The following is a 72,089-nucleotide window of genomic DNA, read 5'->3' as shown; positions in this document are numbered from 1 at the left end:
GGGATGCTCGTAGTAAGTGATTCAGTTGCACAATTTACTTTAGTTTTTCATACCAGAAGAGAAGAGAATTATTGTGGCCTTTTATTGTATGGTTATATTCTCTTTATCCCATGCACACTTACTATATTTGCAATTGGAGTGCGCAAATAAAGGGTTTATTTACTTGAAATATTTCTGTAGGTAAGATTAATGTTTTTTTTTATGGATAGTTGGAAAAATTGCTAATTGAGTTAGCTTAAAGGAAGTCTAAAATTAAGTTAATGGAGAATGTTTATTATTTTTTGAGGGCTAGGGAGGGGGGTTGAAAAAAAGTTGCTCATATTTAGTTTCTGCAGGTGGAAAATGCTCACAACAGGCAGAACTTAGTGGGGAGAATATAAACATCACTTACAAACCTGATGGGACTCATGTAGCTGTAGGTAACAGGGTATGTGACACAATCCCTTTAATTTGGTTTAAGCTCTGAAGTGCAGATTTGGTGACTGGATGTGTCAATATCAACTATATGTTTTTATGTTTGGATTGTTACTTGTTCTAGAATAATTAGCTTCATAGCTAATAATCAGATCATGTCTATGATTTTCCTGCTGTTTTTCAGTGTGAAGTGATACCTTGTTTTGTATATTTCATAGGATGATGAATTAACAATACTGGATGTCCGGAAGTTCAAACCAATTCATAGGCGCAAGTTCAATTATGAGGTATCGTCTATACTTCATTCTTTCTGTCTTGTCTGTTTTTTTCAGTTTGTAAATGGTTACTTTTGAGAATAAGAAATGATACTGAACCTCGGAAATCTGGAGCAATTTGTCTTTCATTAGCCTTTACCAGTTTAATTGGTAAAATATATATCTTAGTTTGATTGTCTTCTCTTTCAAACCACCCAGCTATGTTGAGGAATCATAGTTGAAGTTTACAGTCATAAAGAGCTCGTTAGTTGGAGTGTAACTTTGTTTTAAAAGTTGATACTCATTTGCACTCAATTGGAAGAATTAAGTGCCCTAATATCAAACACATAAAAAATAACCGGGAATTTTTATAGTTTTTATTTTGTTTGACCTCCATATCTATTGAACGAGTGATTTACAATTTCTGTGCCTTGAAACCTGATTTGTCTTTTAACGATAGACGGAATGTTGTTTTTAACTACGTCCACCCGAAAGTAAGTTTTAAGGGTTCACCCTATATAGAGAATAGCGTGGATTACTAACTGTATGAGTACCATAATGCTTCTGCTTCCGATCATACACCCTCACTTTCTGAACCACTTGTGTTTTCTGGTTCCTAGTTTTTGTTTAATTCTCTTTTTCTATTATTCTCACCTGAAGCTCCAATTCCGTCGAAACCATTCATTATTATACTGTTTTGGAGTTCATTGTTTTGCTCAACTGCACTAAACTTATGCCTGATCTTTTGGGGAACATACATGTCCATCTATGATTACACACTTTGAATACTTAAAAAGTGTATAGCCTTTTTGTTTAGCACAACGGGAGACATGTTTAACTCTATTGAGAAGAATTAATTCCAATGAACTCGATGATTCCCATGTTTTCCTAGGTAAATGAGATTGCTTGGAACATGACGGGTGAGATGTTCTTTCTAACGACAGGAAATGGTAAGATCATTGTTTGATTTGGTGCTTTCTAAAATATGAATCTCAACTTGGGCTCTGATAAAGTAGATAAGTTTCTTATATATTTTTATTACATGCATGCTCTTGCAGGGACCGTGGAAGTACTGTCTTACCCATCTCTTCGACCTCTTGATACTCTCATGGCTCATACTGCCGGTTGTTATTGCATTGCAATTGATCCAATGGGAAGGTATGTTTCCAATTGTTTATTATTTCTGGTCTCACTAATTGCACTACAATTAGCAAGGTAGGATACAAATGCACAACCATATATCTGATTATAAATTCAATTTTTCTGTCTTCATTTCCTTCAATAGAATCTTAGTTTTCATAGAAAAGTATCTATATTCTATAAGGGCATCACATGTCATGATATTGTGGCAGATATTTTGCTGTTGGAAGTGCCGATTCCCTTGTCAGCCTGTGGGATATCTCAGAGATGCTCTGCGTGCGTACCTTCACAAAGCTGGAGTGAGTTCTCCTTGGCTTTCATGTTTGTGTATTCAGCTTTTGTTTTTCAGGTTATATTGATTGTGTTTCTTGTGACAAATGTGGAATGTTATGTTTCTCAGATGGCCTGTCCGGACAATTGGCTTCAATTATACTGGGGATTTTATTGCTTCTGCAAGTGAAGACTTGTTCATTGATATTGTAAGCTACATGACATTTATTTGAGTAAATTACAGTCACACCCATTAAGGTTTTGTGATATTGCTCCGAGACTTCTATTTTTTTAATGATTACAGTATCCTCCCCTACATCATAGAGTAATATTTTTCAAATAATTAAAAGAGTTAATGTAATGTTTAAAGGGTGTTGGTGTACTGCCTTTCGAACAATTATGGAATAGAAAAAGTGCATTTGTGCAATTTCAAAAAATATTGGTGTAATTTACTCTTTATTGTTCTGTAACACATCTTTTGCAGGACTTGGTTTTATTAATCTATGAAATGATTAAAATTGAATTTTCCTTTTGTTTGCTACTTTGTGAAACAGTCAAATGTTCAAGCTGGAAGAACAGTGCATCAAATTCCTTGCAGGGCTGCAATGAACAGTGTTGAGTGGAATCCCAAATACAATTTACTTGCATATGCTGGTGATGACAAAAACAAGTATCAGGCTGATGAAGGTATAATTTTTCGGTTACCTGTGAAGTGTTAATGGAAATACACAAAAAATCATAAAATGTTGCTGTTAACTTTTGTGCATTTTTGGTTGCAGGTGTTTTTTCGCATTTTTGGTTTTGAAAATGCTTAGTATTTGAGAATGCAACCAAAGAGGGAAAGGAAGACTTGTATGCAAACAAATGGGCTCCGGTTGTATGCAGGACTGAGCCTAAAGGATCTGAATTAGATTATTTTGTATTAATTTTGTTGCTTCTCATTTACATTCATGGATACGAATAGTAAAATGATTTTTTTTCTTCATATCCTTAGTAAAATCATTATGGGAAAACGAGAACCAACTACTTTTAACAGGTTGGGGTGCGTTTAAAGATTTTTTAATTTATACGTTACAAAAGTTGTGACCATTTTAACCGGTGAAGTAATCTTTTAAGAATTCTTTAATTTATATATATACGTTATAATATTTGGGACTTTAACTTCTTAAAGATTCTAATTGTTAATTCTGATCTTCCATGAGATTATATCTTTAGGTCAAATATAAACTTCTACTGTATTAAAAAATAATAATAATAAAGCCAAGACATGGTTTGAAAACCAATTTAACGGGATGACTACATTAATATATGTTATGGCTAAGTTGTGACTCCAATAATATACAATTTTGAAATAGTTTAAAAATCAATTGTGGAAAAAATTTATCAAAATTTCACGTCAGAACCGGTTAGTTTGCATTAATTTGTGTCTTACTTTTTATATTTTGGAATGAGGAACATTCATATTCAAATTCAATGGGAGCATGAAAATAAAGCATCACGAAAAAGACTTTTTTGCACAATTTTAGAAGAATGCAATGGGATATACTACTGAAAGGAAAATGAAAGTATTTGGTCCCTTATAATCAACACTGGCTAGATCTCATATCAATACAAGGTTCCTCAGATACTTCAATCTTTTATTTCTTTGGCAATATAAAGTTCCAAAAATGATACAACATTTATATTGCAACAAATGAATGTGAATGTAGATAGATATGAAGAGCACACAAGAGGTGTTGCTTTCAGAATAGAAAGAATTACGCCTCTTGAAGGATCTCCGGTCACAATTATCGTACTCTGAGACCCTCCATCAACTACGCAGCAAATCAGCAACACAATAATCAAGGGAAACTTCTTTAATCGGGACTTGAATCAATTTAATAAATGTATCTCCTGTCTCCCATAGTTGGTCCTGTAGCATTGTATAACATGCTCCAGCCCCCCCTCCTTGCAAAATATGAACTCTGCATTGAAATCTGAGGCTCCTCTTATTAGGTTGCCTTATCTATCGGACCAAAAACGCTTCATTCCCCCACCAGAGACTAAACAAGTGCATCAGACACAACAACACAAACAGTAAAAACATTAACCAATCAGAAATCATCATAGTCTAAAGTTTACATTACAAAGAAGCCTTTTACATCTTTCAATTTTCACTAAATATTAGTTTTAGTATGTACACTCTTAAGACAAAATTCACATCATTTTCAAAGATAGACACTAAAACTAATGTTGACCCATTGAGGATCTACAACAAATTTTATCCTTTTAAAAAATAACAAACTTTCTCTACATTTTATTTTATATCTCATTTAAAACCAAAGCTAAAAAGGAAAAGTTTATGAGTTAAAAAAAACTTAACTGGTTTTCAAACACTAGGAAGTGTCATTGGTTTATGTAAACTATATTACATGTATTTAAGTTTTTCAATCTTCCAGAAAAAACAATAACACTTAATTACATATTATGTATAGACAATCTAGTTAGGAATCATATCGATCAAAAGTCCATACATGAGAAAAACATACCAGAACAAGTCCCTCACCAAAGTCCATGCTCCAAGGATCCATCCACGAAGCCCATGATCACAAGGCACAGAGGACAAACTTGGAAGCAGGAAAGGCCAGACCTGTAAAGCAAACAAGAGAAACAGTGAGCAAGTTCCTAGAACACCAAGTGAGAGGCCTCCATTTGATCTCAACACTAGAACTCTTCATCCTCTTCCCACAATGAGGCTCCTTAGACAAATCAAAGCTTGCCCCTTTCATCCTCAACTCCTGAATGCACCTTGTCACAGCCCTCCCATCACTCCTCTCTCTTTGCAACTGCCCCCACACCTTCCAGTACCTGTGCACCTTCACCTGCACAAGCCCTACAAACACAAGGGAGGTGCAAAGGGACACCATGGAGGGCAGCCACCACTTGTGGCAAACACCCTCATGGGCCTGTTGCTGGGCCCTGGCCCATGATGTGAACAAGAGGGTGAAAAAGAAACCGTGAAAGATGAAGAAGAATGATGAGAGTTGAAAAAGTTCAGCTTTTATGGTGTCCATTCTTGTTTCCTTATGAGCAATGCGTTTTGCGAAGAGTTCTTCCTCTCTTTGCCACAGCTTCAGGAGCAAGAGGTGACCCGGGCTTTCCGAGATTTCGGTTAAAGGGTGATCCTCTATGGCCTCGATCATGTTGTTGGTCATGGAACATAGAACATTCTTTTGATGATGATGTTCTTGGTCCACTGGGATTTCTACTATGTGATTGTCTTTTGTTTCAGCCATTGTTGTTGTTGTTGTTTCGAAAGAGTGAAAGTGCAGAGAGAAAGAAAATGAAACGATGATGTTGTGAGTGAGAGAGAGAAAGAGAGAGATTGGTAACTGCAGTGTTGTGGAGGGAGAGAGGGATTTGGAACGTTATATACCGTTTTGATTCTCAACGTTAAGGTTCCAACGGTAACATTTTCCATTTTCTCTCTCTTTTGATTTTTTTTTCTTTTTCTTTTTAGTTTTATATTGATCTCAACGGATACTTCTGTTCTCTGTTGAATCTTTTTCAGTTAGTTTGTATTAGTAAATGTTGAGTTAAGAAATTATTGAAGGGAGTTATACAAAAATTATTTTAATTTTTCTTGCATTTTTATAGGAGAAAATGATCAGGGCGGTATCTAGAACTAGAAGTTTCTGGGTCTTAAAACAGGAACTGATGTTAATATAGCCTAATAATTTTTATATTATTTTTTTTGTCTTTTTAGCTACACAATTAATTATTTATTAAAATTTTATAATCAAGTAATTCTAACATTTTATTTTTAATAGATAATATAACTAACTCATTTAATCTATCTTGTAGCATAATTGATCTTAAATATGATTTAATCAATTTTTAATTTTGAAATTTTTTTTTCAACAGTCGCAACAGTTACGGATGTTAATAATATTCTATAAAGAATGTATGTATTTGGAAAAGAACATGATTTTTTTATATAGTTCAATATTTTTATGGGTATGTTAATTTCATTTGTTAGAATTTCTTTCAATAACTTTAATTCTGAAAATAAATCAAGACCATCAATATCATAATGATCCTCAAAACTCAAAATCTTTACATGATTGATACAATATTTTTTAAATTCATCTTCTCCTAAAGTTTTATATTTATTTGAATCAAATAAAAAATTAAACATGTTTTCATATTCTAAAAATTGTTTAAATCAACTCTTAATAGAAGAAATAAATTAATCTAATATATACAAAAAATAATAATCAATACAAAAAAAAATCTTCAGCCGAATAAATTATCTTATCACTATCAATGTCATCAAAATGTTTTTTTTCCTATGAATCTAAGGTTTTTCATTGAACTTAGGCTTTATATCTATTTCAATAGTCATTTCTTTGGTGAATTCTAATGCAGATGTAAAACTATTTTCCTATAATTTTTTAAATAATTGAAATGACATGATTGAAATAATTAAAATGTTTTTTTTATAAGATTAACCACTTTTATTATTGCATAAGTGTACCTGAGTGTACATACATGTACATGCATTGTCCCTTTATCAGGAAATAATTTCATCTATTATCTCTTTATAACATTGTATATATACTTGATACCCTAGATCAACTCATGTATAATAAGTATTTTTTCATTTTATAAATTGTTATAATAACTATTTTAGTTTGTTAAAATATGAGTTGGTTATTTAGAATATACTAAATTAGATATTAGATAAAGGAAACATTTAAAATATACTTTTTATACGATTATCCTTTTTTCTTATAGAGTGTACACCAACATATTTCACTGCACATAAATTGTCCTTCTAATGAAAAAGGATTCATTTTTTCCTCTCTTTGTGACATGGTATATGTGTAAAATTTTAAATTTTAATAATATTAAGTAAATTATATTTTATCATAAAAATTAAAAAATGATATAAAAATATTTTTTCAATTATTTTAATTATTTCTAATGCCGATGCAAAACCATTTCAATTAATTTTTCAATTCTTCTTTTTTTTCAACTTTTCAAAACCAGATACATACTTTTTATTTGACATATTTTACTAATTGGTTAAAATAAAAATAACAAGAAAAATAATTTTTAAAATTAAAAGAAGATAACAATGAAACAATAAAATCTAGAAAATGAAAAATTATATCGGTGAATGAAAATTTATTTAAGCTATGGCTATGCACCGTCATAGCTACGAGTATCCAAAACCAAAACTGTAGTGACAATCACTTTGTTTGCACCTACAATTCTAAAAATTATTATTTGTAAATAAAAGTACTGTATTAAATTATTTTTTCTCTTCGAAATAATTTGAATCGTCATTTGAAAATAATGAATGAATGTTTATGCATTATTGCCTTGACCTTCCTAATGAAAGGGAACAGGAAACTAGGAGATGTATCATGCATTAATAATTAATTTACAATGTTTTAGAAGGGTTTGATGCTGACTTTTCAAAGACATGCAAGAAATCATGAAAAGAAAAAATATTGTCACAATGACAAACTTCAATTTCAATAAAGGAGAATATGTGGTACTGATCCCGAGATGACCCATGACAAATTCACAATGCAATATCATGCAAGAAGTGCACTAAAATGGATTGTCAATGGTGATAACTAAAAAAAGTGTCGATATTATTGAACCAGCACCTAGAATTAGACTAACTTAGTAGTTTTAAGAATCTTATAAAGTAGGAATCAACTAAGAAAAAAGACAGAGTAGGACCTTGCTCCCAATCAAGCTTGCAAATTAGACACGAAGAAGGAATTGAGAATGAGAACGAAGAGAGAATGAGAAAGAGATAGACTAAAGAGGAAACAAAAAGGTTGAAAATCTGTCATCTGCAAAAGACAAAAGTAAGTAGTAGTAATTGTTGAGTGTTGAGTGACTTTTCATTTACAAAAAATTAATAAATGGATTGTGGTTTTTTAAGTAATTTTAATAAAAAGAAAATAAGAGATATAAAAAATGTAAAATATGTGTCTTATAAAATATTGAGCCTTATCTCAAATATTTTTTTTTTAAATTAATTCATATAAATAATGTTACTATAAAAAAAAATTGGAGACCTTATAACTTTGGGAACTCTAAACAGTGACCTTAATTGCCTTATTGAATGTCCAACCCTAAAAATAATCTATGTTGATATATCTAATCATAAATAATCTTTAAAAATAATCTATGTTGATATATCTAATCATAAATAATCTTGGTATATGTTAAGTTCACTGATTTTTACAAAAGTTACCCTTATTTTTCATTGGTCAATAGTGTAAAAATTCTTTAAACTACTGTGTATAAAAATTAATTATTGTATTTAGTAGATAAAAATATTAAAAAAAATTTTACAAGATGAATACTTTTAAGATAATATTTTTCAAAAAGTTTTTTTTTTATTTTTAAAAACATTAAATGTATTTTATGTAAAAAAAATAGTATATTTACAGTTTTATTTAATATTTTCTTCATAGAGTATTGGGAAATTTTATATACACCCTCATTTATCTAATCATAGATTGTCTTGTACGATAATATTGTTAATTTTAGTAATAACTATTTTTAAATATTATATTTGAGGTCTTTCCAATGTAATTTTTTTACAGATTGATAATATATATTACTTTAAATCGTTTAGGATAGTATTCTTTCTTTTTAATAAATCTTTTCAAATTTTTTAATAAGAAATCATTTCTATCTTTTTTTATTGTGTATTGATAAATACAGTTTAAAAAATCCAGAAAGAAATAGTCCCAATTGTGTTAGCAATGGCAGAATCTCCAAAAAGAATTTAGGTCAAAGTAACAATTTTTTACTTCAAAATTTTTTTTTTTTTACATAGAAAGCATGTTTTTCTGTTTGCAAAATTAAACAAGGTTGATAATACAAACTGACCAATAGTCATTTGAAAATAAGAATAGTTTTGAGAACAATTTTATACAGGGAATGACAAAAACTTAGAACCCGATATACTACTGTCAATATATTTTATTGTTCTTCTTTCGAAGTAAACAACTCTTAGCTGATATTTCTTGTTTAGAGAAAAATTAGAGAAAAATTATTTTTAAAAAAATATTTGATGCCAATAAATCAAGATCATATAATTAAACAGAAAATAAATTATTAAAATCTTTTCCTACTTTTCTAGTTCTACTTATTTATTATTTACTGAATTCTATTTTGCTACATTTCCGCTTCAAGTATTTATTTTTATTTATGTTTTATACCCAACTCTTAACCTAACTATCCTTAGCCCACTAAGTCGAACAAAAAAAAAAAAGTTTGCCCAAAACAGGCTTCACTACAGAGGTTTTACTCAACAGCATGGGTTGGCCTATGCTATTTATTTATACATACTCTTATTTTTCCTCTTACACTTCTTTATCATTTTTTTTAAATACCTAATTTGGTCCCTTATAATATTTTTTAAGTTTCAATTTAGTCCCATTTTAATTTTTTGTTTCAATTTGGTACTTAATAATTTAAATTACTTCAATGTCGGACCTTCCGTCCAAATTTCTTAAACGGAGTTAACTGTTGGCCACATGGATGCCACGTAGATACATAGGTGAATGTCAAATTTCTTTAATGCATATGGAACCAGAACGGGTCGTTCTGGTTCTAGAACACCAAACACAAACGGTCAATGATTATAGTTCACGTCCATGATTCTAAATCACGGTTGTGAATCGTGCAAGGAAAAAAAAAACCCAATGTACAAAACATTTCAAACACTGGATTTTATAATATTGTAAATGGGGAATTGATAACTTCAATTGCTAAACATTTGGGCTATACACCATTTCTGGACCAATTGCAGGATATAGGAGTTCCTAGAAGTATTAATTATAATATTTGTTATGCAATGCAATGTATCACTAAGGACAACAGTGACATGTTTTATTTCATTGTTAGTCAAACTGGAGTGAACCACTTACTACCAAATCGACACTATATAGTTAACGATGAAACGACATGGTGTTTCCCCTTGGAATCATTGACCGATGTACCCCAACAACAACAACCTGTTCTTGAGGAGGTACAACCTGAAGTAGAGGAAGAAGACACACATGACTAACATTTCACCACACAACCACATGTACATGTAGATAATGTTGATATCCTGTCAGTCATTTAGTGTATGGATCATCGATTGCAAGAAATGGATAAACGCCAACAACACTATAATTATATGGTGAATATGATGTATAATTGGCACCTTCAGCATTATCCAGATGATTTCTCTCCTCAGTAATTTCTTTGAACTTTCTTAGTATATGTTATGTTATAAATTTTTGTTTTCAATCTTTGAACCATATTTCAGTCTTTGAATTTATGTTATGTTATGAATTTTTGTTTTCAATCTTTGAACCACATTGTTGCATTTTGTTGAACGTACGTATGTGGTTGGCATTCTGGAACGACCTGTTCTGGTTTCAGAACTGCCCGTTCTGCTTGTACTCATTTGTGTTAAATAATGCATCTGGAATGGGCGGTTTCAGATGCAAAATTAACACACGACGAGTGCAAGCAGAACGGGCCGTTCTGGTTTCAGAACGGGCCGTTCTGGTTTCAGAACGGGCCGTTCCAGATGCATTAAAGAAGGAGGAGAAGGAGGACAACAACATACATATGGGACCTTGCCACCTATGCATCTACGTGGCATCCACGTGACCAACAGTTAACTTCGTTTAAGAAATTTGGACGGAAGGTCCGACATTGCAGTAATTTAAATTATTAAGGAACAAATTGAAACAAAAAATTAAAGTGAGACTAAATTAAAACTTTAAAATATTATAAGAGACCAAATTAGGTATTTAACTTTTTTTTTAATGTTTTTGATATTTCCAAAAATATTAAAAGGTGGGCAAGTCGGAGAGAAAAAAGAAATATATAAATAGAATATTTTCAAATAGATTTTGTTGAGTGATGGATTTTAATTTGATGATAGTTTTCTTGTTTGTGGACTGAGTTTCACTTTGCAATTTTTATTTTTGTTTTGCAAAAAGAGTGAACAATGTCATTTCCTATTTATCATTTTTTTAAAAATAACAATAATAATAAACCCTATATAAATAAAGTATGCTACTCTTCACGTTTTGTACAGCAATGTGAATGATATATGAAATCAAGATTAAAAAAAAAAGTTACATGAATGACATTGACGTGTATTGACTTGCAACTTTGTCATCCGTCAACGCATTTTATCATTAAGTCGTGACTCTTTGAAAGGTTCCATCTTGTATTTTGAGGGGTTTTATTTTACATGGCAACAGCATTTGACGACGCTGTATCGGACAGAGCAAGAAGAAGAAAAGTGGAGGTGGCGTACGAGAAAGAGAAGTTCGAATTGGACTTTTTTTCTCCTATATTAGAGATAAAGTGGTCGCAAATAAAAATGTCTATAATGTCCGAAATATATATTTTATCAACTTATTTATTGTATTATTCAATAACTTTAATATTATTTTTTATTTTAAAATCAATATATTAAATTACAATATATATATAAATATAAAAGATTTAACTTCTTTAAAAATTAAAAAATTACACTTTAAAAAATAAAGTATAATAATAAACATTGGTTAAAAAATCAACAATTGATATTATAATTAATTTTTGATTTTGTTCTACAATTTAATTTTATTATTATTCTGATCAAAATGTTGCAGGTGTTCCAATAACAAGATGATATCCTTACTTCTTTATTATTCACCATAGTAAGGACATTTGTAAAGACACTTTGACATTTAAATTAGAGGAGTTTAGATTAAGAATTAGGTTAAGGTAGAATAATATTTGTTATTTCATATATAGGTAATTGATTTTATCTCTAGGTTTAGAGATGATGTTGCATGAACTTAGGAAATATTCTTATTAATAATTAGAGATATTATTTTGGATAATGTAATCCTTGATTTAGGGGAATATGATATGTGGAAATAATGTTGTACGATATCCTTAGAGATGTATTACGATGATTGTGTGAGAATATTATCTATCAGAAGTTTTAATTACCTTGAGTTTCACTTCATAACAACGAATGAGTATATTTTATCCTCTAAAATACACTTTTTCACTTTAGAAGAATCAAATCCATATATATATATATGTGTGTGTATGTAAGTCGAGATGAACATAAAAGACTTATTTTATAGTTATAATAAGGTAGTTATTTTATTTTGCGATAATAAGTTGTTTGGTGCACCAATAGTCATAAGATATGATTTTCTCATTTCATCTGTTATCATCCTAAGAAGGAAGTTAAGTTAGAATATAAAAAAATATAGTAATAATTTCTTTCTTTCACTTACACAGTCACTCTTATCATTGTCATTAATGTCACATTGTCATTGTCATTATTTTTATCATCATTGTTATTGTCATAATTATTACTATTATCACTATCACAATTGTAATTATTGTCATATATATCATTAATCTTTATTGTCACAATCATAGTTGTCATCACATTTAATAATAAATCTAAAAGAATTTCTTAATGTGGTCAAAGAAATAATCTTCAATATGTTCATAAAAGAAAAATAATTTAAATTTTTTACAAATATTAGTCGGTAGAAAAGTAGTGTCACCCTCTCAATTTTAATGTGCATTTAGTAACGAAAAGAAAAAAATTTAATAGAATAAAACAGTAAAATAATACCAATTTATTCCCTTATTTATTTATTATTTTTTGTCTTTAATTTAAAAAATTTATTTTGCAGGGACAATACTTATTTTCCCATAGAAGAAAAATATTTTTTTAATTAAATATAATATCAGTAAAAAAGTGTTATTGTTCCCATATTTGTATACGTAAATCCATCTCCAACTATAACAACCATCATTACATGATAATAATAAAAATTTTGATATATTTCATAATTTTTTTATAATTTTTAAAAATTAATTATTTTAAAAAATTAAATATAATTTTAATGAAACAATGGTTTTGTCATTTAAACATAATTTATATTCTATCTTATTATTATCTAATATATGTGTCAAATATAGAGCAATAATAAAACATAATAACATCATCTGATTTAAATAAGATTAAAATTTATTACGCTTTTATCTTATGATATTCTTATCATGCTCTCATTGCTCTCATATATCTTATTTTATTATTAGAATTTTGATTACGAAACAGAGCCAAAAGCATAAGATTTTTTTTTATATTTTTAAAATTTTTACTAATAAATAAATGTGTTTGTATCTGGATTCATTTAATATATAACTTTACAATTCATTATAAATATTGTTCACAAGTATCAATTGAGTCAGAATCTAACTATCATTCCAAAAAGACTACCTTGTTCTATAAGATGAAAAAAGAAAAATTCAAACCTACGTTAAATACTACGTGTAAAAATGACATGAAAACATGTTCACACGGTTACATGGATACTTGTTATTGTAAGACCTCATTTAATTGATTCATTTTCTCTATAAATGCCTCCATACAAGTTGCCTTTCTAACATCTCTTTCAATTCATTCATTTTCTCCACAAATATCTTCATACAAACTTTCTCTCTAACGCTCTTATCTGTCACCAAATGTTGAATTCACACTCTCTTTTTTTTAATTATGGCATTGGTATGAATTTTTTATATATATATATAAAATAGTGATTAATTTCTATAAGAAATCTGTGAGTTATATAAAAAGGATATTCTCCTCCTAATGTTTATTCATATCCAAAATTAAGATATAAATATTGAATAACTCTTGTTTAAAAAATAGAAGTTACTATCACTTATATCAATTAATATTGGTTCAATTTTATTTGTTTTTCTCACTCTCCTTCCTCCAATAAATAAATAAAACATAAATTAAAATATAAATATTTTTTAATACTATTATTCAATAACAAATTGTTATCTATAATAAATTAATTAATTTTATAATAACTATTTTAAAATTCATATCATAAATAATTTTTAATTTATTGATAATGTAAAAAAATGCACTAAAAAATATGTCTGTTAATTCCTCCTCCTTTTATTTTTTTTGGTTATCTTAGAAATAATTCTAAACCACTCAAATTTTCGCTCCCTTATAAGAGTTTCTTGTTCAATATTTTGCCTACACTCTAACCTCTCCTATCAAATAAAAATAATACTAATGTTTTAACGCATGCACATGCAAGTTAATTATATATTATTAAAATTTATAATTATTAATAAATAAAATACATTTTTAAATAATTTTTTTGATCTTCATTTTTTTTTTAATTTTATTTTTCATCCGATACAATAATTTCTTATGGATAAGAGATAAAATAAGAAAAATATATATAAAAAAGTAACTCATTGTATAACCGATAGAGACGCAAAGTGTTTTGACTCCTTTAATTTATAATAAACTATATAAATAAAGTTACATATTTAAATATATAAATTATATTTAAATTTTGAATAAATAAATATTTTAATAATATATTATATTTTATAATTACAATAAATAATTTATGTTGATGCAAAAATAATTATTTTTATTTATAGATAAATTATTTTAAAAATATTTAATTCAAAAATAATTATAGTAAATAAATATTAAATTAAATAAAAATTTAAAAATATCCTTACAAATTCTCCCACTAAAAAATTTATAAAAATATTCTTACAAAAAATAAAAATTTATATTTAATTTAATATATAAGAATTAATCAGTATCACGTCCTTTATAAATTTTATAATCAAACAAGATTCGTATAAGACTTACATAAATATAAATCTGTTTTTATAATGGGGCAGACACTATACAAAAGTTGTTTCACTAATGATTGGACGTGATTTTCTTTATCTTTACAAAATTGTGCAATGAAATCGATTTTACCAGATCATGTTAAATTAAATTTATTTGGTTAATAATATTTACATGAAAAGTGAAAATAATAAAAAGTATATTAAAATAGTGCTTAGATAACATTTATAAAAGAAAAAATCACTTTCACACCTTGTAAAATTTAAATACATTTAATTAATTTTCTTAATTTATGTAAAATTAGTCTTTTTTTTAATCTTATATATAGGTTGATAGTGCTAATTCTGGGAAAACCTCGTACTTATTCTCATTAATTCAAGTTACTTATATACACGTGGTTGTATTATCTAATACAACCGAATCAATTACAATAATCGAAAAAGATTACAATCAGAAATTAATTTAGAAAATCAAGAAGTAACTAACTCCTAAGATCACGTAATTGACAGCTAAACTAACACTCCCTCAAGTTGGGGAGTAAAATCTTTAATTCTCAACTTGCCAAGAGAGTCATGGAAGATCCTCCCAGATACTGCCTTAGTCAACATATCAGCCAGCTGGTCTTCGGACCTCACATATGGGAAGCTAATAATCTTGTCATCTAGGTTCTACTTGATGAAATTTCTGTCCACATCAACATGTTTCGTTCGCTCATGCTGTATAGGATTTTCAGATAATTCAATGGCTGATTGATTATTATCACAATGTAGCTTTATGGTTGATTTTGGTTTGTATCCCAATTCTGTCAATAATCTTCTAAGCCAAAGTAGCTTGCAAATCTCATTTGCCATGCCTCTCCATTCAGCTTCAGTGCTTGATCTTGAGACTTTCTTTTGCTTCTTGCTCCTTCAGGTTACTAGGTTTCCACCCACTAAGGTAAGATAGCCTGTAGTGGACTTCCTATCTAGTTTTGTTCCAGCCCAATCAGAGTCCGAGTAACCTTCTACTTCTAGATGATTATTCTTTGAGTATATTAACCCTCTTCCTAGTGAAGATTTTAAGTACCGTAGTATCCTGGTTACTACCTCCATATGTTCCTCCCTTGGGTTCTGCATGTGTTGGCTGACCACATTAACTGCATATGTTATGTCTAGTCGGGTATGTGAGAGATAAATTAGTTTTCCCGCTAATCTTTGGTACTGCTCTCGATTTGTTGGTACTGGGTCATTAGTCTCCACAAAATTCAAATTTTGGGGAATAGGTGTCTCTGCTAGTTTGCAATCTAGCAACCCAACTTTAGATAAAAGATCTAACACATACTTCCTTTGAGAAATAAAAATTCCTTCTCGTGATCTTGCAACCTCTATTCCAAGAAAGTATTTTAATTCCCCAAGATTTTTCATTTCAAATTCAGAGTTAAGCTGCTCCTGTATCCTGTTAATTTCTTCAGAGTCATCTCCTGTGATTATCATATCATCTACATAGATGATAAGAGCCATGAGCTTTTCTTTCCTCTTCTTCAAGAAAAGAGTATGATCAACATTACTTTGTCTGTATCCATACTTCTTCATTGCTAAACTAAATCGTCCAAACCATGCTCGAGGTGACTATTTCAGCCCGTATAGAGCCTTTTGCAACCTGCACACCAATTTTCCATTTGTTGAAACAGTATACCCTGGTGGGATATCCATATACACTTCCTCTTCTAAGTTTCCATGTAAGAACGCATTTTTCACATCCAGTTGGTGTAGAGGCCAATCTAAATTTACAGCTAGAGATAATAGTACTCGAATGGTATTGAGTTTTGCAACCGGAGAGAATGTCTTTTGGTAGTCTATTCCATATGTTTGAGTATAACCTTTAGCCACCAACCTAGCTTTGTATCTCTCAATAGACTCATCAGCTTTATACTTTATGGAAAAAACCCATTTACAACCCACTGTACTTTTCCCTTCTGGTAAAGGTACAAGATCCCAAGTGTTATTCTTTTGTAAGACTTGCATTTCCACTTGAATAGCTTGAGTCCAATTTTGATCTTTCAAAGCTTCCTCAACTCTAGTAGGTATTGATTGAGCAGACAATTGATATACAAAGGTCTTAAGTGAATCAAGAGCCTTTTAGTAGTAACAAAGTTTGCTATAAGATGCTTTGTTCCCTTCCCTTCCACATCTGGAGAGTATCTAAGAGGAGGTTTACCTCTATTGGACATGAACGACAATGTATATTTTCTAGAGGTGTTAGGAAAATTAGTCTTAGAAGTAATGTGTACCTGGATATCCTCGGAAGACTCATTAGTGGGTACAGAGGGAGGAGTAGAAGACGGTGCTATGTCATCTTGCATTGCTTTGCCCAACTCAATTTGACATGCATTTTCATTCTGTGAATCCATCCCACATGGAGTAGAGGATGAGGTGGGTTGATTTTGACTTTCTCTCAATTCCTCAGATGGATGGTCTCCTAACATGTATGTAGTAGTGTTGTCAGAGTTGCCCCCATTGTGCAACACATCATGTGAACCATCGCTAATAGAAGTTGTCTCATTAATCCCAATTGGTCCTGTATTAGTATCCATATCATGATTTACTCCAATAATTTCTGGCCCTTGTGGTACATCAGATGTAAACACGCCACCTGTGCCAAATATGCCTCCTACATTTCCATCTTCACCATTCTTCTCCCCCTGAAGATGTGTAGGGCTAGCACAATAGAGCTTAGTTTCCACAAAAGACACGTCCATGGTAACATATGTTGGACGATTAATTGGGTCAAAACAACGATAACCTTTGGTGTGTGTCCCGTAACCCAAAAACACACATCTAACAGAACATGGATCTAACTTGGAACGTAGGTGCCGAGGAAGATGTGCAAAGACCACACACTCAAAAATCTTGGTAAGAAGTAGTGAGTGAGGAGAGATTGAGAAGTATTTGTTCAAGGTTTCAAGGGGTGTCTTGAAGTCATGAGTTCTAGATGGCATACGATTCATGAGATAAATAGAAGTCCCGATAGCTTCTTCCCAATATTTTGATGGCATATGAGCACCTATGAGCAAGGCTCTTGCTGTTTCTAAGATATGTCGATTCTTCCATTCAGCAACACCATTTTGTTGAGGTGTGTTAGGACAGGAGATCTCATGTATAATCCTATGAGTATTAAAAAAGTGCTGAAATTGATTATTAACGTATTCACCTCCGTTATATGAACGAAGAACACGAATATAAGTGTTGAATTGTGTTCGAATCATACTATGAAAAGTTTTAAATGTATCAAAAACTTCACTTTTATGCTTAAGAAAATATAGCCAAGTAACACGCGTGCAATCATCAATAAAGGTCACAAACCACCGATGACCAACTAAAGATGGCAAGGATGATGGCCCCCAGACATCAGTGTGTATCAAACCAAAAGGAGTATTAATTTTATTCAAGTGTGTGGGAAAGGGTACACGATCACTCTTTGCAACTATACAAGTGTCACATGTTAATTTACTCAAATCTACACCAGCAAAGAGTTTTGGAAGTACATGTTTCATGTAATAAAAAGATGGATGACCCATACATGCATGCCAAAGCCGAATCTCTCCTTCTTTATTGTTGCTAGCCTTTCCCACGTTATTTACTCTACTAGAATTCAGATCTTCCATGTAGTAGAGTCCTCCCCTCTTAGTACCACGCCCAGTGATCTCCTTTGTGAGGATATCCTGAAAAAAGCAAAAATTAGGATACATAAGTGCCACGCAGTTTAATTGTTCAGTGGCTTGCCCAACAGAAATAAGTTTATTTGATAAAGAAGGAACAAGTAAAGTATTAGGCAAAGAGATATGGTTTGAAAAATTCACTGTCCCTGCTCCTGTCACTGGGTATGATTCTCCATTGGCATTTATGATACAGGATTGTCTAGGTAGTGATTTCTCTACTAAATCACTGGCACAATATGTCATATGATCGGTGGCACCCAAGTCTATGATCCACCCGTCATTATTACCATTATTAGAAGACAAGTATGTAAAGTATATGTTACCTTCATCATAGGTGTTAATTGAGGAAGATTCAACCTGAGTAACAAGAGATAATTGAGGCTCAGTATGTACTAAAGAGACCTTCGCTATCCCTCCTTCCTTTTGTTTCTTAGATTGGAGTTCATGCCACCAGTTCGGGTAGCCATGTATCTTGAAGCATGTCTCCTTGGTGTGCTTTTTGTTTACACAATGGGTACAACCGCCTTCAGTATTTGATTGCTTCTTGATAAACTTACCACTATTCCTTAAGCTTCCCTTTGTAGCCATTGCTGCAGATGATCCAGCATCAGTGCCTGACAGCATCACACTCTGTCGTGTGTCCTCCTTTCTAACATAACTATATGCCTGTTCGAGAGATGGGAATGGCTTCATTTGCAACACATCTCCCCTTACACGATCCAAATGGTCATCCAGACCATCAAGAAACGTATAAACACGATCTTCTTGCAATAAATATTTAAATTTCTGAATATCATGAGCACATACCATTGGATTTGGTCTCCGAAAATCAATTTCTCTCCATAATCCTTGAAGAGAATTATAATAAGCCTCCAACGTTCCACCAGCTTGTTTCACGCTATTGACTTTCCTTTTGAGATCATAAATCTGAAAGGAGTCACTACTGTCAAAATAGGTGGTAGCAATAGCGTCCCACACTTGTTTTGCAATAGAGAATCGTATGAAGTTTCCCACCAAAATTTGGTCTAAAGAGTTCAAGATCAAGCTTTTAACATTGGCATTCTCCGTTTTCCACCGTCGATATGTAGAATTTGTCACAGTAGGTTCTTGTACATCTCCATTTATGTATCCCAGTTTGTCATTCCCGGGGAGGTGAAGTTCAACCACCTGAGACCATAGACCATAATTGGATCCATCAAGTTTTATATTAATTGTATTGCTGCCTGACTCTTGTGAACTGGTTTGCGGAGCAAACTGGTTCTGGGCCAGAACCCATGGTAGCAGCTAGAGACTACACGAGGTCCTCTGAGATGTTAGAGGATGCCTGAAGTTCATTCCTCGTGCTCTCATCTGCCATTTGAGCTTTTGATCTTCAGAACTAGGATCAACCGCTCTGATACCATGCCAATTCTGGGAAAACAAACCCCGTACTTATTCTCATTAATTCAAGTTACTTATATACACGTGGTTGTGTTATTTAATACAATCGAATCAATCACAATAATCGAAAAAGATTATAATCAAAAATTAATTTAAAGAATCAAGAAGTAACTAATTCCTAAGATCACGTAATTGACAACTAAACTAATAGATAGCGTGTACTAAATTAGCTAGCGAAACTGACAAACTAAATTTGATCAATTTAGTAAAGCTCGAAGTAATAATATGGGAATTAATAAAGTAATAATATGGGAATTAATAGCTTAATATATTTTTTTTACACCAGTAACTCATAGTAAATCTTTGAATTTCTTTATTAGGTAGTAGCCACTAGCCACAAAGTCTATCTTTGAATTTTTTATTCGGCCACGTGGAATGATGGAACTAAGACAATTTTTATGTGTTTATGAAACACTTAGTATTATTTTAATTTAATTATTAATCATTTTAAACATAAAATAATAATTTAAATAGACAGTGATTTGCTGGATGATATGACAAACTATATATTTATTGTTTTATCAAGTAATTGAGCATCTCGTTGACCGATCCAAAAGGTTTTTAAATTATTAAATAAAAACGTGATAATCATATCGACTATGATGCACATTGATATGTGATACTCCTTTTGTTCTCGTCCATTCGTTGTAAGCACTAAACCTATATAGCTATAGTAAGATTGCATAGAACAATTACCAAAGATTGCATAAAGATGTACCTAGCTATACCTAAGATTGCACAAAGATGAAAATTACGAAAGGATAGAACAATTGCCATAAATGAGAGAACATATATACGTATTTGTGTCTACCCTATTTGCCTATTCATGCACCTTTATTTTGTTCCATGAAAAAAATACGTGCATGTATATGTTATTTCATGGGTTCTTTTTCCCTTTCTTTCATAATTATTTGGGTGATGAATATGGAACATATATTCAATTTCCCTTCTTTAAATGTGTGTCACTCATTCATTTACATTAACAAATGGGACAGAATGAGCCTTCACTTTTCCAACTAAAGTTATGCAAATTTGATATTTGAAGGGCATCCCATGACCATGAATGAATCACCTTCACTGCCCATTGCTTGTTATATGTAAATTTGTTGACAATGGACACCAAAGAAAAAAAATTTCTTTTAAATTTTGTATCGTTCATACGAAATAGTTTTATTGCAACATTATTTTATCTTGTTATTTTTGTTTATTTTATCATTTATTTTAGTTCACACTTTATAATTTTATCTAGACAAATTTATCCATAAATAATTAAGTATATACAAGAGAAGCAAATAAAAATGAGAAGTGAGTTGACATTGTTGCATAAATTAAAATTAAGTTATACATAAAAATTGCATAGTTATACATACATAAAATAAAACATCTCTATATTGTCAAATAATTGAATATCATTATTGATATAATTTATTTATTTATTATAAAAATCAACAATCTTATCAAATGCGATAATTTATGATTGATTACATATTTGTTTTTAGTAAAAATGACAATAATAAGATCCAAACTTAAAATTTACATACTATACCAACTCACCATTACTTGGTCAGTCCTGATAATTCCATAAAGTATAAAACTAGACTTATAATTACAATATTAGTACATGATATCCTATTTTCTTTATATATAAATTAATTTTAATCAACTTATGTAAATAATACAATTTTAACTTAGGAGAAGTTATTTTAATTTTTTCTTTATTTTTTTTTTAATTTTATAACTACATATAAACTTTTTATTTAAACGTAATCTATATACAATTTTGTTGTATAAAGATAATTTCTCTGTTTCTTAAAGGAAGAAAAATCCCTTATTCTTTTTAACATTAGTCAAATAGGTGATAATCTTTTTTAATCAACAAAAGGATCATAAATTTTCAATCTTTTCGGGTAGACGGATGCCAAATTAAAAGTTACAGGCTCATCATTATAATTAAATAAACGTTTTTTTTATATAGATATTATTAGATACGAGGCATATATTGCCTTTTCTCGTTTGATTTGGTTCGTTTGCATTTCCAACTTTATTCCAGAATTATAAAACTTGCTTATATTTATTTGATCCACTGAATATAGGTAAGGTTTTTTTTTGTTCTTTTTTTTTTCTTCAAATGGCCACAATTAATAAAGTTTATTACCCAGATCCTTTGTTAATTACTATGCCGATGCTAATGGTATTAACTATATCAATTTATGCAATTTAATTGATACGTAGTAATTTGAGATGATTTAAAATGCGATTGAATCAATGTGAACTAATGCCAAACAATGAATTGTGCTTTTCTTACAACATATGAATGTAAAATTTCATAAGTGCGATCAAACATGCAACCTAATAATTATACTTTATTAATACTCTTGGTGTAAAAAAATAAAATAAAGTTAATACTCTTTGATTAATTGTTTTTTTTATATTTAATTAGTTGGTTAAAACATCTTTTTAATTTTCATTATTTCACTTTACATTTTAGTCCCTTTAATAATTAAATGATAATGTTTGAATAAAAAAAATAAAATTAATACATTTTTCAATCTTTTAATAAACAATTAATTTTAGTTTCATGTCCTTCTAAATAATATTTTTCTACTTATAATTTTTCGTGAATTGATATTTTCTCATTCATGTTTTTGAATTTGAACAATATGAATATGTTCAAATTTATGATATTTAGTAACAAGTAGAGATGTTAAAATTGACTAACATGTTTGGTTGGTTCATTGGTCCACTAGGTCAATCCAAGTTAGGCTCTATTTTTAGACTAAAAAAAGATCGAACCAATCATATTTGGTTGAACTAGTAAAAATTAGGTTGGAAAGATACTAAAGGCCTATTTGATCCCATGATTTTTTTCCTTTTAAATTTCATATAAAATTATTAAAAATAAATAATTATTTTCAAGTTATACACACACGTTAATTTAATTATATTCAAGTCAATATTTATGACATCTTCTACTCTACATACAATAACATATAATTAATATAAAATTAAATAATTTCAATATGATAAAATAAACTCAAAATCCAAGCCGGTAAAGAGAATCATATAATTAACATAAACTAAACTTAACAGAAATAATAAAATTAAAAATAAATTAAAATCAAATTACTCAATTTGTATAACATGAATCAAATCCTAACTAGCTATCACTAAACCTTGATGTCACGTGTCCTATCAGAACAAAACTCAATGTTGAGAAATAGGTTTCATCACCAACATCTTCAACGTCATGCTGATGATCACTTGCAACAACGATAATAAAATAATACAAAAGAAAAAGAGTGAGAAACATTGCACTCTAACTCACGATGTACAAATGCAAACTAACTAGACAAACACAAATAATGCATACAATAAGATACAACAAATACAATTTACATTATCAACACAATTGTTCGATAATAATAGAATAAATAATAACATATACATTATAATGTATTATGCAATGGCCACAAACTACACGGTATGATGCATGTGGGGCCAATAAAAACATCACACTTGTGCATTATCACTAACAATACACTATAATAGTTTAGGAGTACATGTTGGGTCATACCCTTTGCGCACTCTTACTCAAATGACATATTATCAAGGTTTGACTGGAATAACATTATTTGCTTTTATATTATATGATGTTTTTTGATTTCAAGCTTACTTTTGCTTTTCTATGTTATTGGACTATAATGATCATACTTAATATAAGAGTAAGACAAGATTACGTTGGAGGGCACGCTTGAAGGATAACCATGTTGGAGATAACTTTTATGTCCTGTGAGCTATTATGATATAACATGTTTTTAGTAATGCTTAACCGACTTTAGGATTTTGTGTTATCAATATGTTTTACTAGATGCGTAGTTTTATATATGTACAAGGTCTTATTGTAATCCCATAAAGAGATTTGTGTTTTTTTAGTTTAAATTGGTAAGGATTATTTTATATTTTTTTACACTCTATACATATATTTGTTACATGTATGTTTACGTACACATACATGATAACCCTAAATTAATAGATTCATTATATTTTTTGTTGTGTTGTTGTAATACTGTACTAAGTGTAATGATCTATCATATTTTTACAAATTATGTTTTTTTTACCCTACTAGTATTATTATTGTGCAATTTTGGTTCTTAGGTTCTATTTGAATAATTTTAGTCCCTCAATATTCTAGTTGTGAGATTTTAGTTATTAGTTTTCAAAATTTTAATTAAGTAATTTTAATTTTTTAAGTAACACAATTATATGATTTTAGTTACTTAAATATTGAATTATATAATTTTTTATCTATTTAAATTACATATATTATTATTTTCATTCATGTATTAAATGATATATATTTATTATTACTAAAAGTACTAATATATAATTTAAATATTTAAATTTTTTATAATTACGATAATTAAGAGATTAAAATCACAAAATTACAATACTCAAAAGATAAAATTGTTCAATTTTTAATTGAAGGACTAAAATTATAATATTTGAATGACTAAAATTGTTCAATTAAAATTATACAATCATTAACAAAACCTAAATTAAGTTTTTTTTTTAATTTTTTTTTATCGAACCCGATTCCTCGACATTGTCTTTCAACAATTACCATACAGAATAACAATGTCATGGCTACTAACAAGATAGAACCAACTAAAATGAACTTATAATTTATTTTTTTAATTATGGTTAAAAAATTGTATGCCAACACTTCCCCCATTAATTTAAAATTTGAACAAAAGAAACAATGTAATATTAAAATCATGTGAAAAATAAAAATAAAATGTTAGAGCATAATATAAAAAAATAATTATTTGTCTACCCCTTCCACTCTTCTCTCTTTGCCTCTAAATTCAATTTCAAGAATTGTTTTAAAAGATCTGATAACTAGTTAAAAGAAAATCATATATCAGGTTAAAATATTTATTATAAGTACAAAATATAATTTATATATTTAAATATATTTTTATTATAAATTTAAATTATAATATAATTTTTATATTAAAATATTTATTCATTATTTAAATTTTAATTATACAATTTTTTTTATGTATAATACACAAACCAAAATATTAATTTATACATAAAACCATTGGTTCCAAAATTTAAAAATTCTGCAACTGCCCATGCTTCTCTTAGAATACATGAATGAATGTTGTCCCCCTCTCTCCGAGATGTTTTCTGATTCTGATTTGGGGTTCTTAAAAGGTGTTTCCAAAACGTGGGAGTCTCATATATGCTTGTGTTGGATGGAATGTTAAACATGCAAACTTTATATTTTTTATTTTATTTCCTCAACGCTTTTGATGCCAAAACGAATAATGTATTCTAGTCAGAGGAGATCCAAGTTTGGATGGACAAATATACCCAATCAATTTAATAAAATCATTAATATATGTGTAAAATTTGGTATCTTGTACTCCCTATATTATATAATAAACTCGTGACTACATTAGGCTAGAATATTTAAGTGTAATTTTTCGATCCTTATTTTAGGTCGATTGTTATGAGTTTGTGAGTTTGAAAAGTTTTGAAATTTGATAGGATAGTCACTTATCATTAGGATCTTGATCTTAATTAATAAAAATAAGATGTTGTATTTGAAAGAAATAATATTTTAAACATCTAAACATGGCAAAATCAAAAGCAAACACGTTCAGATCATTTCCATAATTGCGGAAATTAAAGGACCAACCTCCAGCCATTGTTGTTCGCTTGCTACTTCAGGTTTCTGAACTCTTGCTCTCTATACGCGATGGTGTAGTATACTGAAGAGGAGAGTAGGCTCAGAGACCCAAACAAAGATACGCGTTCAATTTTTATAGAACTCTAATCCATCGAAGAGCATCTTTGAACGTTGGAGAAAACGTGCGGGAATCACGGTACCATATCCGCAAGTTATTTGATAATGGGTTGAAAAATGGACCACATTCATGATATGTTAACCGCAGCAAGTAGAAGAATCAGGAAAGCAACGTGAAAATCGGAAGCACGTTGTTTCCTTTTACGTGGCTGTTGCAAACGTGTTACTGTTGCAAAAACGGTTTTTCAAAATGACGTATATGCCAACATTCTCCCACTTGGTCCATTTATCCAATTATCAATCAAATAGGAAACCAAATATATGAATCATGGTGATAGGTCCTCTTGATAATGAGTATTATCTCCTATGTATCACAATATATTAAGTCTCTCATTCTAATCTCTTAGCTCTAATGAATAAACCATACGTTTATTCCAGGTCGCAATTAATGAGTTTTCTCAAAGTAAATAGGTATGTGCACAAGATTAATGAGAAAACATCAAACTAAATAAATAAGAGTTTTAACAAGTAATTACAATGATTGTCACATCATGGAACCAAGTCCCATTCGAGTTACATGATCCTTAAAATTCTTTGGTGGCATGCCTTCAGTTAAAGGATCAGCAATCATTAACTCAGTGCTAACGTGCTCAATGACAACTTTCTTTTCCTTAACACGTTCTCTTATGGCTAGATATTTAATGTCGATATGCTTACTTCGACTTCCACTTTTATTATTCTTAGCCATGAAAACAGCAGCGGAGTTATCACAATACAACTTCAATGGCTTAGCAATTGAGTCCACAACTCTAAGCCCAGATATAAAACTCTTCAACCATACACCATGTGAGGTAGCCTCAAAACAAGAAACGAACTCAGCCTCCATAGTAGAAGTAGCAGTCAAGGTCTGCTTTCTGCTGCTCCAAGATACAGCTCCACAAGCCAGCATAAAAACATAGCCAGATGTAGATTTTCTGGTATCAATGCAACCAGCGAAGTCTGAATCAGAGTAGCCTATCACCTCCAAACTATCAGTCCGTCTATATATGAGCATGAAATCTTTTGTTCCTTAAAGGTATCTCATTACCTTCTTTGCAGCTTTCCAATGGTCAACACCAGGATTACTCTGATATCTTCCTAAAACTCCAACTGCAAATGCAATGTTAGGTCTAGTACAAACCTGAGCATACATAAGACTTCCAACAGCTGAAGCATATGGAATATTTTTCATGTGTTCCCGCTCAAGATTATTTTTCGGGCACTGACTCAACTCAAGTTTGTCACCCTTCACAATTGGAGCTACACTTGGTGAACAATCTTTCATGTTAAATCTCTCTAAAACCTTGTTGATATAGGTTTCTTGAGATAAACCCAAAATACCTCGAGATCTTTCTCTATGGATCTTAATGCCTATAACATAAGATGCCTCACCCATATCCTTCATATCAAAGTTCTTTGAGAGAAATTGTTTCACCTCGTACAACATACCCTTGTCATTAGTTGCAAGCAAAATGTCATCCACATATAAAACAAGAAAGCAAATCTTGCTCCCACTAACCTTCTGGTATACACATTGATCCATGATGTTTTCTTCAAAACCAAATGAAGATACAACTTCATGAAATTTTAAATACCATTGGCGTAAGGCTTGTTTTAATCCATAGATGGATTTGTTAAGCTTACATACTAAGTGCTCACCATTACTAGAGAAAAATCCTTCAGGTTGTTTCATGTAAACCTCTTCCTCTAGATTACCATTAAGGAATGCTGTTTTCACATCCATTTGATGTAGTTCAAAATCAAAATGAGCTACTAATGCCATGATTATTCGTAGAGAATCCTTCTTAGATATAGGAGAAAATGTCTCACTATAATCAATTCCTTCTCTCTGAGTGAATCCTTTGGCAACAAGTCTTGCTTTATGTCTTTCAATGTTACCTTGTGAGTCCTTTTTAGTTTTAAAGACCCATCTACATCCAATGGATTTTACACCATGAGGCAACTCAACAAGATCCCAGACTTGATTAGACGTCATAGAATTCATCTCTTCTTTCATAGCATTATACCACAAATTTGATTCCTTAGAATTCATGGCTTGTGAAAACGTTTCAGGATCATTTTCGGCTCCAATGTTATAATCTGATTCTTGTAAATACACTACATAATCACTAGAAATTGCTGATCTTTTGATTCTAGTAGATTTTCTTAATGTTGTCTCATCACCTTGGTCAGGAACTTGTTGTTCAACCGATTGCTCAATAGGTTGTTCAACATTTACTTGTTGCTCCTGGTCAACAACTTGATCTACATTATTATCTTCAGCAACTTGTGGAACTTGAATCACTGGTTGTCTAACACACTTTTGAACTGAAGGAGCGTGATTGACTAACAGTCTGTCATTTGATTGAGAGGGTTGAACTTCATAGTGATCCTTTTCAAAATTAATATCTTGAATTAAATCACTCCCACTAATCAAGTCATTTTCAAGAAACTTTACATTTCTTGATTCCACAATTCTAGTGTTATGAGATGGGCAATAGAATCTATACCCTTTGGACTTTTCGGCATATCTAATGAAATACCCACTAATAGTCCTCGGGTCTATTTTCTTCTCTTGTGGGTTATAAATCCTTACTTCAGACGGACATCCCCAAATGCGTACATGTCGTAAACTGGGTTTCCAACCTTTGAATAACTCAAAAGGTGTCTTTGAAACAGCCTTGGTTGGAACTCGGTTTACTATATACACAGCCATTTTAAGTGCTTCAGCCCACAAGAATTGAGGAAGTTTTGCATTACTCCTCATACTTCTCACCATATCCATTAATGTTCGATTTCTTCTTTCTGCCACACCATTTTGATTTGGAGAACCAAGCATAGTGTATTGGGCAACAATCCCATGTTCTTGAAGAAATCTCGCAAATGGACCAGGTACTTGTCCATTCTCTGTGTATTTACCATAGTACTCTCCACTTCTATCTGATCTCACAATCTTAATTTGCTTTCCACATTGTAGCTCTACTTCAGCCTTAAAAACTTTAAAGGCATCCAAGGCTTCATCCTTAGAACGAAGTAAGTAAAGGTACATATATCGTGAGTAATCATCAATAAAGGTGATGAAGTATCTTGGACTATTTGCATCCATATTCGGACAACAAATATCTGTATGAATGATTTCTAGTATGTTTGAAATCCTCTTGGCACCCTTCTTGGACTTGTTAGTTTGCTTACCCTTGATGCAATCCACACAAGTCTCAAAATCAGAAAAATCTAAAGTACTAAGTACTCCATCATTTACTAATCGTTTTATTCTATCAATGGAGATATGTCCTAATCTCTGGTGCCACAACATAGAAGAATCATCATTCATAACACAATGTTTTAACCCAGAAGAAACATGCATAGAATTATAAGCAGCGTCATTATTTTGCAAATTAATAGAGTAAAGACCATCACGTAATTCACCAAAACCAATAACTTTGGATTTATTCAACAAAGTAAAACCAGAATCCATAAATTTAAAAGAAAAACCCAAAGGTGCAAGTTGCAAAATTGAAATCAAGTTTTTACTAAAACTAGGAACATAAAAAGTCTTTTCTAAATTTAAAATAAAACCACTGCTCAAAACTAAATTGCATGTCCCAAAGGCCTCCACATGTGAACTCATCTTGCTTCTTGAATAGATGCATTGCTCTCTTCCCATCGGTTTCCTTAGGTTTTGCATACCCTGTAAGGTATTAGAAACATGGATTGTAGATCCAGAATCAATCCACCATGTGTTATGATTAGTACTAGTCATATTAGATTCATAACAAACAAAAGCAAATAAATTACCTTTCTTTTCCAGCCAATTCTTAAACTTCAAACAATCCTTCTTCATGTGTCCTTTCCTTTTACAAAAGAAGCACTTTGATTCTTTCTTAATAATTTGTTGAGCTGGAATCTTTCCCTTCTTATTATCTTGATTCTTCTTTTTCTTAAAAGAACCAGTTAAGAGCACCTGCTCTCCTTCTTCCATCATTAACCTTTCTTCTTCTTGAACACACATGGTCAACAATTCATTAATAGACCACTTATCCTTATGTGTGTTGTAAGAGATTTTAAAGGGGGCATAATGGTGAGGCAAGGTGCACAAAATATAGTGCACTAGGAAAGAATCAGACATGGTAACTTCTAAAGGTTTCAGCTGAGCCACAATATCCCTTATGCGCATGATATGATCACACACTCCTTTAATCCCAGTGAGCTTTAAGGATGAAAAGTGCATTATAAGGGTGCTGGCAAGAGATTTATCAGATGTGGTAAATTGTTCATCAATAGTCTTTAGTAAATCCTTGACATTGTCATGATGGTCAACAGAACCCCGAATTCCAGCAGAAATGTTGGTCTTTAAACGTCACAGAGAGACGGTTTGACCTCTCCCATTTTTCATAAAGATCAACTGCATCTGGAGTGCTGGTCTCAATAATACCCGGTGGTGCTGGTTTCCTAATAGCATAGTCAATGTCCATCCAGCCTAAATGAAGAAGAACTCTCTCCTTCCAAACCTTATAATTGTCACCCTTTAATTCGGGAATGCCACACTTGATATCAGAAATATTCATAGATTGAGAAACTGTAAATGTCAAAAACATGTTCATCATCATAACTTGAGATTAAAATAAATGTCATGTTTTACCAATGTAAACATGTCTCTTTTAATGAATCTAGTGACATAAAACTTGCCTGTAACCTTATGATAAAACTATCAAATTATGTTCTCTTTCTTAATTCCTGTGAGTAAATTAAGAAATATAATATAATATTTTATCCTAATCAATCATACAAATGTAAGAAATTTCCTGTGGGTATATTTCATCACATCACATATAATTAATTACAATTAATGTTTTTCTTAATGTGATCTTTAAAAATATATAATTTTAATTAATTAAAGATGCTGTGGCTATTCTCTAACTTATTAAAATTATATGTATCACTAAACATTAATATAAAATAAATAAATCTTATTTTTATTTTAATATCAAATAAAATAAATATAAGAAAACATTACGTATTGCAGTCAAGAATAACACCTATTAAATTTACTATGTAGGTGACGTGTCTCTTTACGTAATTTGTGATATTATGTAGGTAACGTGTGTCAGCATGCAAGAAATCATATGACTATAATTACGAAACATTCCAGCATGCAAGAAATCAGAAATCATTTGATCACGTACGAAGCATGCAACCACGTAATTACGAAAATTAATTACGTAACTTGTGATATGACGTGTCTCCAACATCATTTGACCGTGGGTGACTTCAACATATAGAGACATGTGCGTGACTCATCATATAAAAAGGGAAATCAAAACATGCAAGACACCAACAGGATTCGAACCCATGCCATGACAGCTATATCACAAGTGAACATACCACTGCACCAAGCGCTTTATCTCAAAAGTATGATACAATTTAAAAATAAAACATATGCATGTCAATAGCAAACAAATAAACAAAACGCGAAAACACATTGTGTTTCACTCGTCTTCAACCTTGAGACGGGTCAGTTCAACCCATTTATGACTCGCGAACCCGAAACGAAAACCCGACCATTTCTCCACATTTTGAACATCGAAAAACACCATTTTAATTACAGAAACGGTAGAAAAATCATCCTCTACTCCCTCTCCAGTTTTAGAAACAATTATGGGGTTGAAAAGAGATACCCAAAATACCCGATACAAAACAAGGCAGAGGATTAACATGCTCTGATACCAAATGAAAGAAATAATATTCTAAAGATCTAAACATGGCAAAATCAAAAGCAAACACGTTCAGATCATTCTCATAATTGCGAAAATTAAAGGACCAACCTCCAGCCATTGTTGTTCGCTTGCTCCTTCAGGTTTCTGAACCCTTGCTCTCTATACGCGATGGTGTAGTATACTGAAGAGGAGAGTAGGCTCAGGGACCCAAACAGAGAAACGCGTTCAATTTTTATAGAACTCTAATCCATCGTAGAACGTCTTTGAACGTTGGAGAAAACGTGCGGGAATCACGATACCATATTCGCAAGTTATTTGATAATGGGTTGAAAAATGGACCACATTCATGATATGTTAACCGCAGCAAGTAGAAGAATCAGGAAAGCAACGTGAAAATCGGAAGCACGTTGTTTCCTTTTACGTGGCTTTTGCAAACGTGTTACTATTGCAAAAACGGTTTTTCAAAATGACGTATATGCCAATAGTATTAGATATGTGTCACAAGTTGAATTTATGTTGAAATTTTATAGGGGTCATGTTACTCCCGATTAAGCCAATGTCAAATTGATTGGTTATGTGTTGACCATAAAGATTAGGTTAATGTCAACCAGCTATAAGTGTATGCTCTTAACAACCCTTAGTCAATTTAATCATGAAAGGTGTATGAGTTAAGCCAAAGCATCCTCTTGATAGATGATCCACTTGCCCATGTTGGTACGATCATGTTGTAAATATCCTAGAGAGTATATTTGTCTATCAGTCCTGAACATGAAAGGTGTAGGGGATAAGTCAAAGCATTCTTTCGATATGATCAAGTCAATAAATATCTAAGAGGGTGCAATACTAAAATTAAACTATATTTTATTTATACTAGTTTATGCAATTCAATTAGTGCCTTGTTGGTTTGGTCAGTGATTAATTAGCCCAACATCCCTACTGGATCAATTATCGATTTGAGTTTTAAAATTATGATATTAATTGTGTTCAAATAATAAAATTTTATTGCTTTCTATCTCAACTTGTCTCTCAAGATAAAAAAGATACTAGACCAACAAGATAGAATAAGAGATAAAATAAGACTATCATATCTTATTGGTGTAACAAATAATAAGTTTTAACATATTAAGATGATTATTCTATTTTATTTTATCATATCATATCTTGATAATTATTTTATTTTATCCTATCATATTATATCGTTGGTATAACAAATAATGGATTTTAACATATTAAGACTATCATATCTTAGATATATATTTTTCCCATCATTTTTAGGAAATTAGTTTTTTTTATTATTTTAAATAAACATTTCATTCTCGTTGGTTCTCACATTTTCTAGTCGACCTTACGCATTTGAAAGTTTCTCTATGGCATGTGGGTGGTTCATAATTGTTTCTCCAATATATAAGTTTGGTCTTCAAGTTATTTTAAGGTTTTCTAGCTTAGTCTATCATCTCAAAGTATGTTAACACTTTTTTTAACTCTTCTTTTTACTTTGTTTTTATGGTGTTTATACTTGTATACTTAACTTTTTTAACTTTTTATATCATTATTGTTTGTTAATATCCATTTTAAATTGCATTTTTATGTTTCATTCCCTTAAAATGTTATTTTTTTAATAATATTATTGTTTGCTTAGTTTAAATTGCTATATTTATTTTTACATTTCATTTCCTTTGATATTTATTTATTTATTCTTAGTCTTTCATCTCTCGATATGTTAAGATTTTTTTTTTATCTTAACTATTCTTTCTACTTTTTTTTTTGTTTATGTCATCTATAAACACTACCATAAATCTATCTAAGAACGATCTAAAAATCTTGTTCATAGAATCTATGAACACTTCTGAGGCATTGGTCACACTAAATGATATTACCATGCATTCATAATGACCATACCTAGTCCTAAAGGTGGTTTTAGGTATGTTAATGTCCTTCACTCTAATATGGTGGTACCTTTGATACCATTCGAACAAAGTCTGACCCTATTTCAACTCAAGATGATTTTCTCTTTGTGTTGGCGTCTCTAATCATTCACTTGATGTGAGCAAGACAAAGAGCCTCTGATTGAAATCACACTCGATGTCATGAAGGCATGTCCGACACGACTATAAGTTCTACACTTGACAAACTCACAAATTTGCTCAAAATCAACTGAAACTCAAATAATCCAAGCATGTAATAACATATTTCACATATACAATTCATGAACCACTCATTTCCAGCAAGAAATAACACATGCAACAACAAATTGTTTAGGATCACCATGTCCTTTTCTTGAAAACTAAAAGTAACCAAGTTCAACTTTCATCAAAAGAATTAATGTAAATCAACAATACCATTGCACCCAAATCAACATCCAATTCATGCACAACCACTCAAAAATTTTAAAATGTTATCTATTCTAGCTTCACTTACTTCTAACAATCTCCAAACCAAGAAGAATAGGAAGAAGGAAGAAGAAGATGATTTTGAGCATCTTTGGGAAACTCCACAAGACTCTACTCTCTTGATTCACAATTTTGTTGACCTAAATCCATAAACACAACTAAATCAGAACTTCGGGGAGAAGAATCACCTTCTAAAAGGAAGATATTAAGTCAAAAGATGATCTTAGATCCCTCATGCTTTATAAGTTTTAATGATAAAAAATACTACATCTTTTAGTAAGTAAACACTTTGTGAAAGTTGTTGTTTTAAACTCTGTAAGACAAAATAGCGTTTGTAAGACAAAGCTAATTAGACAAAGCATACAATTGCTCGTAACGTCCATTATTATTTTATGACTAACACATTTGAATTTTCAAATGAATGCTTTGTACATTAACAAATCGAAAGTCGTTGTCTTGGAACTCACATTTTGTTAAAGGTGTATAAAAGCACGAAGAGCATCAAAACAAAAGACAAAGATCCCGGATTTTATGGAAAAGACACTGAAAAAGGATTGCATCCTCGCTGCACATTGACTTTGCTTCCTATTGTTCTCATTTTGCTACTCTACTTTGATAAGTAGCTTGATCTATAAAAAATAAGGAGTATGTTTAGGTAAAAGACATTAATTGAAGCATTTAATGCACCAACAAATACTTATTTTCTCTCTAGATCAAATGAAGGAGTAGACGAAGCAATTCTATGAATCATATTCAACAAGCTGCAATGATCATCTTTTTCAAAGCTATTATATAAAAAGCTCTAGAACTTAAGAGAAAAATGAGCATAAGCAAAAACATACAATTTTTTTTGAAATATAATATACATATGTTAGAAAATCCTTTTCAAGAGTTTTCTTATACTTAAATGATTTGTTGTAATCAGATCTAAAAGAGACGACAACTGTAACCTTGTAATACCTTCACAACCATTGTTATAGGATAGAGCCTAGAGAGACTTGACTGTAAAAGAATACTTAGGGTTAAACCTGAAAAGGCTTATTCGTAAAAGAATACTTGGATAATGGCTTGAAGAGGTCAATCAACTCAATTTGGTTGGTTTGAGAATTGGACGTAACCTCGGTGATTGAGGTGAACTAGTATATAAACTTTATGTGTTCATAGATTACTCTTACTAACTCTTCGTATGTTTTCGTAACTACTTCAGGTACTTAAAAAGTGTGAATTTTTTATATATACTATTCAATCTCCCTTTTTAGTGTCTATCTTTTCTAGTCTCAAAAGTTTGATCTTAAAGGAGAATCCATTTATATTTTTATGTACACTGTTTTACTCATCAACTACAACTTAGATTAGTTACTATTTCCAAAAAATCACATTCAAGTTGCCTTTTTTTTAATTTGGTGTCTAATTTATTAAATGTTGTTGGGGGATCTTGTAAACAACATGACATACCATATGAAAAAGAAATAGTCAATGTTAGAGAGATTTTAGGAAAAGGATAAATTCTTAATGGACAAGGTTTGAATCAAGAAACTAGTTTGAAATGAGTTGTTGACACTCATTAGGGTTCACATTATGCAACTTTGGTCAATTTGATATTGATGTATTCAACTATAATTGATGTTCTTGAAATTATAAAAGAAGATGGATCAAATGCAGATCAAAGAGCTAAAGCTAATGGTCTCTTGTATTTATTAGAAGATTTTGATTTTGTATTCACACTACATTTGGTGGAAAATGTCTTGGGTATTTCAAATGAATTGTCACAAGCATTGCAAAATAAGTTTAAGATATCATCAATATTATAAACTTAGTTGACATTACAAAACAATGATTACAAACTATAAGGGATAATGGATGAGAGTCTTTGTTGCAAGAGGTAATTTTATTTTGCAATATGCATGCCATTAACATTCCTAATATGGAAGATATATTTTTCCTAAGGGGAGATCACGATGTTAAGACAAAGCTCAAACTACTACAATAGAGTACCATTATCGTGTTGAATTGCTTTATTGTAGATATACAACTTCAAGAATTGAATGATTGTTGCAGTGAGAAAAATACACCATTACTCCTTTGTATGACTTGCTTGAATCCAACTAATTTGTTCTCTACTTTTAATAAGGCAAGGCTAGTTGAATTTGCAAAGTTTTATTCACATGAATTTTCTTCAATTGATTTAGTGATGCTTGATAATCAATTTGAGACTTACATCATTGACATGTATAGCAATGTGAAATTTGCAACTTTGAAAGGAACATGTAATCTTTCAGAAAATTTGATTGAAATTGGGAGACATTATTTATCCATTATTTTATCTTCTTTTGAAATTAGCATTGATTTTGACTCGTTGCCACAAAAATCGTAAAAATATCATTTTCTTCTATGAAAATTGTGAAAAGCATATCACATAATCACTAGTGGAAAAAAAGCTTTTAAAATCGGTTATTTAACCGATTTTAAAAGTTAACTTTTAAGATTGGTTGTTTTATAACCGATCTGGAAAGTCTTGGCTCGGAAAAAAATAAAACTGGAACGGACCGTTCCAAAACTGGAACGGGCCGTTCCAGGTTGTTAAAAAGGCCTAAAACTGTCGTTTGGAACGGGCTGTTCCAGCATAGTTTATCATGAGTTAAAACCTATCCAGAACGGGTCGTTCTCCTTGCAGAACGGGTCGTTCTCATTGCAGAACCCTAAATTCAAAATTTATCAAAATAAACCAACAACGAAAGTAGCTAGAATAAACCAATAACGAAAGTAGAGACATGAGAAGAGCATGAGAATGTTACCTTGAGATATTAGTCTTGCAAAGAAAATGAAAAGTTGGAGACTTTAGATGAGAGCACGAGAGAGTAAAAAAAGGAATGGAGGGAAAAATGAAAGAGAATGAGAATGGAGAAAAATATAAAAGGTTTCTGACGATACTTTTAAAATCGGTTATCTAAGAACCGATTTTGTATACTACATACAAAATCGGTTCTTAAATAACCGATTTTAAAAGTAACACTTTTAAAATCGGTCATAAAATAACCGATCTTAAAAGTACTTTTAAGATCGGTTAAAATTTAATCGATCTTAAAAGTGTTCATATTATTTACAAAATTGCTACCGTGTCACTTTTAAGATCGGTTACCTTTTAACCGATCTTAAAACTCCGATTTTAAATCCAATTTTTGCACTAGTGAATGGAATATGAGATGCATGGATGAATGATTGTCTTATAACTTATTATTGAGAAAGATGTGTTTAATAACATTGACAATGAACTCATCTTTCAACGATTTCACAATATGAGATCAAGTATAGAATAATTATAAGACACATAATTTATTTGATTAAATATATTATATTTTTATAATTTTAATATTTATATTTTAATGTGTATATATATATATATATATATATATATATATATATATATAAAGTGAGAGTTATAATAATACTGGTGTAATTTTTACTATGTATTATACCATTCAATAACTTTATATTAAATGTGAATTTTGTAAATCCAACAGTTAGATTAAAAATTATTTATTCTTAGATCATATATACAAAATTTTATATTAATCTAAGATGATTTGATGTTTCATTCTTATAAAACAAAATTGATGTAATTTATACATTTTAAAATATACTAAAATCTGAACACTTTGATTAACTTCAAGTTGTTGTTTAATTTTAACAAAATTTGATATATACATATAACGTGATATGAACTTTTAATCTAACGGTTGAATATACAAAATTCGCAATTAATATAAAATTATTGAATGATGTAACACTTAGTAAAAATTATACCAGTATAATTATAATCCATATATATATATATATATATATATATATATGATGAAGATGATTTGATTATTTTTTAAAACTCCCACTGATTCAAAATCTTGGATAGGCCATTGATTGTATAGTATATATGGTCAATGGTGGTGGAAATTCGAAAGTGTTAAAGTGGTTGATGAGCATGGAGGAGTATATTCCAATTAATTTTCAGTATATTATATATAATTGTATAAGATGCATAGAATATTGTTAATTTAGATGTGCATGTTTAGGGGACCAGAAGTAGCCTGTGGTGTATCAGATACTAAGTAAGGAGTCGCAGGTATCAAATGTAAGATACCATCCGGTGTTATGTGACGTTCAAAAGTGAATTGAGTGGAAAGTTGAACAAAAGAAACACCATGGTCCTAATGGACCTCTTTATTATTGTAACATAAAAGGTAGGGGCTCCACTGCCCCAGCTTTTAATGGCCACACCCTCCCTCCACGCGTGCATGCCTCTATCTTCTCTCAATTTTTATTTTTATTTTTCAATTTTCTCTAAGCCAATGAGGTATGCCAACAATGTTATCTTTTTTCTTCAAGAACAGAGGGTCTTTAGAAAATCTTCAAGGAGTCCACCGAAGACCCTGCTACAAGGAGAATGAATGAGAAATAAAATGAAAAGGGAGAAAGAAATTGCTGAAATTAAACTCACTTACATACTCTCACTATAATCTATTTATCATGGAATCTTGTGTTTGATCTAAATTGTGTACAATTTTTTTTTTTTGAATTAGCAATAGTTACTATATATCAGTAGACCGAGATACCATAACAACCAAAAATAAAAAATAAAAAATCAACCCTCTTTATTGTCCCTAAAACATGATGTTATTAATGTTCTTTAATGACTATTTAATTTCAAATTTTATGAAAAAAATATGCTTAAATTGAGAGATTTGTTTAAAATGGTCAATTAAATTCTTTAACAAAAATTAATCATCGTATTTCATATTAATAATATAATTTAGAAAAAGAGTTTGAATATTAAATATATAATTAATGGGATTAAATATTTTTAAAAAATCTTTTAAATAATGCTTGAAGAAATTGTTTTGAATAAAAAATAATCGTGATCTCGACCTAAACTAAAAGGAAATATTAATTTAACACAGAACATGAGTATCTTCTTTATAAAGTTACATGTATCTTTCTTCTTAAACAAGATGTTTTCCATGTTGTTATGTTAGACTTTGATTTAAGAGATAAAACTTTGAATGTCAGAATCAGATGCACAAGTTTAAAACGTGAAATGCCCATTAGGTATCAAGTATCAACATCAATTTCCTTTTTGGTTTCCTTTTTCTCGTTATATAGTAAAATAAGATATAAGAAAGACTAATCTACCCTAAATAACATTGGATATCCCGTGATGCTAAATACAAAAAAAAAAATCTCGTTAGATATTAACATCCAACGAGTTAAAAAGAAACAAAACTTACTAAAATTATCATATATATATATATATATATTGTGGATTGACTTATTTTATATTTTCAAAATTTTGATAGAAAGATGCTTAAATAAATCTTTTAGAATAATTATTATGATAATTTAGATTAAAATATATTTTAGCATAACAAAATTTATTTTTAATTAATATCTTTGTGTTGCAAATGATAAATAAACTTGAATGAGTTATTAGATATCTCTATAATTAAAGGTGTTCAATAGGATATTTTTGCCTCACCAAATCATGTAAAGTTAGTCCAATTTCTTTTGAAATAGTTTTTTTAGAGCCTAACTTGTCATATTATTATTAAGTCAGCTTGTCAAATTGGATTTTTTTTCTTCCAAATTTTATGTATAGTATAATTAATTAATTTAATTAATATTGTGTTACAAATGATAAATAAACTTGAATCAAGTATTAGACATCTTTATAATTAAAGATGTCAAATATATTAAATTAGTCCTTTTGACCTATCATATCATGTTAAATCAATCTAATACTTTTATAAATAATCTTTTTAGAACTTGATTTGTAATAATACCAAATCATTTGAATTAACAACTTTTAATTATATAATACAAAAACTCAAACTTATATAAACATATTATTGAAAAATAAACTAAAACTATGTGCCAAACGAGTGTATTTGGTAAGTCACTAAAGTGACTTATAAACTAGTTTAATAACATCTCAAATAGAAATATTTCCTTCAATCAACAACTAAGTGAATGAACCACTGATTCAAAGGTTCAATACCTTAATCAAGGGTATCCCTGGACAAAAATTCAATAATTAATCTATCGATATATTAAAATTTCTAAACATTATCTGAGTCAGGAGTACCACCCTGACACAGTTCTAAAAATTTTAAATTTATTTTTTAGTACCAAAATAGGATGGAAGAGCCAATAAAAATAAATATATTCAACGTATTGAAAATATAAAAAAGCATTTAATAGTGTTGTAAAAAATTATTAAAAAAAAAAAAATAATTACAAAGATTTTGCGTGACACAGAGAGGCACTCACTCATTGGCATCTAAATGCGAGATTTTGCAAAAACTAAAAACACATTTGGTTGCGCACCTTGAATCTGAAGGGCGTTAAGTCAATCCGAAAACGCAAACCCCCTAATTAAGTCTCCTTGTGTTCCAATAATAACACTTTCACTCTCTCTCTCTCTCTCCGACTCGACTCAATTCACCTTTCTTGTTGCCAAAGTTGCTCTCAATCTTCAATCCTCACTTGTACACCTATATATACACGCACACACACACATTCACACACAAACAACACCACCAAACTCTCTCTGCTCCTTCTGATTCTTCCTTTTTCGCATTTCTCCTAAACCGAATAAACAAAAATGCATCTCTACAATGCATGGCTTCCGCCGCCCGTCGCCGACCAGACCGCCGCCGAGCGCCACTCCTTCGCCCGCGTCATCGCCGCCGTCAACTCCGCCTTCCGCTCCGACGATCCCGAATCCGTCTTCTCCACTCTCAAATTCATCTCCGTCCTTGACCTGTCAGTTTCCACTCTCAATTCCAATCGCTTCCTTTTCCTTTTCCTTAATTCCTCTTTAATTTCTTTATTTCCTTCGCTTTTTGTTTCTGTTTTCGCTGCATGCTTCTCCGTACCGCATAATTCGGAATATTCTGGAATATCGTTTCGATTGATTTTTTTTTTCTTCCTTTTCGTTTTCTAGTTTTTTACTTTTAGCAAGTGGTGTGTGCAGTGCGAGCTTTCGTGTTTTTGCCTTATGTTGAATTTGTGATCGAAGGCTGTGGAGTATTGATATAAGTTGCTAACAGGTTTAGGAGTGTGAGATTCATGTGAATTTCTGAGCTGTTTTGTTGATTATGTGAATGGAAAAATAGTTGAGGAGAGTGATGGATTGGCTTGGTTTATAATTGGTCTAACATGCTTGATTCTGCTTAATTACAAGGAAATGATGATTTTATTTACTTTGATTCTTCTTAATTACAAGGAAATGACGATTTTATTTTCTTTTGAATAAGTTCATTCAAACGAGATTATAGTAATTTCTTCCACTGTGTTCTCAAGTTATAGTATGCTTACTTGATTCTAATAGTGACTTCGTATATTGTATATTAGCTGTTATATTTGTTTAGCGGTTGTATGGTAATAGTACTGTTATTGCTTTGTTTCACTGTATTTTATCAGTGGAGTACTTTTGTTATAAGTAAGGTTTTAAATTACTGTGGCGGTTTTATTGAGATCCAAGATGTTGCCGGAAACTGTGGATAAAGCCGGTCAATGCGGCTGCAATTGCGGTTGCGGTGACTGCAAAACGTTAAAGTTGCATCTGGAATTGCAGTTGCCGGAAATTTTGGACAAAGCCGGTCAATGCGGCTGCGATTGCGGTTGTGGTGACTTCAAAACGTTAAAGTTGTGCTGGGAATCACAGTTGCCGGAAATTATGGACAAAGCCGGCCAATGCGGCTGCAATTGCGGTTGCGGTGACTCCAAAACGTTAAAGTTGTGGCAGGAATCGCATAATGTTTTTTAAAACCTTGGTTATAATTAATGGCTGTTTTGCTTCCGAAACTGCAATGTAATTATAAGTAGTGAACGCGAGTTTTTGTTTTTTCCCCACTCATGGCTTGTGTATATGGACAGAGTTGGTTGCTGGGTTGAAATCTAACTTTTATGTGTGCTGTGCAGTTTCATAAAGGCCAAAAGTGATGTATCTTTGGAGGATGTCCGCAACCTTATTCAGATGGGCCTTGAGATATTTCATGTGTCCCGTAATAAGCTTTATGCTCAGGTGCTGCTGCATTTTTTCTAGGATGAGATGCGGAGTTTTCTTTCTTTTTTTTTTTTTTTGTTCTTTGTCTCTGCTTGCTCTTAAATGATTGTGTCATTTTTTGTTTATTAGGTTAGATGGGGAAATTTATTAGTCAGACTACTCAACAAATATAGGAAAAAGATTGCACTGACTATTGAATGGAGGCCCCTGTATGATACACTGGTTAGCACACATTTTACTAGGTGAGTTTTATATTAGTACCTTGCTGCTTCAGCCTTAATTGGTTTAAAATTATTCTGTCTTGTACTTAATATGTGATTCTTAGTTAGCTCAATGAAAGCAAAGGAAAATAAAATACAATAAGACAAATCCCGGGGATTTAATCCTTGACTTGGCAATAAATCCCTAAGTCAACTTTGTTATAAGCTTAAGTTTGTCTTCAAATTCAGTGTAATATTTTTTTCATTTACTTTTGAACTTCAATTATCTCTTGGGTCTTCTAAATCAAAATACAGAGTTGAACTCATATTGAACAATTTATTTCTTTTCTGCACGAGATTACAAATTCAAGGCTGGCGATTTTGAATTATATTATTTCTGCAGAAGTACAGGTCCAGAAGGTTGGAGAATAAGACAACGACATTTTGAAACTATAACTTCCCTTGTTCAGTCCTGCCGTAGATTCTTCCCATCAGGTTCTGCCTTTGAGATATGGTCTGAGTTTAAGTGAGTGCTCTGGCATCGTTTCTGCATAATGTTGAATTATTACGAGAGTTTGTCTTTTATTTATTTATTTACTTACTTCAATTGATGTTGATGCTGAGCTAAATTAAAGCGAATTTCTGTGGTCAATACTTCCATTTAGGGGAATTGTTCTGGACCCATATTAGGACTTTTATATTATTTTTCCAACTTTGAGCTTTTAATTTAATTTGTTTTCTTCTTAATTCCTTTTCTTTGGGTCATTTAATAATTTGTAGATCTTTATTGCAAAACCCATGGCATAATTCATCCTTTGAAGGTTCTGGCTTTGCAAGGCTTTTTCTCCCTACAAATATGGACAATCAAGCCTTTTTTACACAGTAAGAATCATAAAATTCTAAGGATTTTTTTGATGTGATATCTGACATGACTTCCTGTGGAATTAAATTTTCACAATTGGATTGGCAGTGATTGGATAACAGAGTGTATAGACTTATGGGAATCTATACCAAGTTGCCAGTTCTGGAACAATCAATGGGCAGATGTTATAGCTCGTGTTGTAAAAAATTACCATAATGTTGACTGGGAGTGCTTCTTGCCCTTGCTTTTTGCTAGATACTTGAATATGTTTGAGGTGAGCATGTAAATTCTTCTGGCAATATTGTTTTTATTCACTTTAATTAAATGTTTTTGGCATTGGACATATATTAATTAAAAACAATTAGGAAATAGATGTAGTCTATCTCTGAAGATTCTTATTCTGAAGCTTGAATATTGTTTTTTGTTTATTTATTTATTTATTTTTTCGTTCTTTCCCATCTATTTTTTAAATTAATATTAATAACCTTGTTTGTTATTGCAACTGAGATTTTAGCTATTAACATTTAAAGGATGTTTTTAAAAACACCTTTAAGTTTCAAGTGTCGAGACATTCAAGTTTAGTGGTTAATTCTGAATATTAAAAGAATGAGGGGTTAATGCTGGATGTTAAGTTTTTTCTCATTTATTGATCACATATTCACAACTTATTTATTTTCATTTCCTTTTGAGTTTGACAGTGTCAACAGTGACATAATACTTCCAAATATTAGGGAAATTGGCAACAAAATAGTCACAAGACGGTCCATGATTGATTATACCACTTCAATACCATGATGAAATTATAGGGTTTTAGGTATAGATGAAGGAAAAGAAGATAAAAGAGAATGAATACTTTAAAATTGATATTGACTTGATATGATGTGTTACAATGTGATAGAAAACATAAAGCATTGACCCTTGTTTATGCTAATACTAGACTAGATTGTAATTCTAATTTAAGAAAGAAACAAATGATGAGATGAAAAGGAAACATGGAAACCAATAAAAGAATGACTCCGTGCACAAAGATCCCACCTTGTGGGGTCTAGGGAGGGTAGATGTACACAATCTTATCCCTGCAAACTGCAAATGGAGAGGTTGTTTTCAGGAGTTGAACCTGTGACCTTCAGGTCACAAGACAGCAACCTTATTGTTGTGCCAAGGCTTACCCGTAAGGGCATATGAAAAACAATCCAAGAGTTACTAAAGAAATATGGAAACTAATTATAAGAGATAATCTAAGATACTCTAAATTATTCCAAGATAAAATCAATATGTTTAGATATTTATTTCCTCCACAACACTTTATGGGGACTATTCCAATATTATGAATTATCATCTTTATTGCTGCTGGTAACTTGAGTTTTTTTTTTTTTTTTTTTTTTTTTTTTTTTGTGAAACATACACTGAATTTGTATCAATCTTCATATTGCATAATGTTACTTTTTACACCAATTTTTGAGTTATTTAAATGCCACTTTCAGCATGAGCACTAGCAGTTCAGAGTTCTGTACTATAAATTTTAGCTGCATGAAGTGTAACTTTAGCTTTTGCTGTAAAGTACTTACCATGCTAACAAACTAGCTAATGCATTTTCAATTCTTGCATGAAATAAATAGTGCATCCTCTGTGATGGAAAACCAAGTCTCTCCTAAGGTTTCCATCACTTTGGCTATACTATTATGATAAGTTGATCTATTGATACACACCCATGTTTTGTTTAAATTTTAGATTTAAATATGTTTTTGATCACTAAAATATACCACTTTCTTTTTGATCCTTGTAAAATTAATTTTTTTTTTTAAATCATTCTTGTAGTTTATTTTTTTTGTTTTGGTCCTTGTTATTTTATTTTGGTCCTCATAATATATATATACATATATATATATATTTTCATTTTAGTCTATAATACTTTGTTCATTTAAAGTTAATCTCTTTGAAAAAAATTGGTAGGGACTAAAAGCAAATTGTTCACATATTACAAGGACAAAAATGAAAAAAGTATATTACAAGGATTAAAACAAAATAACAAAGAACAACATGAAAAAGAGAAATTTTACAAGGACTGTTTTAAAATATTAATTTTATAAGGACCAAAACCAAAAAAAGGGTAGGGATCAAAAGTATATTTAAGCCTAAATTTTATTACCTTTTCATAAGATATAATTGATCTATATTTGCATACACTATTCCTCGTGAGATTCACAATTTTGGTCAGTTGTTTAGATCAATCCTTCATTCCATTATTGTAAATCACAGGTACCTGTTGCAAATGGAAGTGGATCATATCCGTTTTCACTAGATGTACCAAGAAACACTAGGTTCTTGTTCTCCAATAAAACTTCCACCCCTGCCAAGGCTATCGCCAAATCAATAGTAAGCAAATATGCTGTTATTTACTTCTGTGAGATTTTAACATTGAGAAATCTATTTTAACTGCAAATGTTCTGGTTTCTTAATTTAAGTTTAGTAATCTATTTTAACTGCAACTGCAGATATATTTGCTAAGACCTGGTAGTTCATCACAACAGCATTTTGAGAAATTGATCAACATTTTGGAACAGTTTGTTTACTCACTTATTGCTCTGACTATTTTGCTTAAATAAGCTTGCTTTCTTTTCAATTCAGTTATTTCCTTAATTTTTTCTTTTACTGGCATTCACTATTGTAGATATTATCATCCTTCAAATGGGGGTCGATGGACCTACTCATTGGAGCGGTTTTTGTTTCATTTGGTGTTTCAATTTCAAAAGCGTCTACAGAATGAACAGTTGTAAGAATCGATTATAGTTTATCATCTATTTTATTATGTGTGTTTTGTGCAACTGAAGAAGTTCTGTATTATAGGGGTGCAAGTAATAGCAGACCTACTGAACAGCATCTTGGGGAATCAGAGAGGGTTTTCTTTGTTAATTCAGTGCTAAAGTTAATTGACCGTGGTCAATACAGCAAGAATGAGCATCTTTCCGAGACAGTTGCTGCAGCAACTTCTATACTGTCCTATGTAGAACCCTCATTGGTTCTACCATTTGTGGCATCTCGATTTCGTATGGCCCTTGAGACGGTTAGTACTGCTGCATGAATTTTGTTAGAATTTCAGTAGTTGTATGTGGTTAATGGCATATCCAGAGCATTTTTTTTTGATAGAATGTCTCCCTAAGTATATGATATATATTCTGTCAATTTATAAATGGTATATTTTATTAGATTAGTTTGTCTTCCTGACCAAATTCATTTTGCCTATCCTGATGATAATGTCCACTGTAGGGATATGATATATTCTTGTCAATCTATAAATGATGTATTTTATTAGATTACTTTGTTTTTCTGATCAAATTCATTTTGCCTAGCCAGATGACTGCCACCCACCAGTTGAAAATTGCAGTTATGTCAGTGGCATTTGTCGGGCGTTCACTATTTTTTACATCTGTATCAGCTTCCTCCATGAAACCAGTTGATCTTGGTGGTGATGAAGCATTCATTGATCTTGTGGGGGTTTCATTATCCAATGCATTACTTGGCATGGATGCTAACGACCCTCCAAAAACCCTGGCTACCATGCAATTAATTGGTTCCATATTTTCAAATGTGAGCTTTCAACCTTTTACATTGAATGAAGAACTTCTTACTACTTAGATGAATCTTAACCAATCTACTCTGTAAATGCAGTTGGCTTTATTAGATGATAAAATTGATGATCTATTATTTATGCCGATGATCCGCTTCTCAGAGTGGCTGGATGAGTTCTTATGCCGTCTGTTTTCCTTACTTTTACACCTGGAACCCAGCAGTGTTATGTAAGTAACGGTGCTAAGGTCCTCTCTGTTGCTTGTTATTTTATTTGGAAACAATATTGTTTAACTGGATTTTATATGTTTCTTATTATGCTTCATAACTGGGTAACTGGTTTCTGGTACATTAGAAATGAAGGTCTGCACTCATCAGCAGCAACAGGAACTTTCCTGGTTGATGATGGTCCATACTACTTCTGTGTGCTTGAAATTCTGTTTGGGAGGCTTTCAAAATCATTGTATAATCAGGTATTACTTTATGATTTAATAATACTTGATAGTTACTACAATTTATTGACTAATAGATTGTCTTGCTGTTCACTGATATGTCAATAGGCATTGAAGAAAATTTCCAAGTTTGTGAGGACAAATATTCTTCCTGGTGCTATTGCAGAGGTTGGACTGCTCTGTTGTGCGTGTGTTCACTCGAACCCAGAAGAAGCTGTTAGTCAACTTGTTGAGCCAATATTACTGTCTGTGATATCTTCCTTGAAAGGAACACCACGTACTGGATTTGGAGGAGGCGGGACTTTTGATGCTTCTGCTTCATCGAAGGTACCTAATTTGGTCAGTTATGGTTATCTTTCATTGCAATGTTGCTTATGGATTTCCTTGAAAGCTGATTTTTTCCCCCTTTTCAGGTTAGGTCCACAATTTCGCCAGCTCTTGAGGCTGCAATTGACTATCAACTTAAGATATTATCAGTTGGCATCACATATGGAGGTCCAGCGCTCCTCCGCTACAAGGATCAATTCAAAGAAGCTATCTTCTTGGCTTTTGACTCGCCATCTTGGAAGGTCTATTTCTTCCCATACTTGATTTGTTTTTTCAAATAAGTTGATTATGTTCTCTTACAAATAAACATTAATTTTGGTGGTTAATAGTGGAGTGGTCCATTTGTTCCAAATCTGAATTTTATTTTGTTACTTCATTGTCAGGTTAATGGGGCTGCTGATCATCTTCTTCGGTCCATTCTTGGAAGTCAGATTCATTATTATCCAATAGATCAATATAGGTATGTGTATAGATGGGTCTGACTTTGTTTTTAAGTGTTTCTCCCCTCATTCTGTGGTTTTATATCTTTGTTTGGAAATTCAAACATTAAAATTTTGGTGTTGTAGGTGTGTTCTTAGTCACCCTGATGCTGTTGCCCTAGAAGAATGGATTAGCACAAAAGATTTTTCCACTGATGAAAGGTTGATCCCAAAGTGGCATATTCCTTGTGACGAAGAAGTTCATTTTGCAAATGAGCTTTTAGACATTCACTTCAAGTCAGCCTTGGACGATCTGTTGAAAATATGCCAGACTAAAATCCATGCTGACCAAGGTATAACCAATTAGAATGTGTCAAATAATTTATACTTTATCCTGTCAACCTTATCAAGATATTTGAGTTCCATTTTTGACAAAGTTAGAAATCTGATATTGATTGTGAACTTTTATTTCTTGATATCTATGTTAATTCTGATTATTATGATTTTTTGGAATGAATTCCTCCCTCCCCCCCTCCCCGCCAACTTTTTTTTAATGTAATGATTTGATCAAGAAGACTTATTTGGATGGTAGTGTCCAGGAAGGAAGTTCCTACTAGGTTAATAATACAAATGCATGCCTGTTTAACTGTTATATTGAATATAATTTGCCATGCAGGAGATGAGAAAGAGCACTTGAAAGTGACTCTTTTGCGTATTGAATCATCGTTGCAAGGACTCTTTTCTTGTTTGCCTGATTTTGTCCCAGACTCTAGGAATGGAATGGTTGAAGATTCAAACATGTTTTTAATTGCTGGGGCAACAGGTTGTACTGTTGGTAGTACGGCTCTGAGAGAAAAAGCTACTGAGATTGTACATGCAGCCTGCAAGTAAAAATCACACTTAATGCTCCTCTGTACATCATTCCTTCAACTTATGTTTTTGTGCCATTCACAAATCCTGTTAATTTTTTTTTTTTGTTTAATAGATATGTCCTGGAGAAAAAATCAGATGACAGCATCTTGTTGATACTGATTATTCGCATCATTGATGCTTTAGGAAACTATGGTATTGATTTCTACATCTGAATAAGTTTTCACAGATTACTCTGTATTCTGTTTGTATATGAACTGCCTGATTTATTTTATTCCCTTTTTTCTGCATAGGAAGTTTGGAGTATGATGAGTGGTCTAGTCACAGGCAGGCTTGGAAATTAGAATCTGCCGCCATAATAGAACCCCCCATTAATTTCATCGTGTCATCTCATTCTAAAGGAAAGAAAAGGTATTTTAATACTTCAGTGACTCATCTATCTTGATTACAGGAACAGTGTTTGAAGACCTTTTAATAAATCTATGATGTTTGTGGTCTATCCAGACCTAGGTGGGCTCTTATCGACAAGGCATTCATGCACAATACCTGGAGGTCTTCGCAAGCATCCTATCATCTTTACCGTACAAGTGGGAATTTCTGTCCATGTGATCATGTAACTATTTTGATGGATGATTTGTTGAGTCTCTGTTTGCATAGCTATGAAACTGTCCGCCTGTAAGTGAGAAACCCTTGGCTAACTCAAACATAAATGTTCTATCTCCTTCTATTTTACTTTGCAATTCATATTCTCCTATGTTTTATCTGATATGTTATTTTCTTTTTCCTTTTAATTTTGCCTTCATCTTTCATTTTTTGACTCATTCTTATGTTATTAGTTTTTGCTCCTATATTGATGGTGATTGTAAGCATAAAGTGCAAGTTATTATTTACCACAGATTTATTTAATTTTGGATATATATTATTTAATTTGAATATTTATATTTGGTATAAATTTTTTTGTTTCTATTATAGTTTTTATAATAGCAGCCAACCTGCTTTGCTTTCTCCTGCAATAGCCTTTTCTTGGCTGGCCGTACATGCCACTATCCACAATTGATAACTATGTTACATTCCTCACATTATAATTAAAGAAAAGATGCTTCGTGTTGAAGTAAGATTCCTTGCATTGCCTGTTAAGTCAACCGCTGATTTATTCTGCCTGGCAAATGAAACTAGTTTATAAAGCTGAAAACCACTTGTCAGAATCATCTGTCTAATGATTGCTTTGGTGGATATCTTTTCATCTTCTCTTGAACCTGTTTCTTTCTTCTCTAATGAAATTTATCTATTACAAAAAGTTAAGTAAAGAAAAAAAATATGTGCAATGGTATCAATGTAAATTTCAAACTGTGTTTTGGTGCTTTTTTGAGGTATCACATGTAATAGACGTTCAGTATGCTTATGTTTCTTTAAATTGGTTTGTAAATGTTTATATTGATTCTCTTTCTTGTGGATATTAGCTAATGGAATTTGTATCTTTTAGAATATACGAAAATATTTCATCATATCTTAGAATATCATAGACTATTCTCTAATATTAGTTTTCTATTTCCTCATATTTCTTGAGATTAATTATTATAATTCCTTATCTTGTCATCATTTTTCTAGTTAGCTAGGATTATGATTAGTATAAATAGGGGTAGTGCTCTAGGTTTTATGGACATATTAATACATTGTGTAATACATCTCGGTTAATATCAATTCAGTGTTTCAATCTCTTTTATTTATCTTTGTCCCTCTATACCTCAAAACTTTAATTTCAACAGTATCTCATTGAATATCTAACTTGCTTTACTTAATACAGTTACAGTAATTTTGTATGCCTGATTGAAATTTCTCATATGATCCAGGCTTGCAGGGAAAGCTCTAGTGAAGTTGATTAAGAGATGGCCATCTATGATTTCAAAATGTGTTATCACTCTTACCAATAACTTGAAGGATCCCAATGCCAAGGAATATGCAGTGTTGGGTTCTTGTTCAGTCCTTGCCTCACAAACAGTTCTCAAGCATTTGACGACGGTGATTGTCAAGGATGATATTCTTAAAATTGTCCTTCTGGATGGTTAATACTTTCATGTCTCATTATTTTCTTTGATTTCAGGATCCAAAGTCATTCTCTTCATTTATCTTGGCAATTCTTTCAAGGTAATCCCATTTTCTGTGTTTCATGTTATACATGAAATTTTTTGTACGTGTAACATTAGAGAATAAAACTTTCCTGTTTTCTTCTTGAAGTTCTCATCATGAATCCTTGAAAGCTCAGAAAGCAATTAATGAGGTAAACTTATCCCGCATCAGATTATTACAGTTTCATTTTGTACTTTATATGGATTAACTTCTCCTTGCTTTCAACAGCTTTTTGTGAAGTACAACATTCAATTTTCTGGAGTATCTAGAAGCTTTTTCAGGATCTCAGACAAAGAAAATCATACTGGACTGGAGTTTTCAAAATTGGTTTCTCAAATTGGTTCTATGAGTTTTGATTCTACTGGCTTGCATTGGAGGTATATGTTGATTCATTTAGTTTGAAAGTTTGTTTGACACTAGTGATAGAGGAGTTGCTCATGTATATTTGTTTAAGTTTACTTGCTGCCTCACAATTTGTTAACTAGTTTAACCTTTGTGTTTGTAGATTCATTGCATATTTAAACATTGGTTTAATAGTTTCTGTTTTCTAGGTACAATTTGATGGCTAACAGAGTTCTGCTCCTGCTGGCTTTGGCATCTCGAAACCATCCAAATTCATCATCTAAAATTTTGAGTGAAACTGCTGGTTTGTGTAGCTTCTTTTTGCTTTTAAATCTCTCTGTATTTTATTTTATTTGACTTGCCTTTTGCACATTCCAAGTCTGCATTATTGAACTTATTTTCTGCATTGTGTTTATGTTATTTATGCTGTTGCTCATTTAGGACACTTTCTGAAGAATTTGAAAAGTCAACTTCCTCAGACAAGGATACTTGCAATTTCAGCTTTGAATACACTATTAAAGGAATCACCATATAAGCTGTCTCATGGTGAGAAGTCTACTGTACTTGAGGATTTGCAAGGCCACGTCAAATCATCTCTTGAAGGAACTTTAACTCAAACTTTTCAGGAAGAGGGTTTCTTCAATGAGACACTGACTAGTCTTTCTCATGTTCATATAATAACCGATACTGAATCTGCTTCAAGAGGAAGTCATGGAGATTCAAGTTTCCAAAGCTTAGCAGACAAATCTATAACGCGTTTTTATTTTGAATTTTCGGCTTCATGGCCACGTACACCGAGTTGGATCTCCTTTTTAGGAAGTGATACATTCTACTCAAATTTTGCGCGTATTTTTAAACGGCTAGTACAAGAATGTGGCATGCCGGTAGTGTTGGCTCTTAAAAGTGCAGTAGATGAGTTTACAATTGCTAAGGAGAGGTCCAAGCAATGTGTAGCTGCTGAAGCATTGGCAGGTGTGCTACATTCTGATATTGATGGTCTATCAGAAACATGGGAAAGCTGGCTGATGCCTCAGTTGAAGAATATCATTTTAGCCCAATCTGTTGAATCTGTTTCTGAGTGGGCATCTTGCATAAGATATGCAGTTACCGGTAAAGGAAAGTATGGAACAAGAGTTCCTCTATTGAGACAGAAAATTCTGGATTCTTTGATGACACCTTTACCTCCAACAGTAGCTACCACTGTAACAGCCAAGCGATATACTTTTCTGGCTGCTGCACTTATAGAAATATCCCCACAGAAAATGCCAGTAGCTGAAATCCAGCTCCACAATACACTTCTGAAGGAAGTTCTTGGTAATATGTGCCACTCATCAGCCCAAGTAAGTGGTCTCTCTGATCTCACATGTTTAAGCAGTCATGTATTTGAATTTTCCCTTCCTATGCTCCTTATTGATTATCTTCCCTCCTACCTGTTGGCAGCCAATAACACTACGAAACTATGGACTGGTTCCTAATGATATTAAATAGTTTTATAATTTATCAAAAAAATATACAGTGTCACTTTCAACATTTATCATTTTTGTAAGTTGTCTTTTACTCTGCTGTCATTACATTATTAATGTCGAATACAACTAGCCTCAACACTGGCAAAATTTGCAATTTGTTGTAAGAGGTTGTAAACTGTGAGCTGAATTCTTGGTCTCCATGCTTAGTTCAAAAATGGCCCACGCTTTAAATGACAAACATGTTGCCTTGACAGTTCAGAGTTGATTCATACTGGACTAATTTGCATGCTATGCCATGTGTGCAGAGCTTAAAGGATTTGACGAGCTGGATTAGTTGATCCAGATTCAAGATATTAACTTGGTGTAGTTTGATTCATATGCCTACTGATTTGGGTCAACTGTCTGAATTAAAACTTCATAATTATGGAAAATCACATGGTTTAAAATTCATATTAGAAAGTCATTCAATTGGTTAAAACACTCCTGCATTTCATTCTGCACTTTTAAGATAAAGACTGATTGATCTGATTTATTTCATGGACAAAATTTAAAGTGTGATGTTGTATAAGTTTGAAAATCCACTATTTTCAGTAGTATGCTTCTTTTTAAAAGATTGTGCTGCCTTGAAATAAGTCGAAACTCTCATCACTAGTTAGTTGAGTACAACCACATAATATTATTGAACTGAACCGACATTATTACTCGATTGATATGCCATTATATTAATATTGAATCACTGGATTTGTTTGATTGTTTAGTCATATAATAGCAAGTACCCTTATGAGTTTAAATTCTTGTTTATAAAATTGTGCTATGGTTTAACTCATTTTAGAATTAAATATGTATAAGATTGGTGTGAATTGGAAATAGTGCATATATTTATTTGAATTTAAATAGTCCTTATATTAGGCTGCTTCATCGTAAGGTCTTTTAGGCAAAAGAAAAAAAAAACAAAAGGAAAAAAGGGAAATCTTTGCAAGAAATTTTATCAAAATAATCAGTAATTTATTGACTAACGCATGGTCTAGTTGTATATGAAATATAAGATCATTTTTTTCTCTACACATCCCTGTTTTAAGTTAAAAGTGTGTCATAGTGGTATAAATAAATTGACTCTGGATCTTTTTTTGGGTGAAGTAAAATGAATATAAAAGTGGGTACAAGTTTTATTTTTTGTTTATGGTTCTGACCTATTTCAATTTGTCTGTACAACAGGTGAGGGAAGCTCTAGGGGTTACCCTTTCTGTATTGTGCTCTAACATTCGGCTATATCATTCAAGTCATCAGGATAATGCACAGGGCGAGAGAAATGACAATGTTGATAGCTTGATGAAAGATGAAAGCTGGGTTCAATTTCTTACAGAGCGTGCTGCTGAAGCAGTTGTGAACATTCAGATTGCTACCCAATCAGATAAAGTGGTGAATCCTGTAGATATTAGTTCTCAAAATGGGCATGTAGATGGTGATTCAGAAGATGACATGAAATGGATGGAAACGGTACCAATGGAAGCATAGAGTTTATTATGAGGTTTTGCTTTAATTTATCTAATTATTTGCTAATTATGTACTATTCCAAACATATGTAGCTACTGCATTTCATCATCTCATCACTGAAGTCTGGGAGATCCTCATATCTACTCGATGTGCTGGTGGGGCTTCTGTATCCTGTGATTTGCTTGCAGGTTCGAGTTATATATTTGACTCTTACAATTTGAACTTTTTACTTGTTTGATTGCATTGTAACTGTTATCTGAGTTATTTACTTGTCATGTAATTCTCATTGGATTGTTTCATTTTGACAATTAGTTTGATTTATTGTGTGTGCCTTTAAGGCGTCTTAAGCCTTTAGCACTTGATTCTCCTAGCAAATCCAAATTTCAAGTCGCGTCATCTTCCAGGAATTAATTATAGGATGATATATGTTGACTTGGTTTACTATCAGCTTCAACTTCCTTCCAAGATTCTAGTTCCACCTAAGTTGTAAAACAGTAATAAGGTTGTCCATAATGCTTATAATCAAATCTAGAATATAAGCTCCTGAAATCTCTGAATCTGAATATTTTCAGGATATTGAAAGCATACTTGTGAATGGGCCTTTGTCAGTGTGTTAGTGTAAAATATTTATAGGTGGATTTTCTTACCACATACAAGTCTTTATACTTGTAATAAATTCATATAAAAACACTTTAATGGAGATGTAATTTTTGTTGTTACACAAGTTCAGTGATCAATGAAACAGAAATAGAAGTATCAATTATGATTATATATTATTGCAAGACTTAATGAAGGCTACATTACTTTTCACATTCTTATACCTTTAGAGCAGCTGTATTAAAATAATGTAAAAAAAAAATGTTATTTTCATTTTATGTTCGATTTGATTCTATGATTATTCAAGTAGGGAAGTATCAGTTACCAAACTTCTGAATAATTTTATTTGCTTTTGAAGGAAACATCAAATAAGGATTTGTCAATATTAGCCAAGGCAGCATTTGAATTGCTTAAATGGGTGATTGTTTGGGAACCTCACCTTCAGAAGGCTGTATCTGTGATTCTTTCTGCTGCCAATGATTCCAACTGGCGAACTAGATCTGCTACATTGACATATCTGCGTACATTCATGTACAGGTATGATGATCTTGTGATAGATTTGCTTTGGCCTACAATACTCTAAAGGGTTGCATGCTTATTCATTATATCTTTATAGGCATCTAGCTTCATGTGGTAATGTTTTCTTAACAATGTCTTTGTATTTGCATCCATGTTTTGAAACATCAGCAACTTGACATTAGCAGAGTTTTTTCACCGATAATTATTTTCTCATTTATTTGAGGTGATTTCACATTCTTGTCTGAATTGAAGGGGATGCAAATAAAGTTTATTTCCTTCTTTAACAGGCACACTTTCATTCTCTCAAGTTCAAAGAAACAAGAAATTTGGAGGACTGTTGAGAAGTTACTAGTAGACAATCAAATTGAGGCAAGCTCCTTTTCAAAGTTATTTGAATAGAAATGCAAAATACTTTTTTTCTCCTTTTTATATTTATAAATTTGGGTAATTTAGGATGATTGGATGTTTGTACTTCATAGAATATGCTATTCCTTGTTAAAAAGGTTTCATGTTGGCAAACTCTACTTTTTTACTAGCAAGGCACCTTTTTTCCCTTTAAAAACTGGACTGTGGATGGGACCAAGATCATACACCACATACTTGTGTGAATTTCCGGTAGAGGAAAGCATATTATACTTTAAAATGTTTGTTCGTAGTTACCAATGGCTGTTTTCTTTGTGCAGACTTAAATCTATATCAACATATATTTTAGGAAAACCATGCTCTGATGCTCCATGTTGCTTTTCTTATGCTTACATCCATTATCGCTGGTTGCCATTTACATTTAGTCTCGTGATTATGATTGATACATTTTAAATCATCTCATTATGGAAGACTTCATCTTTTCTCTAGGTAAGAGAACATGCTGCAGCTGTTTTAGCAGGCTTAATGAAGGGTGGAGATGAAGATCTAGCTAGAGATTTCCGTGATAGAGCTTATAGGGAGGCAAATATTGTACAAAAGAGAAGAAAGTTGAGGTTATTCTTTGCCTCTTGTTTCTTGGAAGTTCCGTTTTTTATTTTTGTACAGAAATGGATCTCAAAGCAAGTATAAATTTTGGTTCATATCTTTGAATTTAACATCATCTTTATCCATTGTGCATTGTCTTGTGGATGCTATATCTGTAGTTTTGATTTTGGACCTTCATGAAAATACTATTAATGCTAAACATACTAGGTTTTTATTAGGCACTCCATTATGGGTAAGGACAAAAGAGGGATTGCATAGGCTTTAACAAACTTATATGCATGGAATAACAGTGCGGAAGCATTGTGGTAAAGTTTGAGGTTGTGTGGGATACAAGGGAAGACTGGGGAAATGAGAGGTTGGCATTCGATTGGGTAGTTTTGGGTGGCTCTTGCTGCAGGGAAGAGAAGTTCTGGATTGTGATTTCTATCCTTTTATTCCTAGATTTCTATCTACTGCATTTTTCTCCTTGTGACCAGAGCTCTGTTCTCTGGAATTTCCGTATTAATTCCATAATAAATTCAGGTCCTACCAGTTTCATCGCATGAAGAATAAGTTCTATATTTGCTATTCATAAAAATAAAAATAAAAAGTCAAAAGGTGCATGCTGTTTATCTTAAAATATTTTGTGTAACATTTAGAGGCATGAAGAGCATAAGATGGATTTACCAACATTTCTTTATTTGTCAATTAAACAGCTGATATCACCGTGTAGCAAATTCTCTTTTTTTTTTATTAGCTAGCTCTTACATGCCAAGTTTGATAGTGTGGAAATCTTCTAATGCAGAAATGCAAGTTCTGGTTCACCAATTGCATCTGTTCATGGTGCTGTACTAGCTTTGGTAGCTTGTGTATTATCAGCCCCATATGACATGCCCAGGTTTGTACAGTAATAATATATCCATGCCATATGATATTTATTGGTGATTTGGAATGTATGTAATGACTGGGCGAAATCCACTCGTGAGATATTGCAAAAAGTTAACATTAGGTCAATCCTACTGAGATAAGGCTTTTGTTGTGGTCGGTCAATACATTCTTAGTTGATTTTATTAAAAAGAAAAAAAAAACTTTTTGTGATCATATTGTGAAATTACTGCATAGCGCGATACTCTGGTACTGTTGGCTTCAATTTCTGCATCACATGGAAATATGAGTTCATTTGCAATTATATTAAAGGAGCAATATCATACGTCTAAAGTATGTGATGCCCGTATCTCGTTAGAAGTATCAATGATTTGAGTGGTAGTGCTACAGCTATAATCTAATACATATTCTTTTTCCAATTATAGCGAAATAAAATTTGACGGAAGTTCAGTGAAGTAGAGAGAAATCCAAAAATAAAATTTGTGAAATCACATGCACAAATGTTTATCTTATCTCTTTAAGCATATGTGCGTTCAGTTCTATGCTAGATTTATAAGGATCACAGACATTTCTTTTTTGTTTTGGAGACACTGGAAGGGATTGATTATGCATCTATTGACTCCCTTTCGACAATATTTTCCTTGTCATTATCTGACTGCATACACTATTTTTTTTCAGTTGGTTGCCTGATCATGTTACACTACTAGCTCGCTTCAGTGGGGAGCCAGCCCCTGTGAAATCTACAGTTACTAAAGCAGTTGCAGAGTTCCGGCGGACCCATGCTGATACATGGAATGTTCAGAAAGAGTTATTTACTGAAGAGCAACTTGAGGTAGCTTTCTAGAAAAATCCAAACATATCATGCCCTGCAGTTTAGAACTTTTTGATTATTCTATTTTCTTTTTTGTATTTTTTATCCTAACTTTCCTCCCTATTCACAGATTCTGGCAGATACTTCCTCGTCATCATCATATTTTGCTTGATCAAATATTCCAAAGATATTGTTGGGAGAGTTCTGAAAATATTGGTTAGGGAAAGTTTGCTTTTCATTTTTGGTGTATTGACTGTATTCATAGTTGTAAAAATAGTTTATTTACATTTGTACCATTGATCATCGTAATAAATTTATTCCTTAATCTAGTCTCAGAAGTTGAACCTCTAGCTTTGGTCTTGTTCTGTAATTTTTCTTATACCATAGGGTTAATTAAATCATCTGCTGGTAGATCCCAGACGACGCAATCTGAGTTGAATATATTGGATAGATTTCTAATTTCCTTGGTAGCCTCAGACTCAGCACCATTTACCTCTTCAAGTTTTTCATGTAACTGGGAGTGCTGATCCATGGCTGTGCATGTGCTTCCAGTACATACACTTTGGCCCCATGGAGATGCATCCCCTTTATTGGCGAAAGATGCTGGAGAGAATTGAAACCCTGGCATTGTAGGGAAAACATTGTATGGCATTGCAAAAGTTGCAGTTGCGGGCATCATTTGAGGTTCTTGTTGTATGGCCTTAGATAGGTTCTCAACCGTTGCATCCTTTTCTTCTGGCTTACAATTAATGTAATCAGTGAAGCTATTCCCCAGTGCTGCAGCCGAATGCTGACCCTGGAAGTTAATTGGCTTCCTAGTAAGAAGGTGGAGCACCTCATCTTTGAAACAGCCAAGGGCTGCTTCAGCTAGGTGTGCTGCCTGTGGGGGTGCCAACGTCGTAGCAATTTCAGCCATTAGATGGGAAAATGGCTTGTGGGTGACAGGGTCTATACCCATGCCTGACAGTTTCTTTTTCAGCTTGGTGTTCCAGTGGTTTTTCACATCATTGTCAGTGCGTCCTGCCAGCTGGGCTGCTATCAGTGACCATCTGAACATCCATTTAAAGGATCAATAACTAACATAAATCACCTACGCTATGGTTAAACATTCAACATACCTGTTACCAAAAACTGAATGAAGCTTCACAATGGTTTGCTCTTCCGAATCCGAAAATTGGCCATGCTTGAGATCAGGACGAAGGTAATTAGTCCACCTTAGTCTGCAGCTCTTTCCGCATCTCTGGAGGCCTATTTCATAAGCAAAATTAAGTAGGAATAATGCCTGTTTGTTTTTTTGACTTTGATACGAATGATATCAATACATAGTGGAGGGACTAACCAGCATTCTTGGGAATGAGACGCCAGTTGCGAGTTCCATGCTGAGCAATGTAGGACGAGAGCTTGTTATCTTCCTCAGGTGTCCACTGTCCTCTTTTCACGTTGTCCTTCTCGCAGCAAGGAATACGCCCCATTTCAGTATTCTTTTTCTTTTTCAATGTTAATTCTCCTATCTAAAGAAATTCCTATTTTGAGAGTAGTGAGGACTAGAATAATGGAGGGGACTGATGATTATAAGAATTGTCTTTTCTTTCTTTCCCTACAACTTATGAACTCTCTCTACCAGTCTTTGAATTCTTTGAGGTGAAAAGGGAAGACGTGGAATATTTCTTTGAGTTGGTTTTTTGTTTGTCTTTTTTTCTGTTTTTCTGGTAGGCTTGTTATTCTTAATATATAAAGGGTGCCAATTGGAATTGCATGGCATAAAGGCATCAAAGGCGCATGATTTTGTTAAAGAATTTCAACGCCATTGAGCGTGTGAGGGGAAGGTAGGTAGCTCACCCACAAGATGCTTGGTCAATCTCTCTTTCTCTCTCTCCCTCTCCTCCTCTTTCCTTGTTGACTGCTTTGCTCATAGTTTGTGTGCTTAATGCCATATGTGGGGTAGGTTTATGCTTTGATCACACAAAACCTCCTCACCTTTCTTCAGAGGATGGGTAGCACGGATAGATCCTATCTAACGTTACTGATATCAAGGTCCACGTGCGGGGTATCGATCTTTGAGATTTTTTTTCTTCGTGATTTCTCTTGTTACTTACTATGCTACGCCGGGTAGCAGAAGAGAACCTGGGAAGACATAACTGAAGTGGATCCTACACGTAGTGCATGACACTTTGGAGCAACATTTCTCATTTCTTTAGGCTCGTTTTTACAATACATTACTTTAGCATCATTGACTAGCATTATGATTTTGGCTACTATATCTGGACTTGCTAATTTGACTAAGACTTAGATTTCTATAAGTGGACTCGCTAAAGACTGCACCTTATCTATTTAAAGTGTCAACAATCATTATTACAAATCTTAACGACAGGAATCGATTGGAATGGTTATATATTCTCCTAATTTGTTTTTTGTGCCAATACTCGGAAGTTAAGAGCATTTTGGGTAATTAGGATCTACAGTCAAGACACCCAATAATTTAAAATTCTGTTATTTAACTGAACTTCGTAGAGTAGTAATCTTTGAGAGTGTGAGTGTCTCTCATCCAATTAATGATGCTCACACCAGTGTGTTTAGATATGCGTTCTAAAATTGATTCTAGATTAATGAGATTTTATATAATTAATTATGAACATAACATAATTTTTATTTAGATAACAGATATAAGAAAAAATGATTTTTTTTTCTAAGATGTTTGAATATACACTGTTTTGTTCTCTGAAATTGTAACTTACTTGCATGAAAGAATCAATCATTTGATAAATAATGTTGTTAGGCATCTGCAACGCGGGTGCTAAATTTGCAAAGTTCTTCCTAAGAACTTGTCTCACTAACTTCTTTCATTGTGCACAATTTTTATAAAGCATTATTGACTTACAAAAATATAGATACTTACTTTTTTTAATTAAAAATTAAACATATAACATATTTCATAATGTTATACAGTAAGATTAAACATTATATTTCTTAACATTGCAAAATTATTTTTTAAATATAATTTTATATATAAATGCTTGTATAAATAAGATTTATTATATATTTATTCACTAATTTTCTATAAAAAAATTCTTCTCTTTCACTCTTCGTCTTTTAAAATGTTGACTGACTCTCTCTCCTAAGTGGCTATTCCACCTAGATCCACGTCACAGGGACTAATTAGGAAGAGAGAAAATAAAATCTTTTCTCAGCTTTTCTTTTTTCGTGCCTCTTCTCTACCACCTAAATCCTATCCAAATAAGGGGGCCTTTCTTGTGACAAAAGAACAACCTTTTTTATTCTTTTTCTTCCAGCTTGATGTAAAACACCAACTTTATCTTTGGGTGTCAAACTGAACTCCCAATCTCGTTGTGATCGAGATACTTATTTGGGTGCAATTGAGAGTGCATCAATTACATGGAAGGCGAGTGGTTGAATCAATCGTTTTAATGGGTAAAGCTTGTCATCGTGGTTGATGCAAGATAGATGTTTGATGAAATGTTTGTCATTGTGGTGGGTCACATGGCAATGACCACTTAATGTCGCCAATATAAGGAACATATTATAAAGTTCCAAGAACTTTGCTTTGAATCAAGATTTTCGTCAAACAGTAATATAAACCGTGGTTGAAATTGTTGTGAAAGTTACTTGAAATTCACTCGGTTCACCTGGAGAGATTGAAGAAACCAATGATGAATGAAAGTGCAGAAAGAGATAAAAACGAAAAAAATAATAAAGGGAAACAATGGAAGATGGAGAAGAAGAAACTTTTTTTAATTCGGTTTAGGAGAGAGATTGCACTATTCACATATTAATGTTGTCGTTGATAATATACTAATATAGGGTTACCCTTTTTCGGTAATTACTTGGTCTCTACTTTTTTATTTTTTATTATTATATTATTTTATTTTAAAAAATTAGAAAAAATATTTTTAATTAAATTTAAAAACTTCAAATTAATGAATCTATACTAATCTATACTAATATATAAAGGGAATATCCTTTTGGTAACTACTTTAGTCTTCACTATTTTTTTGACCATTATACTCTTTTATTTTAAAAAATTAGAAAAAACATTTTTAATCAAATTTAAAAACTTCAAATTAATAAATCTATACTAATATATAACGGAGATATTATTGTCAATAACTATTTTTGATTTTCATTTTTATATGGACTATTTTATCTTTTATTTATTTTTTAATAATTATCTTTTTATGAGTAATTTTTCATTTTTTTTTATTTTTTTAATTTTTTCTTTTAATACAATACAGGCACGCAGCGCCTTTTTTCTAATAGATAAATAATACAATCGTATAAATAATTTTACAAGAAAACATATATGATATAAAAGAATGGAGGAACAAATATGTACGAACTATTTTTTGTTCCTTTTGATTCATATAAACGTATTCCCTTGGCATGAATTCTCCTATACAAAGTGTCTTGCCACTTTAATAAAAATAATTTTATTTTATATTTAAAGAAAATAATAAACCGTACGTAAGATATAAAACAAAATATGTTTTCTCTCAGCACCTTCTTTTTTATTTTGAAGTGCCTCTACTCTTTATGAAGTCTTTGAAAAGCCTAACTGAAGCGACTTCAATTTTTCAACAGTCATAATAACCGCCTTTCGAGCCTCTTACTCCCGTATATAATTCTCCTGCATTCGGACATGTCTTTCACAGTTTTTACCGTTGTTTCCAATCGTGTCTCAAAAATTTATCGTAGCGGCGCTGTCTTTCTGGCGCCGCTACCACCACCACCACACACATTTCAGTTTTCCCTGTGACGCATCCATGGATAGTGTCTCGGAGTTTCCTTTGTTTGGTTCTGACCCATTTGACATTACACTTCTCCAAAATTTTCTCGAGGAGGAGGACCCACTTGTCTATTTATCCAATGATGATGTACCCAATGAACAGTCCCTGCAGCAACAACATGTTCCTTTTGGCGGTAAGTGTGTTTTCTTGCCGGATCCAGTGATTCAAAATCAACCAAATGGAGAAGGAGTTGCTAACTGTGTAGGGGGTTCATCATCCACCATGAGGGGTAAGGAACACATGATGCAAGATCAATTCTTGCATGCCTATGGCAATGATAATTTTATCAATGATGAAACATTCGGTAACTTCAGTAAACCGGAATTTGAGAATATTGGTCCACTCATTTACCAACATGAACATATGATGTCACTTCCGCATTGGCCACCGTCACCAAAGCCATTCTTTTGCAGTTGCTGTCAAGTTCTTAGACAAATAATTCACACCAATGGTAATGAAGTTTTCAATCATGTCACCATAGATAAATAAATAAATGGCCTCCACACTATTTTTCCGGTTTTAACTAATTTTTTCCCGTTTCGATTTTCTTTAAATTTGAAATAATATATGGCAGGTTCTAGGTTTGACAAGCTTGAGATACATGGAACGATAGGGATGATTAGCCATGCAATAATCCGGAATACCACTCCGGGTGATCCTTCAAGCAATTATCAAATGGTTGAGTACGTTCTAATTAACTCATAGTCTGGGTACTACTATTTGCATGCATGTCACTCTCGAGCGCTAACTGTTATCCAAAACAATTTTTTATTATTATTTTTTAGTTTAATAATAATAATAATAATAAAATTACATTTATCTGCATTTTTTAACGATCATTTCGTTTTGGGTGGTTACCAGTTTCTGTAACAGAAACAAAGAAGAAATTAAGAGTTTCCTAAAACAATACTGTGAGCAGCAAAATATATTCGGGTACATTATTATGAAAGATCCGTTGTCTGCGTATTATGATGCTCTCAGCACTGGAATGGATTGGGCTCAAGATATCAGTGACGAAGACGATGATTTGATTCCAGGTCGGTCTTTGTCACGTTTTCTCTTCATCCATTATTATGACAATTTCATTCTTGAATCGTTATGTTTGTAGAAAATGACGTGGAGCAAGATCAAGAGCCGGAGCCTGAACCTGAGAATGAAATGGCTTCAAATGCTAGACGACTTCAGGTTATAGTTTTTGTTTTCTTAGGAAGTGTTGCGTTTGCATGCATCATGCGCATGCACATGCACGTGTCCATACATGTTTTAATCTGCTGAAAAATTGAGTTTTGACAATTAGTTGTGTCTGCATGCATTGCATTTGACAGAGGGAGAGAGTAGCGAAGATGACATTGGGTGATTTGAGCGATTACTTCCATATACCGATTAAGGAGACAGCGAAACTACTGGAAGTAAGCACTTCTGTGGTGAAGAAAGTATGCCGCAAGGCAGAGTTATATAGATGGCCCCAAAGAAAGGTAGGTTGCTATATACTGCAATCTTTTGCTGTTTCTCTATGTGATTTGATTTTTGCTAACATCATGCAGTTATTGTGCTCAGGTGAAAAGTAATATGAGGAAGATCACAGTGCTCAGAAGAGGATTGGCTAATCCAGGAACAAGGGAAAAAACTCGAGTGGAAATTCAAAGACTTCAACAAGAAATGGTTGAGTATTGTGGTGGACTTGCCCCAACTGGAATAGAAATGCTCCAAGTATAGTAAGTGAGTCGGATTGAAATGTTGCTTGAGGGTGGGTTATTAGATTTTTTTAGACTCTTGTTTACATATAGTTAGACTTTCTCGGTGGATACGTGTAACTTTTCTATGAATCCTGTAAAGTTATTTGACCAATTAAGTTGTCCATCATACTTGAGAGTTGAAATAAAAATTATGTTTACATTTTTTTCCTAATAAATTCTCACTACAACATTTTATATTCCGTGGAGAATAACCTAGCATGCATGCATGCATACCTTCTAATTATAGGACGTAATTCTTCAATGATTGGTTTTAAAATATGTGATCTTGGATGCCAATTCCCAACTCTGATTCTTTGTGCCTTCCAACGGTTTCCTTTCCATTTGATATGCCTTGCACAGATTTTTACTTCCAATGCATATTTATAATATTGCACAGGGTTGTATGGAAGTTGTGTATCGAATGATTAAAGGAAAAAAGAAGTTACGTACATTTAAAAAAAAGGCATTCATCTTAATCAATTTATTTGTGGCCATTCTACCCAATTTAATTGGTAGTTGACCTGAAAGGTTAATTAGATATCGAAACATTGCTGCACGAACAAAACTTCAACCACCTTTTTTTAAAAATTAAATTCTAATATGATCAATTAAGAATTAATTTTAAAAATATTTTCAAATAATTATTAATAATTGAAAATAAATTAAGGATTGAAAAACTCGGGGGAAGGTAATTGAAATTTGAAAGCATAAGTATAATTCTAATTTTTCCTATTTACATCTTTTAAACCCTAAATTCTATAAGCTAAATCTTATTGAAACTTTATAACGAATAATAACATTACAATTGATACTTTGAATACGAGAGATAAAATTAAAATTTAGTTATTAGTATAGTTTTTTCATTGTTATAATTATTCCCTCTAGAGAAATGTAATTAGTATAGTTTTTCATTGTTATAAAGTTTTATGTGTGAAAGACATTTTTTATAAATAAAAATAAATATTTCATGTTAAACGAAGTATTCACCATCAAATCTCTAAAATTTTACAATATCAAAAAGTTACTTCTTTAAATATTTAAACCTAAAGATTGTTGTTGCAAATTAGTAGTGATTGATAGCTCCACAACTAAGAGCATGTATGCGTAAAACATTAATAGTTTGATAGAATATAGTTACTTTTTTCAAAAAAATCTTACTGTATATTTTATTTGCGTATGAATTGGTTTTATTTATTACTAGCGGAGTCGACACACTTCGTGCCTCTATGTATTTTATTTTAAAATTTAAAATAATTTATTTATAAAATTATTTTAACTTTTGAAAGAGAGTCGTTGTAACTCATTCAAGGGTACAAGTGTGAGGGTAAATTAGGCAAAATACGATCGAAATTAATTTTGAATAAAGTAGAAGGAGGTCCCTATTGCTTCAACCATAGTCACATAATTGCGAATGGGTTAGTGCTTACAAAGATTGTTTCTAATTGAAAGTCCATTTATTTTAATACCCAAACATCCTACATTTAAGTCGAAACAAATTTGACTCAACTCATCATGTTTCCCTGTGACTTGACCAAACACACACATAGTCTCCAATGAAACCTCTATCAAGAAAAGAGAAAAGGCTCAAAAAGACACGTGGAGAAGAGGTTTTTACCAAACACTGAAAGTAGAATGGAATTCATTTATTCAGGTAGAGAACACCTATCCTCTAGCTTCAAGTCGGCTGCTTCAAAAACCAGACATGCTCAACTTCTTATTCCATAACAATAATTTGCATCTTAAATGAAACTACCTAGTTTCTCAAGAATCATTTCAAGAAACAAATACAATTTTAAGCTTCTGCAACTCTATCACACACCCTTACTACTACATTTTAACTGGAAGAACAACACAACCTTGGATTCATCTGCTTAATTCTTTATGTTTTTTTTCGGGTGGGAGTGTCCACTGTCCAATGTTGAATGCTGGTTTTCAATGAAGGGGCAAAATAAGTAACCACAATCTAATTCCTCAGTTCAACTTCCAATTCTAGGAGAGATCACTAAGCTTCTCAGCTTAGTTTTGCAGATACTATCCCTTCAATGGATCCAACTAGAGTAAACAGTCCCACCAGCAAACCACCAATGCTAAAAGTCCTAAGCAAGACCCACTTAGTCGTCCATGCGTCAATATTGGACTGACTCAAGTACATTTCCACTGGAAAATATATGGTTAATGGATAATAGATTATGCCAGCCAAAACTCCCAAAATCTGATTGAAGTAGGGAAAGATCATGGCAATCACAGTCGTTGATGCAACGTATGCAGTTCTGAAAGTTAGCCTGAGAAAATTTAGTTGGAAAGCTGGCAGCAATGGGAGTTTCAAGAAGTATGTGTGATTCACAAATTCACTGTCTGGGAACCTGAAACGAAGCCAATTCTCAACATTGGCATAAAGTGGCTGGCTATACACCTGCACCAGAACAACATAAATGGTACACTGTTTAGAAAGACAAGTGATGGAGAGTGTAAGGATAGATAGCACTAGCAGAGACACGAAATGAAAGCACTACAACAAAATTTGAGGATGATACTACAAGGATTATATGTGTTTTTATTAGTTCTTGAACTTTTGCCAATTTTCACTTTTAGTTTTTGAACTTTTCCTTCCATTAACATTTTGGTTCCTGATGTTATGTTTTTTTGTTCATCATGGGAAAAAATTTCAAAAACTAAAACCAAATAATAAAAATTGACTACAGTTTAAAGACTAAAATTATATATAATCCTATCTATAATATTAAAGTACCTGATATGCACCCACTAGGTGAATGACTATACAAGCATTGGCAAAGTCTACAAGCCAATGTCGTTTATAGTGTGCAAACCCTGTTAAAAGGTTTCCTGGGGTATCATTGCCAAAGGCTGCATATCCAAAACACCCACAACAGAGGTAGAAAAATGTTGTGACAATGACAGATATCGTTGAGGCCTTCTTCATGGTTTGGTTTTCTGGTGGAGGCGACTTCAATGTATCCTTCAAGAATTGCAGAAAGTTACATTAGCCTTATAGTTGTTAAAGCTTTCCCTCAAAGGAGTGGTAAAGTTACATTCTGATTATCTGAGATCACAGGATACATACCTGTATTTCTATAAGAATCACTGAGAATGGATAGGAGAATGCTATGTCACCAAGTGCTTGAGCAGCCAGCCATACTTTTGCAGTTGCACTGGAAGTAGGGATTCCTTCAATGCTACCCTTAGCATGGCCATTTTCTGGTCAAATGATTACCAGAAAATTATATACATGTTTTTGGTAAAAAAAAAATAGTTTAATTACATACTTTCAAGCAACTGTCCATGAACATGTCACATGCTATGCCTAAGGAAAGATACCAATAATCTGATACTTATGAGCATACCTGTGACTTGCGCGGCAGAAAGCCCCATTCCTATGAAAGCATAAGCAAAGGATGTAATTGCTGCGAGAATTGACAACCATTGAATATTATGGAAGTTGGGTATTTGTGACAGAACAACTTGGATAGCCCCAAAAATAAGCATAAAATATGCATCAGGAAATCCACATGATCCAATCCCTTCTTTGTCTTGGTTGCAGTTTGATTGTTGGATTGATCTGCAGTCACAAACACAAAACAGTCCTAGTGAGATTGTGGGAACAGCCTCATGTTTTCCTGGTGGAGTACAAGTGAGAAATCATGTTTGGAAAAAGTAGCATGCATAGACAAATGAAGGGAAAGTAGAGCATGGAAAAGGAATAAACAAAACAAGAGAGAAACTATTGTGATAAGTTACTGAACACACCTTATGCTGATAGCTGCGGTAATGACATAAGCAATTCCAAAACCATATAAGCTTACATTCACAAAAATACCACAGAAGCGACTATTCCCTTCTCCTGTAATGTTACAATCCAATTAGGATCGTGTAAGAGGAGCAATCTTACTCACAGAAATATATCAAGATGCTATTCCAAATGTGCTAGCATATTTGATCAAAATTGATATACAAACTAACTAGATGAAACATTAACACTTTATAAACTTACACAAACACATGTTAAGCTTCTATGTTATGAAAGGAAAGAACCCAAAAGAAGAAAGTTCACTGATTAAAGAGTAACATATATCACTATGGCTCATCTGCCATTGCTGTCATCATTTGCATCACCACAATCTCTTTCACCAGACCACTCGTTATCATAACCACAATATCAACACTATATAGTAGAAGTGATGATATTTCTCGGTATAAAATTAGCAAAGATAAAATGTATAATTCGCATACTTCATACCTATCTTTTGTTCTTTTATTATTAAAGCATCTGAATATAACAGCTCAAATTTTGGGGTTACAGCTCATGTGTGTATTTTATAAATGTCATGTGCCAAATAAACTCAGGGAAAAACTCTAAGATATATAAAGATACTAAAATATATTATTGGAAAAAATAAATAAAATTTAATTAATTAAATAAGTATCAGTTTGAAGCTTAAGAATTTTAACATAAACAATCAGTGAGAAGAATTCTTGAGAAGTCACAAAGTACGATATTGAATTCGATAGTAAACCAAGCCATCTAATCAGAGAATGATTAGTCATTAGCCTCAATTTGATTATTTAAATTTCCCAATCATTTTTATGTGGTTCCGTGTGGCTCATGAAGAAACAGAATGATAAAAGAACGAACAATGAGCAAGATCCATGTGGAAGCATTCGAAAGAGTCTAGTATGATCTGCACACTATGGTTGCCGTGACAGAACTGAACTAGTTACCTATGCGACACGCTCTCACGTTACTACTGGTCCAACTCACACCCACATTTTCCCTCATCACGTCACTTTTCATTTATTTCATTTATTCTTTTATTAACAAGCAACAAGAAAATAAAGTTTTTCTTCCATGATTTTCTCCACTTGATCTCATCAGATCACGCACCAATTGAGGCGATCAAAACGAATAACATGCAGATTCAAATGAAACGAAATTAACAAACATAACACAAAAAAGAAATTGGTAGAAACAAGGAACCATGTTGTGAAAGCTTACCCTTGTGGAAATTAACAGCATCAAGGTAAGAGGAGCTTCTATTGGGGCCATGTTCAGGGTCTGGAGAACGATATGTGTTGCTAAGAAGGAAAGAAGAGAGAAGAGTGATGGAAGCAAAGAAAACAATTGTTAATGGCCCTCCAATCCATCCAAGCTGTGCAATGCTCCATGCCAAAGACAACACTCCTGACCCTATCACACCTGTCACTATATGTGCCACTGCAGTCCACACTGTCCCTGTTATCAACACACACACACACACACAAATTCATCATCCATTCCACCACAAAATACAACTATCAAAAAATCATAAAAATTCAATTTTCATGCATTCCCATTATAATTCATACTACAATCCAATCAAAATCACTCTTTCAGATGATGCCAAAGGAAATTATTACAAAATTCAACAAATTCATTAGAAATGATAATCTGGGTTGTTGATATATTCAAATTAAATTCTAATGGTACTAATAATATCATCCATATGAATCACTTTTTTGAACACGATGAGAACAATAAAAATGTGATTTTTTTTTCTTCTTCTTTTGTGAGGGAAATGGAATGAATGATTGAGATGAGATGAGAAGAAGGGTAGAAACCGGTTCTTTCGACATGACGTGCTGCATATTGGGCCTCCAAAAATGGGGCGCTGTCAGTTGCAGAACCTTCTTCTTTCATGGTTTTTGATGAGATGGCAAAAACCTGAAGAGTGGATGAAATTGATTCACTGAATTTTCAGTTTGAGTTCATTGGAATGGGTGACTTAAGGAACTTTGTTTGTGGATGGGAAAGTGGGTTTGTGTGTCGAGTGGGATCAGTCATAAGAAACTGCCTATTGCCAGATACAAATCAGATAGTGAATGACTCGTGGAAGGGTCCTAATAACCCGCCAGCTCCATCGTCTCATATTATATACTCACACACTCTTATGTCTTCTTTTTCACTTTTCTTCTATTTCTAGTAACCATGTCCATCACTACTAACTTCTTTTTACTCCTTCAATCCCCAAAACAATAATTATAACATAATCTTCAGATCGGTTTGATGGACCAATATTCTCCTAACATATCTTATTTAATGATCAACCTCGATCACACGAGTCATGATCACCCATCATCGGTGAAAGTTGGAGTAGAATAATAATGATTAGATAATTTTCAATAAAAATATTTTTAAAGATAAAATAGGAAATGTTAAAATAAAAAAAAAACAATGAAAATCCGGTTTTTTATAAATGACATTTGAGAGAAATTAATAAGAGAAATTTTTTTATAAATTAATTGTAATTTATAGAAAAAAAATTATTTTTTTACTAGAAATACTTCTAAAAAAATTTATCTGAGTAAATCTTACTTATAAGAAACAAAATTATTTTTCAGTTATATATATATATATATATATATATATATATATTGGAATAAGCATTCACTTTAGTTTCTGAATTTGAAAAAGATTGTTACATTAATTTTTTTTTGTATATTCAATTTTTCTTTGACATATAGAATTATACTTGTTAAATTATCTTTAAAACTAAAAAATTGTTAAGTAAGCCATTAAATTAAACTACTTATAATCATTTTGATTTATGAATATATTATCACTTTAGTCACACTTTTTTATATTTAAACTAATGTGATTATAATTTTATACCTTTTAAAGACTTGTTTTATATATATATTTTTTAATTTTAAGAAGTAATATAACAGCATCTTTAAAACCAAATTGAACATTTACTTTATTTTCTTATCTTTAAGAATCGAAGTAAAAAAAAATCTAAAACAACTCATACACTTTACAAAACTGAGTTAAATACTCAATATTTGTCATTCATCTCATTCCATGTTTGTTGAAATCATATTATTTGGTAGCTTATATAGAGATTGTGAGCCTAAAAGATTGGCATCATCAAATTCTATCGACTTTATTAATAAAGGTTTTTCTGTACTGATAAATAAAACGTTTAACTTTATAAAATTTATTAAAGGACAATACTTTCACTTTTGTTATGGTCAGTCTTGCTTAAAAAAATGGTAAAAAAATTTTTAACATAATATTTTTTTTCTATCAATATACCTTTTTATTTTATTTTCTTAAATTATGTTTTAAATACATTTCTTGGTGTTTGTTTAATTCAAGCTTGTCCTATAAATTCCTTTTAATTAAATAAATATATTCCATTTTTATTATGGTCATAAGATATTATGTTTATTTTTTATTAAATATTTTATTTATTAGGTGTTAAGAAAATACTAGATAAATAAATATAATTGTGGAAAATGCACATTGTGCTGGCTAATAAATAAAACTAATTTAGAATATGTATATATAGAAAGCATGCTCTAATTTGTATACAATCAATACTACATATTCTCAATTACATTTTAAAAAAAAACGAGAAATTATATAATTAATTAACAGAATGCACTTTATAATCACCATAGAAAAATATATTTCGTAACTAATTCTTGAATCCTGATTTCGGTTCATAAAATTTTGATATTAATTTTTGATTTTTTATAAAGATATAAAAGATTATAAAGATAATCGTAATGAAAATTAAACTTAAATCTTTATATATTTAACTATTATTAATTTAAAGTTGAAAATCGTGAGGTTTTTTTTTATTATCTCAATTCACATTTTTTTAATTTTTATATTTTCTTACAATATATATATAAAAAAATAATTCTTATTCAAATAT

The 72,089-nt window shown here is 31.7% G+C and overlaps 6 protein-coding genes across 7 annotated transcripts in view; 3 read left to right on the top strand and 3 right to left on the bottom strand.

Moving 5' to 3' along the window:
- TEX1 (Transducin/WD40 repeat-like superfamily protein) overlaps positions 1–3,063 on the top strand; it is a 4,823-nt gene extending 1,760 nt beyond the window's left edge. The window contains exons 3-10 of the mRNA XM_083071192.1: positions 1–12; positions 336–427; positions 633–701; positions 1,561–1,618; positions 1,727–1,826; positions 2,021–2,107; positions 2,209–2,287; positions 2,633–3,063. The exon at positions 1–12 is cut by the window's left edge and continues 118 nt beyond it. Coding sequence (XP_082927318.1) covers positions 1–12; positions 336–427; positions 633–701; positions 1,561–1,618; positions 1,727–1,826; positions 2,021–2,107; positions 2,209–2,287; positions 2,633–2,797 — 662 coding nt within the window. The 3' untranslated portion in view covers positions 2,798–3,063. The remainder of the gene's footprint in view (positions 13–335; positions 428–632; positions 702–1,560; positions 1,619–1,726; positions 1,827–2,020; positions 2,108–2,208; positions 2,288–2,632) is intronic.
- A 615-nt stretch (positions 3,064–3,678) lies between these two features.
- LOC109798662 (RNA polymerase II elongation factor) lies at positions 3,679–5,454 on the bottom strand. Of its 2 annotated transcripts, none has more exons than XM_020359012.3 (2): positions 4,607–5,454; positions 3,679–4,120 (listed from the first exon to the last, which is right to left on the bottom strand). In XM_020359012.3, the coding sequence occupies exon 1, from the start codon at positions 5,351–5,353 to the stop codon at positions 4,664–4,666; it is 690 nt and encodes a 229-aa protein (XP_020214601.1). In that variant the 5' UTR covers positions 5,354–5,454; the 3' UTR covers positions 3,679–4,120; positions 4,607–4,663. The 2 variants fall into 2 exon arrangements, with proteins under 2 accessions (XP_020214601.1, XP_020214609.1); XM_020359020.3 differs by having other exon boundaries at positions 3,679–4,054.
- A 34,813-nt stretch (positions 5,455–40,267) lies between these two features.
- Positions 40,268–58,186, top strand: PA200 (proteasome activating protein 200). Its single transcript, XM_020357034.3, has 35 exons — positions 40,268–40,704; positions 41,866–41,968; positions 42,080–42,192; positions 42,554–42,676; positions 42,931–43,032; positions 43,121–43,286; positions 45,272–45,388; positions 45,508–45,575; positions 45,684–45,785; positions 45,860–46,076; positions 46,367–46,600; positions 46,682–46,809; positions 46,935–47,052; positions 47,140–47,358; positions 47,445–47,600; positions 47,742–47,818; positions 47,925–48,130; positions 48,454–48,664; positions 48,763–48,842; positions 48,941–49,058; positions 49,152–49,322; positions 50,498–50,666; positions 50,749–50,792; positions 50,883–50,925; positions 51,003–51,151; positions 51,326–51,420; positions 51,558–52,456; positions 53,798–54,079; positions 54,169–54,264; positions 55,032–55,210; positions 55,480–55,561; positions 56,045–56,169; positions 56,946–57,038; positions 57,704–57,857; positions 57,967–58,186. The coding sequence occupies exons 1-35, from the start codon at positions 40,544–40,546 to the stop codon at positions 58,006–58,008; spliced, it is 5,442 nt and encodes a 1,813-aa protein (XP_020212623.2). The 5' UTR covers positions 40,268–40,543; the 3' UTR covers positions 58,009–58,186.
- On the bottom strand, positions 58,054–59,538 carry MYB80 (myb domain protein 103). The gene is made up of 3 exons (XM_029272233.2): positions 59,176–59,538; positions 58,955–59,084; positions 58,054–58,885 (listed from the first exon to the last, which is right to left on the bottom strand). The coding sequence occupies exons 1-3, from the start codon at positions 59,306–59,308 to the stop codon at positions 58,213–58,215; spliced, it is 936 nt and encodes a 311-aa protein (XP_029128066.2). The 5' UTR covers positions 59,309–59,538; the 3' UTR covers positions 58,054–58,212.
- Positions 59,539–59,568: 30 nt separating this feature from the next.
- Positions 59,569–64,532, top strand: LOC114916194 (uncharacterized). Its single transcript, XM_083071191.1, has 6 exons — positions 59,569–63,089; positions 63,213–63,321; positions 63,500–63,675; positions 63,747–63,823; positions 63,964–64,113; positions 64,196–64,532. Exons 1-6 carry the CDS (start codon positions 62,615–62,617, stop codon positions 64,352–64,354), a joined length of 1,146 nt encoding a protein of 381 aa, XP_082927317.1. The 5' UTR covers positions 59,569–62,614; the 3' UTR covers positions 64,355–64,532.
- A 1,464-nt stretch (positions 64,533–65,996) lies between these two features.
- LOC109798017 (putative amino acid permease 7) lies at positions 65,997–70,423 on the bottom strand. Its single transcript, XM_020358208.3, has 7 exons — positions 69,988–70,423; positions 69,386–69,622; positions 68,140–68,233; positions 67,737–67,951; positions 67,457–67,590; positions 67,124–67,351; positions 65,997–66,787 (listed from the first exon to the last, which is right to left on the bottom strand). The coding sequence occupies exons 1-7, from the start codon at positions 70,064–70,066 to the stop codon at positions 66,386–66,388; spliced, it is 1,389 nt and encodes a 462-aa protein (XP_020213797.2). The 5' UTR covers positions 70,067–70,423; the 3' UTR covers positions 65,997–66,385.
- Positions 70,424–72,089: the final 1,666 nt, after the last annotated feature.

The sequence above is a fragment of the Cajanus cajan genome, chromosome 3 (genome assembly GCF_000230855.2).
Source record: "Cajanus cajan strain Asha chromosome 3, NIPB_CcT2T_4, whole genome shotgun sequence".
In the NCBI taxonomy this organism is placed as follows: domain Eukaryota; kingdom Viridiplantae; phylum Streptophyta; class Magnoliopsida; order Fabales; family Fabaceae; genus Cajanus; species Cajanus cajan.
The sequence above is the reverse complement of the archived record's forward strand: the minus strand, read 5'-3'. Positions and strand labels throughout refer to the sequence as shown.

Coding starts and splice junctions, on each gene's coding strand:
- LOC109798662 (XM_020359012.3), bottom strand. CDS start 5,353: ATGGCTGAAACAAAAGACAATCACATAGTAGAAATCCCAGTGGACCAA.
- PA200 (XM_020357034.3), top strand. CDS start 40,544: ATGCATCTCTACAATGCATGGCTTCCGCCGCCCGTCGCCGACCAGACC. Junction 45,786..45,859: donor CGTCTACAGAATGAACAGTT/GTAAGAATCGAT, acceptor TCTGTATTATAG/GGGTGCAAGTAATAGCAGAC. Junction 49,323..50,497: donor AGCTATGAAACTGTCCGCCT/GTAAGTGAGAAA, acceptor CATATGATCCAG/GCTTGCAGGGAAAGCTCTAG.
- MYB80 (XM_029272233.2), bottom strand. CDS start 59,308: ATGGGGCGTATTCCTTGCTGCGAGAAGGACAACGTGAAAAGAGGACAG. Junction 59,085..59,175: donor TCTCATTCCCAAGAATGCTG/GTTAGTCCCTCC, acceptor CTTATGAAATAG/GCCTCCAGAGATGCGGAAAG. Junction 58,886..58,954: donor CATTCAGTTTTTGGTAACAG/GTATGTTGAATG, acceptor ATGGATGTTCAG/ATGGTCACTGATAGCAGCCC.
- LOC114916194 (XM_083071191.1), top strand. CDS start 62,615: ATGGATAGTGTCTCGGAGTTTCCTTTGTTTGGTTCTGACCCATTTGAC. Junction 63,090..63,212: donor ACAAATAATTCACACCAATG/GTAATGAAGTTT, acceptor AATATATGGCAG/GTTCTAGGTTTGACAAGCTT. Junction 63,322..63,499: donor AGCAATTATCAAATGGTTGA/GTACGTTCTAAT, acceptor GGTGGTTACCAG/TTTCTGTAACAGAAACAAAG.
- LOC109798017 (XM_020358208.3), bottom strand. CDS start 70,066: ATGAAAGAAGAAGGTTCTGCAACTGACAGCGCCCCATTTTTGGAGGCC. Junction 67,952..68,139: donor ACCGCAGCTATCAGCATAAG/GTGTGTTCAGTA, acceptor TTGTGACTGCAG/ATCAATCCAACAATCAAACT. Junction 67,352..67,456: donor TGATTCTTATAGAAATACAG/GTATGTATCCTG, acceptor CAATTCTTGAAG/GATACATTGAAGTCGCCTCC.